This window comes from Dicentrarchus labrax, unplaced genomic scaffold (genome assembly GCF_905237075.1).
Source record: "Dicentrarchus labrax unplaced genomic scaffold, dlabrax2021, whole genome shotgun sequence".
NCBI classification, from domain to species: domain Eukaryota; kingdom Metazoa; phylum Chordata; class Actinopteri; family Moronidae; genus Dicentrarchus; species Dicentrarchus labrax.
Window position 1 is genome coordinate 21,971,628 of NW_026136718.1, and position 70,325 is coordinate 22,041,952.

At 39.7% G+C, this 70,325-nt stretch overlaps 6 protein-coding genes and 1 pseudogene across 15 annotated transcripts in view; 6 read left to right on the forward strand and 1 right to left on the reverse strand.

The window, feature by feature from the left end:
• Positions 1-13,304: 13,304 nt before the first annotated feature.
• prdx6 (peroxiredoxin 6) lies at positions 13,305-19,062 on the reverse strand. Its single transcript, XM_051376404.1, has 5 exons — positions 18,869-19,062; positions 16,959-17,115; positions 15,022-15,165; positions 14,347-14,493; positions 13,305-13,655 (listed from the first exon to the last, which is right to left on the reverse strand). Exons 1-5 carry the CDS (start codon positions 18,958-18,960, stop codon positions 13,530-13,532), a joined length of 666 nt encoding a protein of 221 aa, XP_051232364.1. The 5' UTR covers positions 18,961-19,062; the 3' UTR covers positions 13,305-13,529.
• Positions 19,063-19,691: 629 nt separating this feature from the next.
• Positions 19,692-27,630, forward strand: plpp6 (phospholipid phosphatase 6). The gene is made up of 2 exons (XM_051376403.1): positions 19,692-20,357; positions 22,879-27,630. The coding sequence occupies exons 1-2, from the start codon at positions 19,874-19,876 to the stop codon at positions 23,244-23,246; spliced, it is 852 nt and encodes a 283-aa protein (XP_051232363.1). The 5' UTR covers positions 19,692-19,873; the 3' UTR covers positions 23,247-27,630.
• Positions 27,631-27,778: 148 nt separating this feature from the next.
• LOC127350568 (flavin-containing monooxygenase 5-like) lies at positions 27,779-32,152 on the forward strand. The gene is made up of 11 exons (XM_051377311.1): positions 27,779-27,941; positions 28,605-28,747; positions 28,867-29,051; positions 29,160-29,325; positions 29,438-29,580; positions 29,684-29,883; positions 30,139-30,274; positions 30,363-30,582; positions 30,682-30,754; positions 31,269-31,521; positions 31,634-32,152. Exons 2-11 carry the CDS (start codon positions 28,612-28,614, stop codon positions 31,781-31,783), a joined length of 1,662 nt encoding a protein of 553 aa, XP_051233271.1. The 5' UTR covers positions 27,779-27,941; positions 28,605-28,611; the 3' UTR covers positions 31,784-32,152.
• Positions 32,153-33,668: 1,516 nt separating this feature from the next.
• Positions 33,669-43,803, forward strand: LOC127350567 (dimethylaniline monooxygenase [N-oxide-forming] 2-like). 5 transcript variants are annotated; one of them, XM_051377309.1, is made up of 11 exons: positions 33,669-33,928; positions 36,380-36,523; positions 36,985-37,173; positions 37,334-37,499; positions 37,586-37,728; positions 37,810-38,009; positions 39,028-39,261; positions 41,629-41,750; positions 41,840-41,912; positions 42,044-42,113; positions 42,203-43,803. In XM_051377309.1, exons 2-11 carry the CDS (start codon positions 36,392-36,394, stop codon positions 42,563-42,565), a joined length of 1,692 nt encoding a protein of 563 aa, XP_051233269.1. In that variant the 5' UTR covers positions 33,669-33,928; positions 36,380-36,391; the 3' UTR covers positions 42,566-43,803. The 5 variants fall into 5 exon arrangements, 4 of the variants coding, with proteins under 4 accessions (XP_051233269.1, XP_051233270.1, XP_051233266.1 ...); XR_007880601.1 differs by having other exon boundaries at positions 33,678-33,738; positions 41,652-41,750; positions 42,203-42,278; XM_051377306.1 differs by having other exon boundaries at positions 33,680-33,738.
• Positions 43,804-44,995: 1,192 nt separating this feature from the next.
• Positions 44,996-49,303, forward strand: LOC127350654 (flavin-containing monooxygenase 5-like; annotated as a pseudogene).
• An 8,493-nt stretch (positions 49,304-57,796) lies between these two features.
• On the forward strand, positions 57,797-64,575 carry LOC127350579 (flavin-containing monooxygenase 5-like). Its single transcript, XM_051377325.1, has 9 exons — positions 57,797-58,049; positions 58,485-58,673; positions 59,668-59,833; positions 59,938-60,080; positions 60,230-60,426; positions 61,411-61,546; positions 62,124-62,343; positions 62,813-62,885; positions 63,108-64,575. The coding sequence occupies exons 1-9, from the start codon at positions 57,918-57,920 to the stop codon at positions 63,523-63,525; spliced, it is 1,674 nt and encodes a 557-aa protein (XP_051233285.1). The 5' UTR covers positions 57,797-57,917; the 3' UTR covers positions 63,526-64,575.
• Positions 64,576-70,104: 5,529 nt separating this feature from the next.
• LOC127350435 (flavin-containing monooxygenase 5) overlaps positions 70,105-70,325 on the forward strand; it is an 11,546-nt gene continuing 11,325 nt past the window's right edge. For 5 of the 6 annotated variants that reach the window (XM_051377082.1, XM_051377081.1, XM_051377080.1 and 2 more), the window contains exon 1: positions 70,222-70,325. This exon is cut by the window's right edge and continues 89 nt beyond it. The gene's annotated coding sequence lies outside the window, so the exon portion shown is untranslated. The other variant, XM_051377078.1, reaches the window with a different exon arrangement.

Genomic DNA, 70,325 nt, shown 5'->3' on the forward strand with positions numbered 1-70,325 from the left:
ACAAACAAGGAAAATGTATCAGTATACAGTGGTTCTCCATTACATGTACCCCATTATTTGGCCATTACAATCAATGATAAATGCCTGCATTTTTAAGATAAGCACATGCAGGACTATGTGTGCACACACACACACAGACACACACAATTCCTGTGCTTCAAGATCGTTGAGAACACTTTTTTTTCTTCCTTAAATAGTAGAAGAAGCACAGTTCCTTCTAAGTAAAACCACACTATGGGAACCTGTCTTCTTTCATACTCACACAAATACATTATATCTGCCATGTAGCTAATTTCTTTTCATCGTTCCCCACAAAGTTCATTAGGCTTTGCTGCCGTTGTTGTTTGAGTTGCCAAGCCTCTCCCCCAAATTGCATTTCTCAGGCATTTCTCTCAGCGTTTGAACTGGAAATATGAAGAGGATCAGGTTTCCACTGAGGGGAATGTGTGTGTGTGTGTGTGTGTGTGTGTGTGTGTGTGTGTGTGTGTGTGTGTGTGTGTGTGTGTGTGTGGCTAAATGGTGGTTTCTCACCCTTTGTGGGACTCTTTTGTGGACAGACAGATGCTCCACACAAATGGCGAGCCATGGACAGAAATTTTGAAGTTGCCGTTGTCAGTTTGGTAAATCTGGTCAGCAAATCCAGGTTTAAGGAATCATCATGATATGAAAATTATCACAGTAAAATTAAAACAAAGCCAAGAGTTTAGAAAAGAAAAAAGTAGAACTGAGTGATGTGAAATAAAATAAATGCACAGGAGACAATGATTTTACCTGATGTTAGCCGGTGCTTACTTTTTACACTGGACCATTTGTGCAGTCTGTGTTTATTTGCACCAAACAGCCAATGAGGTAACTGTATAGATGTTAGTTGTAAGCTGGTTAGCAACATATGTTGACTGTGTGTGTAGGAGTGTTTCTGTTTGAGTATTCAGCTCAGCCTCAGACTGAACACACGATGAACGTGAAATTTTCACTCTCTAATTTTTTAAACTCATGCAGATGTGTCTCCACCTCAGTTTGCACTTCAAGCTAATTTAACGTGTTTGCATCTTTCCATCCATCTGTTTGAATGTGCATTGAATGTGTGTTACTATTACAAAAGAAAAAAGCTAAAACACTGTTTCAATAAAAACAACCAGACTTAGCAGATAAATCACGACAAATATAACATTATTTGTCTCTAAAGAGATGGAAAAAAATCTGATCATTAGAGCAGAATGCGGGGACTTAAGATTCCTCAAATTAATACCTGAAACACAAACATAAATGCGATATTTCCATCACATTTTCCACATGGTTTTCCACCATTTAATGTTTGACTGGCGCTCTTTTAATTATGTCATCATTGCACCAACTTCTTCTGGTTTAATGCCACCTAACTGGAGAATTTGAGCCACCAGCTATTTATTTTGGTGTGCCCAACTTTTAATATTCGCATGACAGTAACAGTAGGAGTAGATGAAAACAAGCATCAATTCATACCTTCTTTTGACATTTTATGGAAATTCAGTGAAAATGTGGGTTACATTTGGATGGAAACTTGCATAATGACTTTTTTTTTCAAAATATTTTTTGGGCTTTTTGCCTTTATTGGATGGGACAGCTGAAGATTGACAGAAAAGGTTGAAAAGGGTGCAGGGATGACACACAACATAGGGCCACAGGTCGGAGTCAAACACATGGCCGCTGCAGCAAGGACTCAGCTTTGGAACATGGGGTGCCAGGTCTACCAGGGGATCTATAGGGCGCTCCAACTTGCCTATTGACTTAACATGCAATTGCACCTTAATCTGCTCTATCTGAACATTTTTTATCATTGTTTTACTTTCACACTGAACTACATGAGAAACCTAAAACATTTCTTTGCGGAAATCAAGTGTGAAGCCAGAAGTACAGAAATGTTCAGAATGCATAGTAAGAGTACAATCATAGTTAAACTCAGAACATAGATAAAGCCTTCAGTCTGTTCTCAAAGTCTCTGTCAGAAACTATAATCAAAGCCTCATCTACCAATCGGCTTGCTTGAAACACGTGTTTCAGTTCAAAGTAAAACACACACTGACGCATTTTGGCTGCGGAGGTGATTGAGAAAAGTGATCGTTTATCTCTGTGCCAGGTAACCACATCTGTGGGGGCTGTGTTCATGTTTACATCATGATAATAGAGTCTCAGCTCACCACACCGCCTCACTCCAACTCTCTCTCTTTCATCATGACGTTGTGTTGTGGAGGACTCATGGATCACGGCCAGCTTAAACAGTTCCCCCTCTCTTCCCACTGTCCCCCCTCCCACTTGCTGTCACATCAAACCTGACCTTCAGAAAGTGACTGCAGGCCTGTGTGTGTTGTGGTTTTGGCAAATGGCAAAGAGGGGATATGTAGGAGGGAGATGGAGAAAAAAGGCCACAAATTCAACTGAGAGAAAAGATGGTTAAAAATACTGGATTCAACAGCATTCATGCAGATGTAGGCAGGCAGAGAAAGGCATATCAGAGAGGAGAGGAAGGAGAGGAGCTGAAAAGAAGGGTGGTACAAAGCTGAAATCTGAACTCATGCCAAACTATTGTAAGAGTAGCTGCTCCGCCTGCAGCTGTCCTGGTAATCTTTCCCACCGCCTTCCACATCTGTCCCCATTCCTCCTCTGATATGATCCGATATGATGCGATCACCAAAACAGAGAAGCTTTCTTAGTCCTAAAAAATCTGGCCACACACTAACATAAGGGTACCTCCATGCCCAAACACACTCCTGAATGATGGATTGATATGTCGTGAAATCTAAAAGTGTGCATTCCAAAGAAAGAGAGACACAAGGTGGAAATAACTCTGGGTTGATGCACGCAGGGTGAAATGGAGGAGAAAGAAGGGGATGTTAAATGGAAAATGGCCGTGTGCCAAGTGGCAAAGTGCCCTTTCAGCTGTCTGCTTGTTTTATACACACTCCTCCATCACAAACATCTCATCGCTGAGGACAAGCCTCAGTGCATGTGTATGTGTGTGCATGTGTGCATGTGTACCTGCAATAACTTGTTCCTCTGACCATAAAATGTAAAAAGGCTTTGTTTCTCAGAGGGACGGTTAAGAAGCAACTATTTTGTTCATCAGACAGGATTGGGGACACAGAGACGTGTAATTTAGAGCCTTACTTCCTGTCAGAGACTCATAAAGAGAGATGATAACACACTCATGCCTATGTGCCTGTCACAAACCTCTCGACAAGCCTGCTAATATGTGTGTGTGTGTGTGTGTGTGTGTGTGTGTGTGTGTGTGTGAGCCTGTAAGCGTGCTCATCAGTCAAACTCCTCTCCTCCCTGTCTGCGTTCAAAGAAGTGTATTGTCTGTTCTTATCTGTGCATCTGTGCAGAAGGAGTGGAAAGAGGAAAGGAGGAGTTGCAAGGTTGTAGTTAAACCTCCTGTTACCTCCTTGCTTTTAAGCTGTGATTTATACTCTTTGTCTCTCAACTCTGACAAAACAGACAGACTGAGTATTACTGAATGATGAATGTTGCTATTGATGGGGAAGCTGGGGTCATCTTAAGACAACTCTGCTTTTCTCTAGTCAGCCATGAGCTACAGATAGGTGACAAACTAAAGGAAACCCTGAATAATACCAAGGCTCAAGTAGTGATAAGTATGAAAATGATGTAAATCACAAAAACACCAAATGAGGGAACAATCTTTAGAAAGAATGGTGTTCATCAGCAGTGTATCAGAACAACAACCTATTCATTCATCAATTGTTAACCTACCAACTAATCCTTATTCAGTCCATTGATGTTCTCCAAAGTTGTCACCATCTTTTTGCCACACAAAACCTTTCTTCCTGAAAATAAGTTTTAAACTAACAATAACTGATTTTTGGCCATCTTTGGGATGCTTTGCTCTCCACTAACTGAAGGGAAATATCTGGCTCTTTAGCTGTCCTATTTTGTAGCCATCCTCAAGTGGCACTCTAGTTTTTGTTACTTCTGTGTTGGCTTCATTTGCCAGCCATGGAGGTTGATGCATCAGCGTGCTGTGTGCTGAGGATGAAAATTAAACTAATGAGACTGCAATCAAAAAACAAGTTAGGGCTGGATAACTGAAACAATGAGCTGAAAGATGCTAAAAGGGTAATTGTAGAAACATGGGTTTGTTGATACAAGTGAGGCCTTTTACACTCATCTGTAGTCTTGTTATCTAATGTTAAAAATATTGATCATTATTAGTTTTTGATTGATTATCCTTCACACTGATAAATACTAGTTTGGTGTACAATAGTTAATCAAAAATCTAACTTTAAGTAGAATAAGAGATGTCAGAATGTCAAAAAAAAGTTCATAAAACAAGCTATTCAATCACAGTAATGAGGGGACCTGTGATTAGATTGTTACTTTCCATCCATGTTAAAAAGTTAAGCACTTCGAGCTGCCAAACATGAGCCTTTCAACACAGTGTGGTAGTATTGGTATATAACACTATTCAATGTGGTACAGTGTAAGTATTGTTTCTGCTGTATTTAAAGCTCCCAGCAGAGTAGTAACCACAGTGAATGCAATAAAACAAAGACCTCTATTTAAAAAGGGCTCTGTTTGCTGTTAAATGCTGGAGCAGTGATCTGTAGCTTTTGCCCAGTGTGTTCTGTAAAGGGTATCAAGTAGATTTTAGTTGCTATTTTGGAAAGTACAAAAAAAAAAAAATCCCCCATATCCACTATACCCCACCGTGCCTGATTGTCAGTGCCCTGACATGAGAAAACCTGGCTGGGTACGGGCCAGCTGGAGCGGCCCTGAGCTCCTCTGAGAACCAGAGTTACAAAGGCCCACTGTGTTGGAGTGGCACTGAGAACTGCACCCTGGCAGCAGCTCTGAGACTTAACCAACGCTGGGCAACACTTGAAAAGACCTGAGATTTTTCTGTCTGCCTTTCACCTCCATCCACCTCGTTCTATTTCCTACTGGCGTCGCCCTGTCTTAGGTTCGCTGTCTGTCTCTGTCTGTCTGTCTGTCTGTCTTCCAGTGTCCCTGTTTGTCTAGGACATACATCTTCATAGGTGGATGTCTTTGTCAGGCTGGATGAATCAACCTGTCTTTCTCTTTCTGTTTCTTATCTTTCTCTTTCCCCTTTTTTCTCTTTTCGTTTCTCTCTCTGTCTGTATCAGTGCGATCAGATTGTCACTTTCCAAAATAGCTTGCCCTTTTGCACAGCAATCCACTGGCAGCATTATTTTTCAAAAGAGAGAGAGGGAAAGAGAGTCTGAGAGATTTTCCTGCTCTGTTTGCACAAGTTTTTGCGTCAAATCCCTTGACAACATGACTGTGATGTCCTCATCGCAAGACTGCTGGACTGAGATCAGGTGCACTGAGGTGGAAGTATGGCACTAATCCCACTATAAGAGGCCTAAATGGCGCCCACTAACTAGCAGCAGGGAGAGGGGATAAAGTATTGGGTGCAGGTGATAAGAGAGCAGACAGAGAATCAAGCAGCAGGGAAATCCCTGCTGAGGTCACAGTCTTATTCTGAAGCCTGAGCCCACCTGACTCTATCTCGAACTGAGGCCAACTAAAGCTGTTCAAAAAAATCCCCACCAAAGAAGCTGTCAGGGGGCCAGAACATTACCTGATGCAACCTACTTCACTTATCTATCAACAATTGCAGTCTATGTCTCTTAGGTGGCAAAATCACAGAAAACAGAAATAATAGCTGCATTCACTTTAACTGATTCGTATTAAATCACATTTCCTTTTTTCTTTTTTCTTTTTTAAACAATATGTAATCCTGTGAGATATCTGTGACATTTAGCAGGATTTGTGATACTCTATTTTAGTTTAGTAAATCAGGAGTAAAGCCACAGAGCCAAAGAATGTCTTGGACTGAGCTTCGGGTCTAATCACTTTATCCCTGCTTGTGACCGCATCACTACTGTCCCAACAGCCTTATACAAATACTGTACCACATAGGAATTAATACGACTGAGGACTTTGAGAGAGCAATAAATATCCAGGGTTACTCTAACATTTTTGGACCCTTCTTGTGCCCGCTGCCACTGTATCAGCTAGGTTTGTCCATAATCTAAGAACAAACAGCAAATATTTGACTTTCAGTTTGTTATTCAGTGTCACAGAATAGCTCAGATGCCACAAGTGAGGTGACTCTCAACCTCAAAGTTGCAACCCTGAAGCACAGGTGTTGAAATAGTTTTTGTGCCGGTGCCACCTCTTTTTGAAAGCAGATGCTTTACTGTTGTAGGATTAAATGGTTATATGTTAAAGCACTGTTTCAACAATTTGGGAAATACAGTTATTCATGGTTTTGCCAAACGTTAGATGAGAAGATTTATACCATGGTAAATATGAAGCTGGAGCCAGCAGCAAGTTTGCTTCGCACAAAGACTGGAAACAAGGGGAAACAGCTACCCTGGCTCTGTCCAAAGGCAAACAACTTATAGAGAGGACCCACCTGAAATTGTGCGACATCCAAGAGACAACCTCTGCGGCTGCAAATGAAGCCAACACGGAAGTTACAAAAACTGCAGTTCCTTGTATGACTACCTTTTGTTGTCAGTTGTACTACTGGGTACATTTTGCCCTCGATGGCATTAAGACAATATTCAAACCTCTCTTTTCTTGCATTGCATTGTGCTGTCTTCAGTGAGTATTTAGGCTGCTGTAAAGCTCAGTAACTAACATGTTATATATTTTTTGCCTTTTGTCTTGTTTGTCTAAACTAAGCTAACAGTTTCAGGAAAAACCTCAAGAACATCAAATTGATCAGAACTTGGGGCAAACTGGGTAAAGCCGTCCACTCTAAGACAGAAAAAAAAGTCTAGGCTCAATTATCTCCAAAGCATTTGTACATACAGAAGTACTTATTTCATCAAAATAATGCAATGGATTACTCCTATCAAGTACTCATCTGGCCTTGTAATGGATGTTAGATATTCCAAATAGTCTATAGACCCACTCACGAACAGTACTAGGCAGAAGTTAAACCTGCACACTAAATCTAAGATAAGTCTGTGCAAGTTACTTTGAGTTAAGAAAGCTCAAACAGGCATTTTAGTCTGAGTTTAATTCTTTCTAATCTCTTGTCAGAATCATGTCAGGAGTTTGACCAGCAGTGAGAATGGTGAACTTGTACCCACGTGTGTGTTCGTTTGCGAAAATCTATTAGCTGACAGCATTTTGGTCATGTGACAAAGTTTGTGCTCAGCTGCACCCTTAGGTGGGATGCACCCACACCCATAGAGACACCAGCAAAGGGCAGCTCCTGACCCTTGATCCCCAAAAGTTTCAGGTCAGACTGGAGGTGACGAGCAGCCACACTCAGCAGCTTCATGTTCAGCATGTTAGCGATGGAGTTGATCTCAGCATCATGGCCATTGGGTCGGTCCAAGGTGTGAAGCCACTGACCCGACGTCTAAGCTGTTGTCTCTGTTTCTTCTTGTTCCCAGCAGACAAATGTGGCCGTTTGTTGAAACCCAAACACGAAATCAAAGTCACATCAACTCATTCTCACCCCCCATTTCCTCCTCCTAAAATCCTTTGCCCTACCTATGTATAAATAAACATGTGTACAGGCGGTCGACTCACCTTTCCTCCCCACCATCCCCTACTTAAATAAACATGCAGGGGGAAGCGTGGGGTTAATAGGGCCAAGTTTAGGGAAAAGGAGGAGAAGGGAGGCATTGGAAGGAGGGGTGAAGGTGAGGGAGGCCCAGGGGAGCTCATTATACTCAGACAGAGGAGACATTAACTCACATACACACACTTTGACACACACCTCCAAACTTCTTTAACGCACACACAGAGACTTATTACTCTCCATGTGTAACATATGCTGGCTTAAAGCCCCATTAACACACAAAGTTTTATAAGCGTACTTATTGAAAGCAGTAACCCAGAAAACTCACTGGTTCCTGGTGGGGTGAAGCCCGCAAGCTACATTATAACATGAGAAAGGAATATATGTCCACTTTCCAGGATATTAAACTGTGTGTAGCAAAGACTTGGTGTCTTATATCTGCCATTTTATGGTGGGATTTTATCCAGAGTTTAAGAGAACTTTAATATCTTAAAGCACTCGGATTTGCTTCTTTATTAAAGAAATATTTTTTCAGGAACAGGCAGGTATATCTGTGTTATTATAATAATATTACAATGTTCTTTTTGTCTTTCCCTGCCTCTCCCTATGTTAGCTTGGCAGTGTTTATTTACAAGTGCTTGTTTTATGATCATCGCTTTAATTGATAGTTAACCATGGCTCTGCTCTCCCACTGCTGGATGAACATAAACAAGTACTAAAGCAAAACATGTGTTACTCTCTCAGCTCTGTGTGTGTGTGTGTGTGTGTGTGTGTGTGTGTGTGTGTGTGTGTGTGTGTGTGTGTGTGTGTGTGTGTGTGTGTGCGTGTGTGTGCATACATGGCCTGGGGTGTGAGAGCCAGGAAAGCCAGACTGGTTTCATTATGCTCCAAACTAGCCCATTATGGTTAGGGAAAATCATCCAAACCCTAAACAGTTGCTATGGCAATGCCGTGTCGCCTCTCTTAGTTTTTTCAACCACCCTCTCCTCGTTCGCTTTCTTCCAATGTCTTCTCGTTCCTCACCTCTGTGGCCTCCACCCATTCTTTGCCCCCTCCTCCTTCCACTCTCTCCACCACATCACACTCAACACACACAAAAGCGCAACACAAACGTGGCACTCGCTCGCTCTTCCCCCAGCGACTGAGCTCCACAGCCACCTTCCCCCTGCCCTCTCACACTGACTGCCCTCTGCTTAAAGAAAAATAAACCAGTGGAAAAGAACACAGAGGATAAAAAACAGCAACAAGGTTTTGGAATTGTGGGCTCTCTATCTTTTTCCTTTCTACTTCATTCCGTTCATTTTGTTGATTGACATTATTTTAAATTCTAGTGGAATAGAAAGTTTCCAATGACAACGTATAGCATACTTTGTATCATTAGAAACTCAACACAGAATTTTGGAAAGATTCTTGTAAAATGATACAAGACAACTATATTTTAATATAATTTCTATGATGAATAGTCAGGCCATTTCACTCCCAGAGTAAACATCATGTGGCTTCAATAAAGAGCTGGAATAAGCAGCTACAGAATAAATACTGTATGTGATACTGTCATAAAGTAATAGTTAGACATTTGAGAAATACATATGTTTACTTTCTTGCTGAGAATTAGACGAGAAGACTGATACCACTCTCATATCAAATATAAGGCTATCTCCAGCAGCTGGTTAGATTTAGCTTAGCATTAGACTGAGAATAGGGGAAGCAGCTATCCAGATGCAGTGACTTTCTGGAGTCAAGAACAAACAACATATAAATTACTAATTGGAAGTGAACTTTAGACAGACTCGTCGATGGATTTTGTTACCTTCGGACAGAGTCAGCTTAGCCCTTTCCCCATTTGCAGTCTTTATGCTAAGCTAAGCTAATGTCTGCTGGCTGTATCAATAACAGAAAGTCTAGAAAGTGATTGATTGTATTTACAAATTATTCTTTTAAAGTTATCTACGAGAAGAAAATGGGAAGGACTGTAAGTTAAAGGGTTAAAGTGTAAATATCCCTTGAGATTACTGAGAGTGGCTGAACCAAACACACACACGCACATACACATACTGGAAACATTATTAATGAGTTAAAGTGGTCTAGGAGTGCTGCGCTTTGTGGCAGGTCTGGTGGTCTGTGATACTTATTGGCTTGTGTTTGATGTCTCCTCTTAATGGCAAAGTCCCCTGCGTTATGATTGCACACACACTCACACACACACATATACAGGCGCACTTTATTATGAGAGCAACCATTTGCCTTGTCGCTGTGATGAAGCTCTTGGCGCTCTACTGGGGTTGTTTTAAAGCCCAGACACCCTTAGCCATTACTCAGGTGATATGCCAGCGGCTGGTGATCAATGTGTCTCTAATAGAGAGAACGGGGGTGCAAAAAACGAGAGAAAGACAGCAATATTGATAGAGAGAGATAAAGATAAGCACAGAGAGTGATTGCACTTTTACCTTCTCATTCATCACCCTGCTCGAAGAGCACTAACTGGCCCTAACCTGTTCTGCAGTAATAGCCTGTCTGGATGCTGTATTTACGAGGTGCCATCAAAACAATGGCATTTATCTAGGCCCTCGGATCATACACTTTCATCACTTTTATCATTATGTCTTCGCCTCCGTGTGCAGGTGTGTGTGTGTGTGAGATTGTTGAAAGGTCCGCTGACCTATACTTCAGCAGGAGTGAGGAAAGCTCAAGGGTGAGTGTCCACTGTGAGGCGGTTAATGCTCCTTAAAGTTCAGCCAAATCCTGAGGTCAACACGCGTGTTTCTGTTTGTCTGTCTGACCTTCAATGTACTCGTCTATCTTACTGTCTAGCAGTACCTCTATCTTAGTTGCACTTGATAAATAGTTTTTGTAGGAGTTTCAGATTGTAATAACGATAAAGATGATTCAACAGCAGCATGAGTGAAGGAGAAAGAAAGAAAAGAATTTCCCTGTGCAGTGTTTTGTCTGTGCATGGGAAAGGGAAGCTGAAGAAGCAAAAACTTTGATAAGCGGGGTTGAGTGAGATGAGGGAGGTGCTAGTGTGTGTGTGGGAGATGTGGAGAGTGGGGAGAACCAGAGTGCCAGGCAATGTAGGAGGGAGCGAAAGAGAGGGCGCGTCTGGAAAGCATCAAGCCATAGCTCTGCATATGCGCGAGTGCATTTGTGTGTTTTGTTGCTCCTCTGGTCTCTGGCTTGTTAACCTTGAGGTCACAGGCAGCTTCAATGCCTGGCACACAGCATGGGAATAATGACCTCTTCCATAGCAAAGCACATGCTCATGAATAAACACGCATACATAGAAACATCCATACTGAGTGTGCGTTCATAGAGTTTTTGTGCTTTACCTTTCTGCCTCAAAGGTAGACAACACCTTTAAAGGACCAGTGCATAGGATTTAGTGGCATCTAGCGGTGTGGTAGCAGATTGTAACCCACACTTTTCACCCTCCTTTTCCAACTGTAGCAGATGGTAGCGCAAAAAACACAAACGGCATATCTAGAGCCAGTGTTTGATTTGTCCGTTATGGGTTACTAACTACTTAGTTTACTTAAGATACAGAAGTGGCAAACATCTTCTATCTAATTTTCTGCAAGAAAGCAAATTATTTCTATATTATATTATTATTCCTATAAGCCTCTGACTCTTCACAGTACGATTAATGTTACTGTAGGAGCTACTAGCATAGAGCTTGTTGAGCTGGTACAGATCCTTTCCTGGTTATCACTTCTCATGAAAACCTTTGCATCTGAAAGGAAAACATCTTCTTCTCTGAGATAAGACAAGTTTGGATTAAGGCTACTCCTTTCAGAGCAGTGTTTATGTCTTTGATCAGCAGTATGGTGTGTGTGTGTGTGTGTGTGTGTGTGTGTGTGTGTGTGTGTGTGTGTGTGTGTGTGTGTCGGTAGAAACAGAAAGAGAGCAAGACCAGCAGCTGGTGTGTTGTGTTTTGCCCTGTGAGACCTGGCCCAGGCTGGTGTTGTGTTACATGTACTAGTGTTGCTGAGGCGAGGTGGGGTGAGTTGGCTCGATAGGCAAGACGTGAGGGGTGACAGATGAACAGGAGGGGAGAAAGGGAGAAGGAGGGGGAGGCAGGTTGGTACTGGGCAATTAAGCCTGTGTCTGACACCCAAAGCGCTTCTCATGCTAAGCAAAGGCTATTGTAGTCTGGAATTTGAGAAATGCATTTGATCGGTTCGGTGTGTCTGTGTGGGTGTTATTTTGGACGACTCCTGGGGACAAAACAGCCACCAGAGAAGGGAAAGAGAGAAGACACAGAGGAGGTGGAGGGCAAGGGTTACCTGATGAATACATTTACTTTCATCACACATTTGAGAAGCTGGAATCCAGCGTTTTTTGTCAAGAAGAATGTAGGCCTTTTCTGTCTCTACACAGAAGCTCTGCACTCTAAGGAAGATTAAAAAACCCAATATGGCACTGTAGCTTTAACTTTCATGGGGTGATTCTGTCAAGAGAGCAACTGATTAAAAGAGGAAAAGAAGAAGAATAACATTCCAGTTCACATTGTGTGGATGACAGGAGTGAAAAGTAGGAGGGCCCAAAGATATTTTATCTGGCTCTGCACACTCTCTGCCTCCCTCCTCACTCAAAGGGAATCCCATCTTTTCTCTTTGACCTCAGCATTCCTCAGACTGAGAGTGAATGCAAGGCCAGAGTGTGTGTGCATGTGTGCACGAGATCAGTGTTCAGCTTCAGAATACTCAAAGTAATTAATACGAGCCTCAGCCACGCAGTTTTGAGGGTTGAATAACTCAAAGAGGAAACCTACACCTCTGTCCTGGCTTCAGTGTCTCATAGTTGAGTCCGACCTGCTGAGATTAGTTAACTTCAGCTGAAAAAGTCCTTCATCTGTGTAAGTGCTTTACAGTTTTGATCTGTGTATATTTAATGAGGTAATTATTCAGTTTTTAATTCAGCTGAACTGAAATCAGATGAAAATAAATTCTCAAAGAAACATGCTTGACATGATGAAATCTGTTATAGCCTGTTCTGTTAATCCTGATGTATTAAAGCAAGCTAATAAAAGAACTTCAGTAATAAGTTCTGTATTCAAAAGAGTAAAAAGTACATGAGTATTATCAACATAATATACTTTATATCATCGACTCATTCTGCAAAAAAATGATCCCTGTGAGCGATCATGTAATCATATATTACATAATATAAAAAGTATACTTAAAGTACTTGAATGGATGTACTTTCCACATACTTTTGGACTTTCATCTGGATAATGGCATTTAAAAGGCCTTGACATGAACCATAGAGCAAACAGAACTATCAATTTAAAAGACTAATCAATGGTACTTTAAGACATTTAGACAGCTGGGGCATTAGCCTGTAATGCTGAGTTGGCAAAATGATGAAAAATGCAGAGTTAAAGTTTCGCAAGCCTCTATGTGTACTAAAAATCTGCCTAAACAACACCGCTGAAAGTAGATATCAACTTAATGTGGCCAATCCTGTTTTTAATTCATGGAAATGTAACTAGTCATTTGAGTCCATGTGGTACCACTCCCTATCACTGCAACTGTTAACAACAGATTGGTGCTGTCAGAGGAGTCCATTAGTGGGTCAATCATAGTGGATATACTGCCATCTATTCCCATAAAGACAGTACTGCATCATGGTGATATTTCTATTTTAGGTTGTAGTAGGACACCTAGTGGTACTGTAGTTGCTGCGAAACTAAGTCTGTTGTCCCAAACTGTGAACTGTGTGAAAAGATTCAAAGATTCAGAGGACATGTGTGAAAAGTGTGTTTACTGAAGGAAGGTAAACAAGGCACTAGGGACTATTTATAGTGTCATTGTACACTATAAATACTCCCGGTTCATTGCATGATTACACAATAGCCACCAAACCATCTACAATTTTGGTCATCTCTGTATGTGAATTATTACATTATTATTTGAAGATTTCCAGGTCAAGGAGCAGTAAACTAGAGCGGGATGTAGTCTTTAGTGTCTCTTCAGGGCTGGGTGTAGCGCAAGTATTTCTTCCCAGAAGGCACCTCTTTAGTGGTCACACCATTGGGGAAGAGAGCAGCAGCTTCAGCCTCAGAGAGTGAGGGAATGACCATGACTTTGTCACCAGGCTGAAAGAGACAGAGAAGTGTGTTTAGAAGCTGGGTCTAGTTTTGGTTACAGGTTGAGAAAAAGTTTTATGTGGCCCCTGTGTCATGTGGCTTTTGGTCATTTTCTTCAGTGTTTCCACCAAACATGTGTGTAACAAAAGGGAAGGGATGCACTTACAAATCTTATCAACTCTACCTGTTGTTCCTACATAAGTGTCTCCTGAATCAATTTATTGTAATGAAAGACATGTGAAATGTAAAAGATGAACACATTTTGACGTTGTGTTATCTAAATGTATTTGTATATTTTTGTTCAATTTACCTATGCATTAATGTTTGTTCCTAGAGAGGCTGTGTTTATATCTTTTCAATTAAAAATTTACCAAAATGTGTTATTTGTCAAAGGGTACCCAAACATTTTCATACAACTGTAAAAATATTTCAAAACAAATTAAATCTGTCTCCATTAGATTTAAGATGATGAGTTCTATTGATTAGATGTTGAAGGTGGGTTTTCATTTATTTGCTGTACTAACATTACATGGATGTGTATCACAGCGTTTATTTGCTGGATAAATGATACTAAAAGTTCAAATGTTGTGCTGTAGCTTGATGTGTGCACAGTTAATGTAACTGTCATTAAGCATAGTAATGCTGCTATGCGTTCATTTGAGGCTACTGACTGACGTGAACACATGGTTTAACTGTGTACCTTCCAGTCGACAGGTGTGGCAACCTTCTTCTGTGCAGTGAGCTGCAGAGAGTCGATAACTCGGAGCAACTCATCAAAGTTCCTTCCTGTGGTGGCAGGGTAGAGGATGGACAGCTTCAGCTTCTTGTCGGGGCCAACCACAAAGACCTAAAGTGGGTTAAGATGGCACACGGTCAACACTCAGAATATTATTCCTGTTTGTTCCGGAGATAAATATGTCCACAAAAACTTTTTACTGTAAAGATAAGGTTTCACTCGCCAAAAAAATGTATAATTTTTTTCCTAAAAAAGTACATAATTTAATCAATTTACTCATACAGAACAACAGATAATGTCAGAGAAATTTAGCCTGCTGTACTAGATGAGGATTTCTTTAGCTAACCTTAGGTGATAGAACTGGTTTTGATGCTAAAACTGTGTGTATTGCCTGCCAGTCAACAGTCTGTTTGGCACAAAGCCAGAATTTTGCTCGGATTTGATTGGCTGCCAGACAAATTAATGATTGAGAATAAAGACTAAAACCTTTCACAAGCAGGAATGTCGGGGGAGGACAGATCTTTCTGCAAAAGACGAATCTTACTGGCATTTGGCATTTTAATTTTGGATCATGATCTATATATATCCAGCTTTGATGAAGAGGCCATTAGGGTAACAAAAGGAGGGCAGGTTTCTTACGCAGCGAGCGGTGAGGGGCAGGCCGTCCTTGTCTCTCTCATCAGGGTCCAGCATACCCAGCTGGACAGACAGCTCTCTCTTGTCATCAGCAATGATGGGGAAGGGCAGAGCGCTTTCAGCATCACTGTTAAATGCCATCACATCCTATACAGAGGGAAGAGACACAATTACACCTTTGGTTAATGTGTGTATGTTTTTCTCCTAAGTTGGTTCTGTCCATTTTAACATCTCCAGCATTGCAGCACAGGTTTAATGAGTGACCAGAGACGTTTAATCTTTAACTCTTACGTAAGTCATAAACAGTGGTTCAGTAGCATGTTACAAGTCTCTATGAGGGCCATGACCTAAGTGCTTATGCATTATGATATAGTGCCAATACTGTTGTAAAGACGGAAACACTAGGCTCAAAAAGCATGTGGTTTTCTTCTTTTTTGGCAGGAGGGCAGTGGTGTTACTGTTGTAATATCAAAACCACACAGTTCATCAGACTGACACTGGGAGTATTCCCTCTTGGACCAATCACTGGTCTTTCTGAGGAGGCGTTGTTGTAATGTGGCTACCCAGTTAAACATCAGTCACAGTGAATCCCTGTCTGTGTTGAGGGTTTAACCCATGAATATCTGACTCCTGATTTTCCACCAAACACCACATATATAATGATCTTGACTGATGAATAAAGTTTAATTCCGTGGATGTACAGCTAAGATTTTATAGAATGTTAAATGAAAAAATTACATTTAATTGATTACATGTAATTTAAATTAAATAAATAGTCAAAGTGGATTAAAATAAATAAAAATCAACTCAATAGTTCAATTAAAATATATAAATTACATTACAAAGAAATAAAAAATATAATTGCCATTAAAACAGAACTTACTTAAACATTTAAATAAAAATATAATGAATTTAAACTTGTACTTGCTAAAGTACTAAAAATATTAACAACAAATACTAATTCAAATCTAGGTAAATTCAATTAAATTTTAATTTAAAAAATAATTTAATGAAATAAAAAAAAAGTACAAATTCCAAATTAACAGATGGAGAATATTGAATGTGCTTATAATAAACAGTCAAATAAACGTTGATGACTAGTTCAGCGTAGATATTTCAAGTTCATCAGAGCTACAAATTGCATTTTACATGTGTCCAACTAGTGGAACTGTCATTTCCAATGTTTTTGGATTGGTTCTGGTCAAAAATTCAGATTACAGGACAGCAGAGATCCTGTCCACTAGACTAGTAGTTGGCCAATAAGGCTTTTTTTCCCCCCCCAATAGCCAAAGCCACTGCCAGTATTTAGAGAGCGGGGCGACCAGCGGCTGATATATAATGCAGATGTCAAAACAAAGAAAAATACTGTATAACTCCATTATTTCATGCACATTAGAATCTAATATACATAGACAACACTAGCCAGTAACGGCTTTAGATTAGATCTGTTGTCATTTAGGATTAGAGGAAAGTGTTAATTTAAAAATACAATGGTGAATGTTTACAGCAGGATACATGAGAGTTATAGTACAGGGCTCCAAACTAACTTTTTCACCACATTCCCAAAAACTCACAAGGGGGAGTGCTAACATCGTTCCACAGCTGACACACTGACAGGGCTGCCTGCAAATGTGTCTGCAGTCATGTTTGTTTTTTTCTGCCTTGTGAGTGAAGGAGTCAGCCAACGCAGATTATCTAGACATTACACTAGACATTAAAAGGTGGAGTTGGCAGATAAAACCCATGTGATTACAGTGACTAACGGCGCCACTGTCAATGTATCTAGATAGTAAAGAAACTGATTTAAAATGTCACAGTTATGCAATAAAGGTATATGAAGGTTAATTATCTTCACCAAGTGTCACTCCATCCACAGTAGCCTGACAGGTTCAACAAAGTCATTCATTAACTTCATGTGTGTGTGTGTGTGCATCCCCAACCTTGCTCCAGTTGCGGTGATCCTCAACACTGTCAATAGACAAGGCAATCATCTTCACTCCTCGTTTCTTGAACTCATTGCTGATCCTAGCGGCACAGGCGAGCTCAGTGGTGCAGACAGGAGTGAAGTCCCTTGGGTGGGAGAACAGGATACCCCATCTACAGAGGAAAACACACATAAAGCAATGAGATATTTGTGCTGCACAGAGTTTTCTGTCTCTGAAACCTCAATGAGAAAAACTGTATTAGGAAAACATCCAGCAGTCTACACTCATGCATACCTTTTAAGAGTGACCTTCCTTCTAAACAACAAAGTATTTAATTCACATTACATAGCTCATTTTAGGTGTCTTAATGTGTGCATTTATTCTGTGTTTTCTGCATATGTATCTGTTGTGGTTGTGGATTTATGTCTTGATGTTGCACACGTTTCCCATGTTATTGAAAAGGCAAAAAGACTGAACAGCGTGAGAGCACAAGCAGTGGGAGTTGAGACAACAGAAGAGGAAGAAATGGTGATAAAAAACAGAAAGAACATTAAGTTCCAGTAGAGGAAATTCCAGCCACAGATTGAAGCAACAGGTGTCTGTGAATCTGGCAGACTCAGGGTCGGGAGGTAACATCCAGCTGCGTTGTGCTGAAAATGTACAATGTATTTGAAAAGCGTGGGACTTGAGTTATTTTGCGAAACCATCGCTGGGATACTTCACATTGGAATGAGAAAACATGAGTCCCTCATGTGAATCATGTGGATGTATTCTTCAGTGTGTTAAAGTGTATTATCACATGGGGCAGAGGCAACACCAAAGCTTTGCTCCTCTCAGGCATTGTGATCACCTGATTACTGAGTGACCAGAGAAGAATTTGGTAAAGTCTCAGCTACTTTGAGCAGAACAAACCCTGGACATAGTTTTTAAAAGGAATGTGGTCAGAAGCTGGAGTTTAAGAAGTGAAAAACAACAACTAATGATTAGATTTTTGGCTGCAAAATTCTGCTATAACATTGTTTTAAACAACACAGTTCCCAGACGGGCTATTCTAAGACAAATTATTCTTCACCAAAAATGTATTTTTGCATGAACGAACACCAAAGGGTTCAAAGGGTGGTGGTAAAGTTTGTTTGTTTTTTGTTCTGCTGGGATTGCGAGGTTGCAACTTTTCCACTTGGCTTCCTCTAACACAAAAAGAAAACCATTCAGCCATTGCTGAAAAACATAATGGACCTTAAAACTAGGACACAGTTGCAACAGATGGTGGCCTCTTACAGTCCAACATATATTCCCACTAAGGAAAGAAGGAAGTTATTGTGCAATTGTTCTAACTGGGTGGTGTCCTTATATTGATGAGTGTACAGTTTGAGCAGATTCAGCTGTTTGGATAGATAGATAGATTGGTGGATGCCAACAGTAGATACAAGCACTGTAACCTAGTTCACACAAACACACAATGCAGGCTATGTGCGGCCTGTGCTTACACCTCACTCATGGCCTGGGGCCAGAGAAAATAAACATAGAAACTAAAAGATTGACACACACCTTACTGCCATTTATACGTGTATTATCACATTAATGGTATATTAACATTTTCTAATCCAACCGAGTCATGCTTGTGTAACCCTGTTGGTGTCACATGACAGTATACAGTCAATGTGCCACAGTGAGAGCACAGTCTCACGATATAATAGTCTACCTGTCTGGACCGGTGTGTCGGATCTCTATGAGATTGTGCGCTTTAGCTCCTGAACTCAGAATGAATCAGTTCAGGGACCTGCAAGCTTCTCAGCACACAACTACTGCCACTGCTCAGTCAAATACAGCCCATGAGCTAATGCTGCACTATTAAAAGGGAATATAACTCAGAGTAACACAAATGAGTTACAATGTGATGCCAGTACGGAAGCCTGCGCACTTACGAGTTGCCCAGGAAGTCGTGGAACTTGATCCTGCCCACGGTGGTGTCGGCCTCGAAGTTGGGGAACTCGTCTCCCAGCAAAAGTCCAGGCATGATCGGCTCTTCTCTGCAGCTCACACACGAGAGAAAAGAAGGGGGACAGCCTGCCTCGCTGGCCTGTAGTGATCAGGACCGCATGAATGGATCCGGATAGGGGCGGGGCTAACCGCAGTTACGTAACTCATCCATCAACCAGTGACGAATCGTAAAGATACAGGACTGTTTTTTTAAAAAAAACAACAACTTTATTATATACATAATAACATTACAAACACGTTATTGATATATAACGATAATAATAATATTATTTTATATATCGATGGTTACAAGCAGAAAGGAAATGAAATAATAAATACATAAAATACAATAGAATAAAATATACAAATGTATTAATATATATATATATATTTCAACAATAACAAACCGATTTTATAAGGTATACAAATAATAAATAATCTGACGAAACTAACGCGAACCTGTTTTTGATAATTCACGTCTGATGTAAACAAACGAATGAGGCTGAGTGAACAGTCAGTAGGTAACAGAGACGTTGTGTGGTTTCAGGCATGAAACAACTCCACCAAAACATTTCTGATATGAGACTCATTACAACATCAACCAAAGAGACAATGTCCACCAATGAACAGTCTGATGAACTTAAGTCATTAATTACAGTTTTATTTTATTTTATCTCTTACAGCTGCCATAGCAACTTGTCCACGCAAAGGGAAGAACGTAGTCACGTGTACGTCTCTAGAAATACATTATTTCCCAGGTTGCTTTGCGAATTGAACAACAAAGATGGCGATTCTGCTCAGTGTAACTGGACGTGATATGAATTGTGAAACGTACAACAGATGAGCTAAAGGAGCGACAACCCTCACAGCACTGCAGGAAATCTACCCCAGCGGTTCAGCTACATCCCACCCACAACACAAGTGTCCACGTCGGTAGAGTGACAGACAACATGCCGTCTCCTAAAGCTAAAAACCCGGGTCGCAGCGGAGGAAGCCCTGTGCTCGGCAGCACCAACGGCCGCTACGACTTCATGTCGCTGACCAAGCCGCTGAACCGGTCTTCTCCTCCGCTCCTCCTCCAGCGGCAGGGCTCCGACCCGACCACCGCCCGCCTCCGAGCCTCGGAGAGCCCCACCCGGCGCCGGGGCTCCAGCTCCTCCACGGGCTCAGCGGGGCTGCCAGAAGAGGACGGCATACGGCTCAACCCCTCCTTCGTCCGCGTAGCGCTCAGCTCCCTGCTCGCCATCGACCTGTGGCTGTCCAAGCGGCTGGGGGTGTGTGCCTGTGAGGACTCGTCCTGGGGCAGTGTGCGCCCACTGATGAAACTGATAGAGATATCGGGACACGGCATCCCTTGGCTGGCTGGTACCGCCTACTGTCTGTATAAGAGCGACAGTGCCGCAGGACAAGAGGTCATGCTCAACCTTCTCATGGGTAAAACACTCCTCTGTTTGTCTTCCTCCTCTAAGAGGGGAATTAACACACATATATTTATTTTTGCCTCTGCAGACATGTTTCTAGGTACCACAGGACAGGGTCGAGTTGCAGTATTCGTGTCATGCCCCCCGCTCCTCCTCCTCCTCCTCCTGCTCCTCCTCCCACCATGTTGTCATCTGCCATGCGCAACTCTCCTGTCAGAACTCACATGTGGTCCCACTTCCCAACACCATTTATGTGTTTCTGACCCATTTTACCTTCCCCCCATCAGTGCTGGCCATCCACATATGTCGATGGTGCTGGCAGGTATCACCTGTAGGTGCCATCTGTTGTTCAGTCTGGCCATAGTCCATCTCTGTTGTCTCCTGTAATTAATCTCTTTCCATACATGTGTCAGTTTACACATCAGCTTGGCAAACAGGCGAATGCTTCTGATTTTGATGTTATGCTGTGTGAAGCTGTAGCCTTCTCAAAACAATGCTGAGTCTATTGTTAAAAGCATGGTGGGCTGGTTTTGTATTGAGGCTCTCACTGGTTTGCAATACATCAGAGACACAGCAAAGGTGTTTTTTTTTAGACTTTGGACTGATTTATGAATGTTTATGCAGCTTTTACTTGGATTGCATCAGTCTGTAAATGGCCAGTAAAAACCTATAAAGAAATAAAACAAATCCTGCATCTCAATGGACTTTCTCCACTGAAACCCATGTGAGCACAAGTGCATCCAGTTTGTACATCAATAATTGTTTAATGGTAGAGGAAGAGGATTTGTGTGTCTGGTTTTATTTTTCAGTGCCACAGTAATTTAGAGAGGTCCAGTAACACAATGGCAGTTCACTGTGTATACTTAATTTCTGGTTTTGCCTCGTTGGAACTTAAGCCTGTTTTGTTCCTGTGTCTGTGTGTGATTGAATGTTTTGTTGTGGGATAACTGAATCAGTCAGTAATTATGAGGCAGGTAGTGGCAGGTCTATATGTGCGTGTTTCTCCGGTTATACAAGCTGTGAGGAAAACTTTCTGCGTCAGCAAACCATTGTGGTTTGCTGACAGTTGGTATGTGTGCTATTAAGCTATTAACAGTGCAGTGGTTAGCACTGTATGTTTTATCAGGAATATTGACAAAGCAATGTATTGCCTGTGTGATAAAACCCTGATTGTACTCTACACCAGTCCTTATATTCCACGCAGTACCTTTTAATGACTGATGGCCATTTAGGCATTAAATGGTATGATGCATGGGAGCTGAGGTAGGGAGGATTGCTCCAAGGGTACACTGAATGTTAATAGTATTGCATTAAGACTTTATTTTGCCACCCAACTTGTTTCAGTGGTCATTTAACATTTACCAGTAACCCTGAATGCTTGGTGTTAGACGGTAAGCGACAGCATCTGGTCGTCTGCATAAACAGTTTCTATCTGCATGCTTTAAGCGACAGGAGGCGGTTTCTGAGGGGCACAAACAGCAGACTGCGGTTACATCACTGAGCCAATTGCCCACTCTGTGTTATAACAGCAGTTATTAGACTATTGAGCAGTTATCAATAATGTATAAGATGTACTTTTGCCTATTCATTTTGCTCATATCCTTTCATGTGCCTCCAAGCAGCGATGGCTCAGTGCCACCTGACTGTTGCATTAATTTTTTAGCACTGCAGTCCACTAGGCCCAGATGAAGTGCAGATATAAGCTGCATTTCCTGTCAAGTTATGATCAGCAACACTCTGCATACAGTAGCTCACATTGTAATATCACTTTTAGTCATCCATGTCTATCCCATACCAGCCATCCTGTCTGTTATACAATATCTACTATAGGCTGGATGTGAGTATTTAATACATACCATTTTGATATAAATACTTACTAAACATACAAAGAATAAAAGGATTAGTGATACCTGTGCTTTTCCTGCTGTAACAGTCAGCTGTGAAAACGGCCTATATCAGGGCCCTGACACACCTGTAACCATTATCAGTGTTATTAATATTAACAACTGGGTTCTTACAGGAGTTAGAAATGTCTGTCCAGGATCATCAATGTTAAGTTTAGTAAATCTTGATAAATTAAGACTTCTGTGAACTGACTGTCAGTGAAATTTACTTTACAACAATTGCCCTTAGCAATACATGAGTAATGGCATGCACCACGAGATGGAGCCAAAGCAAAGGGTTCTTAAATCCTTTATATACTGTATATGGCCTTATGCAAAGGAGTAAGCTGTGTGTATCCTGCTCTCTGACCTGGTCTGGTTAAGTCAATGTACACTCTTGGGGTTGTGAGTGGAAACTTTCCTTCACCGAAAATGATTTTGGTTTTGATTTTATCATCCTAACCCTTTTAATATTGTTGTGATGCAAATCTGTACCAACAATACAAAGACAGCCACTGTTGCTGTTACAGTGTGTCCTCTCTTGGTGTCTCTAAATATTTAAATGTCTCATCTGTTTGCCAACAGCTTGCAGTTAATCTGATTGCTGTTTCTTCATACAGTATAACACATCTCCCCTTTCATCCCCTCTAGGCCTGCTGCTGGACCTGGTCCTGGTTACCATTGTTAAGGCAGTGGTGCGTCGGCGTCGGCCAGCACACAACCGTATGGACATGTTTGCCACCTTTTCTGTAGACCGCTACTCCTTCCCTTCAGGCCACGCCACCCGCGCCGCCATGTGTGGGCGGTTCCTGCTGGCTCACCTGGTGCTGGCTGCCCCACTGAGGGTCCTCGTCCTGCTGTGGGCTGGCCTGGTGGGACTGAGCCGAGTGCTGCTGGGCAGGCACAACGTGACTGACGTGATGTTTGGGTTCTGGATGGGCTATTGCCAGTATAACCTAGTGGAGATGTTGTGGGTCTCACCTCAAACCCTGCAAGGGCTGCTTGGACAGTTGGCTTAATATTACGGACTGAGAGAGGAGGAGACATGGTGGTTTAAATCATGGTTTTAAGAACGCATGCACATCCTTTGTCTTTTAGACTGACAGATAAAAGGGATTGTCTTTTGACTAGAGAAGAGAGCTCTCTCAAATGGTTTTATTCTGTCCTTATCTGACAGCCCACTTCAGCTCTCATTTTAGGTTGCAATGAGCCTGCCTGTAATAAATAGTACAGATATTTAAAACAAAAAGACCAGTGGGAAACAAATTTGTACAGATGACCCCCTGAAGCCACCTCACTCTCCTCATTGGCCTGAATCACGGACAATATAAAGTCAAAGCCTTTTTAAGTCCAATAGTTGTTTTGGACGCTGGTAATTATTTAGACTGCACGTATACATTCATTTGATGAAGTCTATAATTTTACATCGCAGTGGGTTAAATACTTAATGAAAATTACTGTCTTTGAATACAGAAGAATACAAATAGCCCTCTTCAACTAAGCTTTTCTCAATTGAGGCAAAAGTCAACAGCAATAAGTAGTAAAAACAGATTAAATACTGTAATATAAAGTAAATGATAAATTAGTGGAATTAGTGTAACCTGACTGCTCTGTGAACAAACCCTGATGAAATTCCTTGTTTAGACTATCAAAGTGTCCAGCAGCAACTGCGGTTAACTAACTGCTCACAAACTGTTACAAACCTATGTTCACAGATATTTCACAGAGAGTATGCCCCTCATGTTATTGCTCTAATTTGAGGCCAGGGTTAATGGGAGCACCTTGCCCACCTGTCTTCAACTTTAGGACAGTTTCTAGGAACCAATCGTGACATTAGCCATATGAGTTTCCCACTCAACAGCTCCTGTTTAACCCCAGCCATATGAGCTCTGTCACAGAGCAAACAGAACTTTTATTTCTTCTTCACATGACTACATCTGATAGGATTAGATGTCACGTTGAATACCCAAACTCTCATAAGCAAACATTTCAGCTATTTGTTACCAATTCGGTTGACTATTCAGTACCACTGTTTCGTTAATAATCAACCAAACCATATCACACACTGCTATCCTTTTAATCCTTTATTCATCCCCGTAGGAAAATCAGTTCTCTGCATTTAACCCATCCTAAGTATTAGGAGAGGTGGGCAGCTACTGTGCAGCACCTGGGGACCAACTCCATCTAAGGAGACTAGTCTAACATACATGTTTCTGATGGCAGCAGAAGCACCTGGAGGAAACCCAAATTACCAAATATTGCTCTTTAATTATTATTATATTATTTCCCTTATATAAAAGCCTTACACCTGATTTCCTAATTTAGGAAGGAGAAGTGTGTGGGAATCTTCTCTTCTCTAGGCATTGGCAGTTTCAAATGACATAATGAGACAGAAGACTGTCATTAAGTACAATACATTAATTACATTTGTCAGTAAGAGGAAGGAAACCTGCATATTGAATATACTTGGGTCTTCAGGTGTTATGTACCATATTTTTACATACTGTAAACAACCCATTCACTAAAAATAACCAGCTGAACTGAGAAAAAAATAACCACAGTTTGGCTCACAAAGGTTTTTTTTTGCTGATTAAAAACTAAGGAAGACTTTCACTTCCTGCTGGAATATTACGAACTTCATTTGAAGGGCAAAAAAGTGACAGGTTTATTAGTGATGACTGATTCACATTGTTGTAGAACATTTTTTCCACCTCTTTTGTATAAAACTTAGCTCTTTATTCCACTCAGTTCCATTAAGTGTCAGTAACAGTGACATTACAGGTGTCATTGGCTACAGTCATTAACCCACTTACTAAATCTTAAAATGTATTATTTATTTAGATAAATAATTATGACTTTTTATGGTAACAATCACAGAATGCACCCAATTATAAAAAACTTATTTTCCTATCACCTTAAATCTTGTTCATAAAAACGAAAGCTTGCTAGAATTCTGCACTGTGAAAATATCCATAAAGACACTTTTTTTTTTTTTTTTTTAAGCTCTAGTCTTGTTTGCAACTGCTGCAATAATTCTGGTCTCACAGACAAAGATACACTGATTATTCATTAGTAGACATTTAAAATAAATTGTACCAGAATGTGTAACCATGTACGTCATTTCCCATTAGCGCCACGGCAACACACCGTTCCATCAGGATCAGGTTTGGGTGAGTGGAGTGAGGACGTGTGTTGTAATGACCTGGTGTGCTGCCAGGTTTCATGGATCAGTGATCAGAGTTTAAAGGCAGTTCTGAAGTTTTGTAACCAACTACATGATGATAATAAGTGAACATACTGTAAATACAGTACAAGGTGCTTTGAAAAAATGAATTGGCACACACGCTTGTACCTTAACTTGAAGACCATTTTATGAATGTAAAGAAAATCCTGGCCATAATTACTCTTCTACTAACTAACTAATAATGTGTGGATAGATCTTGATTTCAATCTTTTGTGTTTTAAGTTCTCAGTTGGAGATGCACAAAGGCAATAATCTGTAAAGGCATTAACAACAAAGTGTTGAACTGTTGGAGCTCTTCCCACAGTTTATATTTGACGAAGAAGTAACACTTTAACCTACTGAACTGGTCTTGAATCTTAATGTTAGTCACAGATGTGACTGTGACTTTGGGTGATTGAGGCTGTGTTTAGGTCAGTGGTTTTGACCTACGCCCCACTGCAGGTGGTGGTAGATGACCAGGGGAAAAGTATGGAGTACAACCAAGTTGAATGAATGTAATTTATTTAGAATAGTTTTGGTTCCCCCATTGTTAATAATTGCTACTATTGTGTGTGTCGGGGGCGGGGGGGTGTTAATGATTAATCCATTTCCACGCACTGACCCACTGATTTGGGGTTGTAGGCTGAGATCCAACATTAATATTGAATTTTAAATGACGCCAGTGGTCCAGATGTTGTAACAACGATGGGTGTTTGACATTAGAGTAGCATGTGAACAGTTGTGGTTTACTGATTTGTGCCCTTGCAAGTGTTTGCTGTCACACGTCTGTACTGCTTCTGAAGAGCAAATGTGACTTTTCTGGGACAGATGATGTGTCATTTAAGCAATCATTTTGCTGACTTGCAACTAACCATGAAATCAGAATTAGCCTACATACATGTCATTGTCGATAGCCTTTTTTTTTTTTCAGTTGAAGCTAAGTGGAAGCTGAAGGGTATTTTACCATCTTAAATCCCATTTTTACCGACACTTATCAAAAGATTTCACTGTTGAGGAGAATTGCTCACATTTTTCCAAAATATGATGTTGAGCTGAGGTTTAAAGAAAAGTAAAGGAAGTGCTGTGCATGTGTTATTGTACTTTTATCCATTTAGTCACTACGCACAGTTGCACACAGCATGACTACTGTAGCTATGGACCACTCTGTGAAGTTGCACAACAGTCTTGGTTTCACTAACTTTACACACACACACCTTGGCACTGCCAGAAAAAAACAACTTATTAATATACAGGTGCATCAACATTTCTATGTTTGTTGGTCTGTTTTAATTTGTGTGTTGATTAGAAATATGATCAGATAAGTGGTCATATGATATCTCTGTAAATGTGTGATGTATGAACTATTGTTAAAACTTTTTTTGATAGAAAGAATGTTCAGTTTTCGTGCCTGTAGTTTTTTAAAATATCGTTCATTTTGACTGCAAGCCATTGGATGTGGTTTGTACCAGCTGGTCCGAGGAAGAGCCAGATATCTGGTATGAGCCAACATCATTTAACAGACTAGTCCCTGGTACACTGGTGCCCCATTGTAGACTGTTTCATTGACCTCGTACATGCTGTGCCCTCTCTCTGCAATAATTGCCCAATGCAGGCGATAAGATGACCAGTGAGCGAGGTGGTAGCTTCCAGACTTTTTATTTCATTACCCTTCACTCGCAAATCTAAATATGCTGGACACTGAACTCTGTGACCAAACTATTTTTATGATTCTGTGTTGTTTTACACTGCACAATCATGCAGAAGCCTAAGAAAAAGATATCTATATCAGTGATTACAGAATAGATTTTGCACATTCCATACGTCACCTGTTTACTTCCAGGTTGAGAAACAAAACCTTAAAGAAAGATGCATTTTGTTTGTTTGTTCAGCTTTTAAAGATTGTAAACAAATGCCACATCTTTTCTTGCACATTGTCAAACATGAAGCCAGCTCCAATTTATTTCACTGCACTGAGTTTTGCCTGCTAAATACTATAAATTATACTGTGTGTTTCCTGTATAGACCTTATTCTTAATGTATATACATATGCCTGTATGGTAATGTGATTACACTGTGTTATGTTCAGTGGATTTGAATGTGCTGTTCCATATTCCCGGAGAGGTTATTCCTGAATGATTTGATTGTAATGATTTTTAATTAAATGGGGAACAAATGTGAAACTGTCTCATGTCATGATTGATAGATAGATAGATAGATAGATAGATAGATAGATAGATATGTACAGTCGTTACTCAATTACTCATCAAATGTCATCAGCTTGATTTAACTGCGAGGGCACAAACTGAACTTTAGTCAAAGTCAAACCCATTGGATTTGCGCAGCTTAACTTGATAGTTGCCTTTTTTGGACAGGATTGGAGAGAAAAAAAGAAAAGAATCCATCTCTTCTGTCACCACCACAGTATAAAGTCTGTGCTCAGGTAATGCTCGTCCCAACTGACTGGCACAAAAACTCACACACAAGGATCAAGGTAAGAAGGAGAGCTGATGCTTCTGGTTTATCTTACTGCAGAATTCTTTGTTTTTAGTGCAATAGTTAGATGGTAATATTTTAGTGAGATGTGTTATGTGCATATCCGTTTGATTGTACTGCAACATGACTGATTCAAACAAGAAGTATAATCACAACACTCAATAATGTAATTCTGTGGAAAAAGGTTTTCAGCACAATAAACGGCTCACAATATTGCATAGCTTTGTCTTTACAGCCAGTAGATCAGTTACAGTGTTCTTAAAGAAATGTAAGATCACTCTTTTTTTTGTTTTCGGTCGATTAATGTAATTAAATCAGAAAATAAAATATTCAGAAATATTTTGAAAGCAATTCTATAATCTAATGCAAGTTGTATTTATGAGCTAGTGCAATGTGTATATGTTAAAATATCTGATCTACCTTGCTTATCATACTGTAGGTAAAAGTCTCACTGGAGCATTTTAAGTGAATAAGACTGAGCTTTACCTTTTCTGCATGAAAACAATAATTGAATTAAATTCTTGGCACAATATCTGAATATACTGTAGTGCATATTATTAAACTGTCTAATAGGTGACAGTGGCTTGGACTAACCGTTACACATTTGGAATTTTAATCTGATGACAGCAATGAGTTAAAAAGCTATTTTTCCTTCATGCAGCTCTACCATGGTGCGCAATGTAGCAGTGATCGGGGCAGGTCCCTCAGGTCTGACCAGCATGAAGGCTTGTCTGGATGAGGGCATGGTGCCAACATGCTTTGAAAGCAGCGATGACTTGGGCGGACTGTGGAAGTTCAAGGCAAGTTTCCACTCCAGAATAAGTGCTGCTAACAATCATTTTGTGAAACTGGGTGAGGACGAGGTCCCTGTTATTCTAAACCGCCATGTTTTCTGCCATTTGAAACTTCTTCTCTGCAGGAAGTGTCAGAACCCAACAGGGCCAGTATCTACCGTTCTCTCACCATCAATATCTCCAAGGAGATGATGTGCTACAGTGACTTCCCAATCCCTGCTGATTATCCCAACTACATGCATCACTCGAAAATCCTGAACTACTTCAGGATGTATGCAGAACATTTCAAACTGCTGCAACACATTCGCTTCCAGGTAACAAAATCCACACCAGCAGAGAGAGTGTGGGGTTCATTTAATATATTGCTGCAGTTTGAAACAACATCTACAAACTAATTTACTGTATTTTATTATGCATTTTAGACCTTAGTGAAGTGTGTCAGACAGTCATCAGACTATTCTCACACTGGTAAATGGGAAGTGGTGACTGAGAATAGAGATGGACAGGAAGAGAGGCACATCTTTGATGCAGTAATCTGCTGCTCTGGTCATTACACCTACCCTAACCTGCCACTCAAAGACTTCCCAGGTAAAGACATTTTACATACATCTTACCCAGGCTTGCATTAAATTGAGTGAGTGTCTTGCTCCTGGCATAAAAGTAACAAAATATATGAAGACATCATTCTGCTGTGCTGCAGGAATTGAGACATTTGAAGGGAAATACTTCCACAGCTGGGACTACAAGGGGCCTGAAGACTTGTATGGGAAGAGAGTGGTGGTCATCGGCATCGGTAACTCGGGCGGCGACATCGCTGTGGAGAGCAGCAGAGTGGCAGAGCAGGTTGGGAAGTCTTTTCTGATTGCTCTCATCTTCTTTTGATTAAAGACACTGATTCAAGATAATTAATGTGTCTTGGTGTCTGTCTCTTGCTCTTGTTCTGCAGGTGTATATGAGCACTCGTCGTGGGGCCTGGGTCATCCGTCAGGTTTCTGACAACGGCCTGCCAGTGGACATGAAGTACAACACGCGCTTTGTCCACATCTTGTTCCAGCTGTTGCCAATTAACATCCTCAACTGGATTGGTGAGAAGAAACTCAACGCCATGTATGACCACACCATGTATGCCCTCAAACCCACACACAGGTAGGTGCTGTCAGGACCACACAGATTATTTATCTACACAAAGTGTGACCTCCTCATGTTGTTACTGAGGTGTGCAAGCAATGAAGTCAGTCACATTTAAGCTTGTATAATCAAGAAAAATGCATTGGATGTTGAAAGTCTGTAAGGGATATAATATATAATGATATATAATGTCACTTTCCCTCTGTCATTATTATTAAAATATCTTAATCTTTCCCTTGTCATCCACTCCACCGTTTTCTGCTGCCTCATCAGACTCTTCAGTCAGATCCCAGTGATCAACGATGACCTGCCCTTAAAGATTCTATCTGGGTCGGTCATTCTCAAACCAAATGTGAAGGAGATCCGTGGCTCCACCGTGGTGTTTGATGATGGCAGCATTGTGGAGAAGGTCAGAGGAGTTTGTGTCCAAGGACACCCTTAAGAATATTTCTATACTTCAAGTACAATTTCTGTAACTTATCGCTTCCCTGTTACAGGTGGACACGATTGTGTTCGCCACAGGTTACAGCTATGATTTTCCATTCTTGCCGAGAAATGCTATGTACAAGTCTGGGCACCGTGTGGGTCTGTACAAGCATGTATTTCCTCCCAACATGGAGCATCCCACTCTGGCTGTTGTGGGTTTCATCCATGCCCTTGGAGCCATCATGCCCCAGGCTGAGATGCAGGCCCGCTGGGTCACACGTGTCATGAAAGGTGAGGCTACATGTTCCGTTTATATCCCTCTACTAGTCCAGATACTTTCCAATCACATCTTTATTTACCTCTGTATATCTTCTGCATTTTGCTCTGCAGGACATAAAAAACTGCCATCAAACCGGGCCATGATAAAGGCTGTTGAGAAGGACACCAAGGATATGGAGAAAAAGTAAAGCTCACAATATTCCTTTGCCTGATTATTTGTAGTTCTTGTCCCTTTTTCTGTCATATCCCACATACATTTGATTATGTATTTTTAAAGATGGCAGCTAGATTCATATTTTTGGCCATTTGGGGGCAGATACTGATATGTTTTAACTATTTGGCATTAGGAGTAACATATTAGCAAACAGTTGCCTATTACAAATATAGCAGACACAAAGTAACATTAGTTTTCTTGTGATGTTTCTGGTCACTTAATGAATTTAAGTCCAATATTTGGTGCAGAGTATGTGGAGTACAATGAGTTAAACAGCTTCATGAGAACAGAGCTGCAGCTAGGAAAACCAAAATAATGGCACTAACTAACAAAGACACAAATGCTTTCACATTAAACATAATCATTTGAAACATTGTTAATATAAAAGTATCGATTGTTGGAGCTTTAAAGTGACAAAATCATAATCGACAAAACCTTCTGTGTGAGATTTCTTACATTTATTTCTGATTTATCCTCTCCACAGCTACATTGTGTCCAAGTTGACTCCCCTGCAGGTGGACTTTGTTTCCTACATGGATGAAATAGCAGGAGAGATTGGAGTGCGGCCAAGTCTGCCCTGGCTCTTCTTTACAGACTACCCACTGTTTAAGAAGGTTCTGTGGGGACCTGTCACAACTTACCAGTACCGGTTGATGGGACCAGGGAAATGGGATGGAGCCCGTAGAGCAATCTTCACCCAGTTTGACCGCATGTACCAGCCCCTAAAAACCAGACAGGTCTGATATAATTCTACATTTTGTAAGCCTTGCATGAAATGCTGAATGTATGCATTGTGTCAGACTGTCTGACAAAATTTAAACATAACTTTTCCCTTCCTGTCTCTTCCAGCTGAAGGAGCAAGAGCCCTCTATCGCTGGCCGCCTGATAAAGTTCAGCCTGACCATCATGGCTGGAGGAGCTACTATCTATTACATCCATGTGCGCAACCCAAACACCATCCCCACCCTCCTGTCCAAGCTCCGTCCACAAACAATCTAAACTTGCTCCATCAATTAAATGATGCGGGAAAAAAACCCTGAAACACACAAAACCAATCTACTGTTTCTAGATCCTCTGAGATATCTAGTTCAGTATACTCCTCTTTGGGTTGTGATTATGGGAATGATTGTTAGGGTCACTGTCTGAGCTACTGATTAATGCTAGAGGTCTTACTGTATCTACATATATATTTAGTTTATTGAAATGCCTTAACCTTTTATATGGCAACTGTTTAAAGAAAGTTACAAAATATTTAGTGGACTGTTAAAGGTCATGCACATCAACGTATTTATATCATATGTAACTTTAAGCCAACATGAATGTGGAGTGTTTATCCTGTGTGAATAAAACAATATATTACACGTCTCATCTGAGTGTGGTCTAGTGTCAAGCAAACAATATAATAGAATAGTAAGAATATAAGTGCAGTACATCAAGATAAAATAAAATACTGTACCTACACATAACTATACATAACTGCACACAAATTATCCACTGACACTGGTATTGTAACTTATTTTGGCTGCTTACATCTTCTCAGGACTGTGTGGGCGTGTACAAACAGTTTGATTGACAGTCCCCGCACTTGGCACATTACCAGAGGCTGAAAACACCTTACTCAGGGCCTTCGGGAAATTGTGCCTATCGTCCAAACTATTAGACAAATTTAATGAAAGGTTTTCTTCGTACATTAATCTCTTCAATACTGGTATTTACATCTCCCGTTGACGTCCTCGTCTCAATGAGCCCCCAAGTGATTAAATTTGTGAAATACACAAAGATTATCTGAAGTTGAGATCCACCAGCTCTCACACACAACACAGAGAAAGTGTTGCTTTAAAAAAGTGTGGCCCAGTTCGAGCTGGTGAAAGCACTTTTCACAGAATTTAAAATCCATCCCTGCCTTACTTTATAAATGTCAGTCTGTTTCTTACTTAAAGGGTTCTTTAAAATCTGCTGGTGAGCATTGCTGTGAATAAACCAAGGAGTCACAAAATTCTTAGCAGGTAAATACAGGAAAATTTTATTGTGTTGTTTCAACAAGGTAACACCTCACTGTTATAGACTCAAATATTATTTCTAATTAAAAGCAGAGTACTTTAAATGATCAGTTCATCAAAAGCACAGTAATTAAAATAAGCCATTCATAAATGGGGAAAGGTTGAACGCAGAGGAAATAAAATGTCCAATACCGAAATCAGGGAAGGTCAAGTCCGAATATTACTGTTCAATACTGTCCGTCAGTCTTGCTCTGCTCCTGTGTTGCGTTGTAATCCTCTCCTCTACTGGCTGGCCGGCGACATCGCCTCTCGACTCTGTCTCGCCTCCATGTTGTTTCCTCTGCCGAGTGTGTTCTTCCTCTCGCTCTGTGCTCTGTCTGAATGTCTCTTCCTCTGTTGTCCTGTGTCTCTCATGTTTGGGCCCGCACATGTTCCTTGATTCACCTGCTGAGTCCCTCTCCCTTTGCCCTGGTGCTCTCTGGGTCAGCTCTCATATCCGATTGGGCAATTCAATTGTCTTATCAAGAGTCAGAGGCGAGCAGGTGCTGCTTATTAAGTGTCAGGCAGGAATAGTCATTAAAATAAATATATATATATATATATATATATATATATATATATAAAACATGAAATAAATAAGCAACATAAAGAGTTGGAAACAATACTTCCATTACCATTTGTTATTAAAAAAAAGAACACAACTATATTCTTGTGTTTAATTTCTTAAGCTGATTATTTTCTGTGATTTCTAAGGCCTAATATTATTTAAAATATGTGACAACCACGTTATTTATTTTTTCATACAGTGTGAATATAGTTTGCAGATGTGTGCAGCTGCCAGGTGGAGGAGGAGGAGCCTCCGGTTGTTTTGGGGAGGAACTTCCGCCCTTAACTCAGATGAAGTCGGATGACGACGTGTTTTCGATGCTGCTGAGCTTTATCTGTATTTTACAGGTTAGTAGTTGGTAAAACAATTACTAATGTCAACTTACTAAAGCCTAGCTTTATCCTAGATAGATCCAAGTGTTATAAATATATTTTGACATCGTTTTGGGCCTTTCCGTCGCACACAGTTCAGGCCAACAAGTGGGCAGCCGCTGCACCTTGATGTTTGGGTTTCTTTTACCTGAGTAAAGTCTGGCAGGTCAGTTGGTATTTGGGTTTATTTAGTACTTTTATTTGGGCTCCTACATGTATGCTAGCTTAAGGAAATTATATATTCCAATGTGCCTTAAAACAAAACAGTTATTGGTGTTGTTAAATGTTAAAAGAGCTGCATTTATTTGTTTAGAATATTTATATGTTAATGACACTGTCATCTTTAGACACAGCATAATGGTTTAACATTGAAAATGTTTTGTATTTTTTCTGGTAGCTGTGTTTAAAGTGAGTGTGTAAAGTCCAGAATCATTGCAAACTAGACATTTTCTGCACAAGTACAGTTTAGTATTTCTGTAATTTGCACTATATTAGAGTAGCCTTAATTCACTTATGTACAGGAGATTGCAGTTTGAAGTAGAAAACTGTAAGAAGTAGCCTACACCATTGATGTGAGGTAGTTATAGTTGTGAAAACATTCTGTGAGATGTGGATTTATGGATGTTATGTGCACTTAAGTCACATGTATGGACTGACACAGACTGACACTCCCATTGTGAAATAAAGGAAACAGATGTGATCTGGATGACGAACTGAAAGCTCTGTGTCTTCATTGCTGTTGAACTTGTATTTTACAGATGTCTCTTTTGTTGCTGTGGTACCAACTCTGGGACCTGCAACATTCATTTTATAAATATACAGTTGTTATTTTTATCACAAATAATACATGCATGTTTTAATCATCATGAAGAAATTATGGATTACTAGTAAACATGTTGTCAATGAGGGTAAACTGGTTACTAAAGAGAGGATGATTATTTGATGGATTTTAAGTACCCTAATAACTTATTTGTTATTTAATAAAGTTATTTGTCAGTAAGGGTGAAGAATCACTTAGGGGAGGAAAGGCAGTCGTGGTAACTAATGGGCAGGGACTGATTCAGTATTCAGTAACCACTCCATAATTGTACAACTTTACTTAGGGAGTAACTAACAGACCAACATTTTTAAAGTAAGAATTCAGTATTCAGTAACTCATACAAAATATTAAGTAATCATAAGGTAATGATGAAGTACTGAGGACCACTGAGTAACTAATAAGTATTATGTATCACTACTTGGGTGCATGTAAACAGTAACTAATATTAATTATGCATTAATGCATTAAAATGCAAAGACTTGTAACAGTCACCAACATTTTATTGGGGCCTTGCCCCCAAACCTGTCTGGCGGAGCTTGGACTCATGACTTTACTATTTCTGAAATCCTGGTTAAGGACCTGTTTCAAACAGGGTCAAAGTCCCACCCCTGCAGTTCTGTGACACTGATTAGGAGATAAGCAACAGCTCAGTTCATGTGAGCCGAGAGGCTGTTTAACATCTGATCACAGCTGCACAGGACTTGCAATCAGCTTACTGGAGAAGGTGAGAGCAGTCTTTCAGACCTCAACAATAAGAGTGTTGTTATTCAACATGACAATTGAAGAGACTTATTTTTGTGCCAGCGGTTTTCTGCTGATTTCCCCCCTGACAAAAATGGGTTTTAGACGAGACACTATTTCCTCTACACATTTCATTTGTTTATCTAGTCTGTTAAAGTAGTCTAACACTTAAATGCTGCTGCATGCTGTAGTGTTATTCTGAACATCAGTGCATTACAAGGTTAGGAGTTATACAGGCGTATACAGAGTGCTGTTTGGCAGTCATAAAGTATGGAGGCACTGCTGGAAGGATCAGAGATTACTAATGTTTATAATACTGAGATAATACAGAGATAATTATAATAGTAGACTTTGCATGTATAAAGTCTGAATTTGTCATATTTGATAGTGGAAATAATGCTTGTTACAGGAAAAGCAGAAAACAATAACGTTTACCAAATTCACATCTGGGTGGATTTCTAAAGCACTTCACTAGTTCCCTTTTTAGCCATGCTAGCAGCGTGGATCTGTGGGTGACAATGTCAGACAGATGTTCCACCATACTGGTTCACATTCCCTACAGAAGAAAAACCTTCTGACTTTGGTCACTTTTGATTTAGTGGCACCTTAAGCTAGCATATGTGAAATAGCTTTACAGCTATTGGATGAATTACCATGAAATGTGCTATGATTATTCCCTAGTGTGTGAATTCTAATGCCTTTTGTGATCCTTGCTATGTATATTCTATAGATATTCAAGGTCTCTAGAGAATAAATTCTAATGAATTTAGTGATGCTCCATGGCACCATTATTGGGCCATAATTCAATCAACACATCCATTATTTTGGTTTATGAAAACATACCTGCAGAACTATGTTTAGTGTTAATTAGCAAACATTATTTACTGACAATCTAAAGAAATATGGTAAATCTTGTAAAACATTACCTGAGGATCACTGCTAATGTTTGCTAAAAGCACCACTTACAGCCTCACTGAGCTGCTAGCAGGGCTGTAGACTCTTAAGTCTTGTGTACAGACATGACACATTTCTGATTCTTCGTGTCCCTCCCTGCAGGAGTGCACCACAATGGTTCGACGTGTGGCAGTGGTTGGAGCAGGTAGTTCTGGGCTGGCCTGTATCAAGATCTGTGTTGATGAAGGTCTGGAGCCTGTTTGCTTTGAAAGTAGCGATGACATTGGTGGCCTGTGGAAATTTAAGGTGAGCAGGGGCACCGTTTTAGAGAGAGTTTCCCACTCGTATTGCAAAATTGGTTTTGCCTGTACACTCGGCTCAAATACATTGAATTACAGTCCACATATGTGCGCCAGATCTGGTAGCCAAATATGTCATTTTTCACATCACTGAAATTCTGTAAAATGTAATTTGTCAGACAATCTTTCTTCCTCTTCTCTGGGCCAACTAAGGGCCAGTTGGCTGAGATATGGCAATCACCTGTTGACCATAATTCATTTGCCAGACCAATTAAGCTAGTGGCACATATTAATCTTGTTACCAGTTGAGGGTTTGTGAAATGATGCTGTATGGTCAAAGAACTTTCCCCCCTCATCTAGAACAAGTCTTATTATAAGTCTTTATGATGATATATAAACAATGATTAACACAACAGCGTTGATTAAACAGTAAAGTGATTATCAGAGTGGTTTCCTTTTTATCCACAGGAGTCACCAGAGCCAGAGAGATCCAGCATCTATCGCTCCTTGGTGGTCAACACCTCCAAAGAGATGATGTGCTTCAGTGATTTTCCAATGCCCGCTGATTATCCAAACTACTTCCACAACTCCCAGCTGCTGCAGTATTTCAGGCTCTATGCTGAGCACTTTGACCTGTTCAAATACATCAATTTCCAGGTTATTCCAGTTTTATCAAGCCACTGGACAACTTCACAACATATTATGTGAAGTTGAAGTTATTAATATGTGTGTGTGTGTGTGTGTGTGTGTGTGTGTGTGTGTGTGTGTGTGTGTGTGTGTGTGTGTGTGTGTGTGAATGTGGCTACGGATGCTTCAGACCACAGTAAAGAGTGTCACACAAAGGCCAGATTTCTCTCTGTCCGGTCAGTGGGACATAATGACCATTAACAGGGAAGGAAAGGAAGAGAGACACGTCTTTGATGCAGTTCTGGTCTGTTCAGGCCACTACACCCGTCCGGTCCTACCACTGTCAGACTTTCCAGGTTTGTGAACAAATAGACTTTTCAGACCTTTTACAGAAAATGATGGAGGAGTAAGTAGATCTGTAGCGTCATCTGTATCTCTCCAGGACATGAGACGTTTTCTGGCAAGTGTTTTCACAGCTGGGAATATAAAGATGCAGATGCCTTCAGAGAAAAGAGGGTGGTGGTGGTTGGCATTGGCAATTCTGGTGGAGATATTGCAGTAGAGACTAGTAGATCTGCAAAGAAGGTAAGAGAACTGTATAGAGCTGTATAACGTTATTTTGTGAGCTTCTTACTACACTGCGAGTGCTAATTATCTCTCTGACAGACATTTCTCAGCACACGCGAGGGGGTCTGGGTGATCAGCAGGATGTCCAGTAATGGTCTTCCCCTGGACATGACAGCTATCACCAGGCTCAACAACATCCTCACACTGCTTCTTCCCAGTACTCTGGTGAACTGGGCAACAGAGAGAGCACTGAACCAAAAATACGACCACAGACTGTACGGCCTGAAGCCCAGACACAGGTGATACATTTTGACCTGGATCACGTATGTTCCCCTCTGCTTCATGACCCCGGGCCACTGGGTTTATTGTGTCTCCTGTCAGCTTCAAACACCTCTTTTTATTTCAGTGTTTGTCTCATTTATTCTTCTATGTGATTCATGTTTAAAGCCCCAATTCATATTTTATGACCACAGATTTAAGTTGCAGCATAGTCAACTGTAAATGATTAGCATAGTGACTCAGTGTCTGTCACCTGTCTTTCATGTTTAGAGCATATTGTTGGGGGAGTTTCTTCTCCAAAAGACATCTAGTAGGTTACTCTTGCCTTTGCCCTTAATCAAAATCTTGGCCTCAAAACTGGGGCTGGCCTTTAGACTTTTCCCGATTAGTCTGTTTAGGTCAAATGTGAAGGACAAAACTATAACTAAAACCTGTTTACAGCCATGCTAGCAGCTCTGTGTGGCTATCAGGCACAGTACAGCTTTGAGCTAAATGCTAATATCATGCTACCATGCTCACAATGATAATGTTAACATGCTGTTTAGCGGGTATAATGTTGTGTTCACCCTCTACATTTATCTTGTTATATATATGTAAGATTTTTAAGTCTGGATCAAAGTTAGACTGACTGATACTGATCCCTCGAGCCACACCATTAGCATAGCTAAAAAGATTGCTGATTTAAACAAGCAGCAAACAGCAAAACATTAAAAACTTAAGTTTGCTTTTGGTCTTTTGAACTGTCACTTGAGTTGGCTTTTTTTGGTTCAACTGCCATGTAATTTACATTTGATATAGAGTGTTCCTTTAATACCATCATACATGCAAACATAAATATAGATTGATAAACTTATTCTCCACTCTTTAAGTACCCATAATAAGTCTAATAGAGATCAACTATTTTAGACAATATTTCATCAGTATTAATCTTGTTGGTATGTGCTATAGATTATTTTTAATTGATGATTTGCTTGGTGTCGTCTATGCAGACAATTAATGAAAAAATGGTTAACTCCTATTATTTCTTTTCTTTCTCAGATTTTTGGACAAAAGGCCTTTGATCAATAATGATCTTCCTGGTCAAATCCTTCAGGGAGCGCTCGTAATGAAACCCAATGTGAAAGGCTTCAAAGACTCTGGAGTTGTATTTGAAGATGGCACAGTGGAGGAAAACATTGATGCTGTCGTCTTCTGTACAGGTTATAAAGTAAGCTTCCCATTTCTGCCTCCAGCTCTATCAGAGGGGCCTCACGGAGACATGACATTATACAAGTAAGTATATGGTGATTAGAGTTATATATAGCTAGGGCTGATTTTATTATGTAAAAATGTAGATTGAAACTCCAAATTGTACAATTAGAACCTCATTTACTGAAGTTGTAAGCGTCATATAGCACATCTAATTTATGAGTTGATGAGAAGATATAGATGCCTCTCCAGTAAATATGTAGCTAACAACCAGTGTAGACTTCAGGAAGTCACTGCACTAAGAAATAGTCAAGCTCCTGTAAAACCTTATCCCACAAAAAAAAAAACACAACTTATTGTTTTTACACTCGAACACACATGATATAGCGAGTTAATTACTGAGCTTTAGAGGTGCTGGTCCAACTTTAGACAGAGCCAGGCAAGCTGTTTCCCCTTTTCCAGTCTTTTTGCTGAGCCAAGATAACCAGCTGCTGGCTCCAGATTCATACTTACTGTACAGCCATGAGAGTGTATAAGTCCTATTTTCTACCTCTCTGCCAGAAACTATTCCTTTAATAGTTTTATTGAAATGCATTTTTAAAAATATCTAAATTTAGTGTTTTATTCATAGCTTGAGGACAAAATTTAAGTGTGTAGAATTTAGTGGCATCTCAGTGAGGTTCACCTTCACTCACCCTCCCTTTACAAGCGTGTTGGAGAAAGTACAGTGGCTGTGAACCTCATGAAAAAAAGCCTTACCTACACCTTGTTTTTGGTTTGTCCCTTCGTGGTTACTTTAAAAACATGGAGGTTCAGCACGGCAGACTCCACAGAAGTGGACCCGCTTCCTCTGTAGATAAAAACGACTCATTCTATGGTAACAAAAACATGATTCTTATTTTCTGGTTATTATAGTAATGAAAACATACTTGTATACATATATACAGACAAGGCCGAAATTATTCATACCCCTGGCAAATTTTGACTTAAAATGACTTTTATTCAACCAGCAAGTTTTTTTTTTTGACCGGAAATGACACAGGTTTCTCCCAAAAGATAATAAGATGATGTACAAGAGGCATCATTGTGGAAAAAAATATTTCTCAGCTTTTATTTACATTTGATCAAAAAGTGGGAAATCTCAGAGGACGTGGTCGGAAGTCAAAAGTGACACCTGTGCTGGCCAGGAGGATAGTGAGAGAGGTGAAAAAGAATCCAAGGATCACCACCAAGGCCATCCTGGTGAATCTGGGCTCTGCTGGTGGCAACGTCTCAAGGCAGACAGTCCAACGGACACTGCACCCTGCTGGGTTCCACGGACGCAGACCAAGGAGGACGCCACTTCAGATAAGGCACACAAAAGCCCGCTTGGCCTTTGCAAATGCTCATCTGAACAAAAAAGAAGACTTCTGATCTTCTGTTTTATGGTCAGATGAAACAAAAATTGAATTGTTTAACCACGATGATGTATCCTTCATTTGGCGTAAAAAAGGAGAAGCCTTCAACCCAAAGAACACCATCCCCACTGTCAAACATGGTGGTGGGAATCTAATGTTTTGGGGGTGGTTTTGGTTTTCAGCCAATGGACCAGGGAACCTAATCACAGTACGACACCATGAAAAAAGAGCAATACATCAACATCAGGCAATCTGCAGAGAAACTTGGCCTTGGGCACCAGTGGACATTTCAGCAGGACAACGACCCAAAACACACAGCAAAAGTGGTGACGAAATGGTTAGCGGACAAAAACATTAACGTTTTGCAGTGGCCCAGCCACTTGAATCCGATTGAGAATCTGTGGAGGGAGCTAAAGATCAGGGTGATGGCAAGGAGACCCTCCAACCTGAAAGAGTTGGAGCTCATTGCTAAAGATGAATGGGCAAAAATACCAGTGGAGACATGCAAAAAGCTGGTCAGCAATTATAGGAAGTGTTTGATTGTTGTAATAGCCAATAAAGGCTTTTCTATTGATTATTGAGAAGGGTATGAATAATAAATAAAAGCTGAGAAATATTTTTTTACACAATGATGCCTCTTGTACATTGTCTTATTATCTTCTGGGAGATGCCTGTGTCATTTCCAATCAAGAAAAAACTTGCTGGTTGAATAAAAGTAACAAAATTTGCCAGGGGTATGAATAATTTCGGGCTTGACTGTATATAAAATGTATGCTAATATTTCTGGCTTATAATCTTATATACAGGTCGTTTAAATTATGAACATTTTAAAAAAACATTTTACAAGTTGTAAAGCTTGTCATGATAAGTCAGGCACAGAAGGGCTGATGCTCCTGACAGTAGCCAACTTAGAAAAAAGAATGGAGCTTGTATGTATTTTCCCTATTTTGAGTGACACATCATTTCTTTTTAGATCTTAATTATGTTGTCATGTATCATTGTAATATATTATTATAATTTTAAAGGATCACCTTGTAGTTTTTTCAAATTTCAGGAGACTGTTTCCTCCTTCTCTAGTACAACCAACACTGGCCGTCATGGGTCTTTTTCAAACAAAAGGACCAATCATGCCCATTGTGGAAATGCAGGCGCGGTGGGCTGTGAAGGTCTTTGCCGGTAAACAATTGTGAGCTTTACATGTACTGTACTGTATACACGCAGTCACACTCAGGGTTAAGGAGCCAGACTGTGTTTTTATCTTTAAGGTCTGAGCCGTCTTCCATCCAAGGAGAAGATGCTGGCAGTCATTGAGTCTGAGACGAAGAGAAACATGAAAAGGTAGAAAATATCTTCACACCGATATCCTTTAGATGGTACAGTCACATCATGTTCTTCCTTTAGAAAGCAGCATTTTAGTTAAAATATGTTAATAATGGCAACAAATCCATTCTTCAATCTGGTTTTCTCAGCTACCCCTGCCACCGACAGGCTGCTCTCCAGGTAGATTACATCCCATACCTGGATTTTATGGCCAATGAGGTGAGTTCAGTTCAGCTTTATACAAAACTGTGTTACTATCTGTACAGTATGTCTAAGACACAAGCGTCATGATAGACTTCCAATCACAGGTAGGGGTTCGACCAAGTTTCGTGACACTGCTCCTGAGAGATCCTGTGCTCTGGGTGAAAGTCTTCCTCGGTCCCTGCACTCCATATCAGTATCGTCTCACTGGGCCTGGACAGTGGGCCGGAGCCCGTCAGGCTATCCTCACTCAGTGGGAGCGGGTGGCTCAGCCTTTCAGAACCAGAGTGGTACCAGAACCAGAGAGCAGGCCGTCTTCCTTCTGTTCTCCCTGGCTGCTCATATTTGGAGGAACTGTGATAACGGCTGTGCTTCTGTCTAAAAATGAGGTTGTTCCAGTGCTGCAGGGTGCAGCTCAGATTCTGGACAGGTGCAAGATCTTCCTAAAGGACTCCTGGTTCACTGGTTAATGTCAATAACATCATGGAAATGGGGCCAAGTTTGTATAATAGGATCCAAAATCCAACAAGTTGCACTGTGATGTAAAATATAAAAATATACACGGATTATAGATCCACCTTCAATATGCAAAAGATGCAGTCAAAGAACAGGTCTGAGAATTCACGAAGTCATGTACTGTATTTTCACCTGTCTTCTGATTTGGTTTACAAATGCTGTTTATGTAATAATATGAGATCATAAACTTGTGAAAGTAGTTTGTACTCTTCAGCTGTGTCAGTTTCAAAGGTCAGAGCAACCTGCACACTACCATACAGTGTGTAGAAAACCCAAAATTCAGGCTTACTGATGTAGGAAAAACATTTATTCACAGTATGTGTCCAAGAAATATATTTTTTTGCACACAGTGGTAAACAGTCCTCTTCAGGTTCATGGTTTAGACGGACAGATAAAGTTCAAGATGTGCTTATATATGGTACATTTTTAGTGTGTAAACCTATGTGGATGTAAGGGACTGTATATTGGGGAGAAGAGTGACGGGTAGTAGTCTGTAGGTCACAGACTCCAGGATATCATTGGCTGAAGAGGATTTATAACAAAATCATGTAATTATATTATTTAAGTTTATGTAATTATTTTTTTCTGTCCATTTAACTTGTGGAATTGTCAAATACAGTTGACTACAGTTATTAAAAACATTGATCTGATGTGGATTAAAGTACATTTAAATTACAGTTTACTTATTTAAGTTTTTGTAAAAGAATTACACTAATTTGTGGTTATATGATAAAATTGATATCACTCGCCTGTCTGTACACACAAAATGTAGCTGTTGCCAGCAACTGATCAGCTCAGCTTAGCATTAAGACAGGAAATGGGGAAACAGCTAGCCTGGCTCTGCGCAAAGGTACAAAATCCACAGAAAGCTCACCAATTAACATGTTATATTTTGTTTGTTTAACCCATACACAAACCGAAGAGTGAAGTTGCAGTTGTTTGGCAACCAGGGTTGGGAGGGTTTCTTTAAGAATGTAATCTGATACGGTTAAAAAATGTAATCAATAACCTAATCCAAGTATCACAATATGAATGTAATGTAACTTGATTACGTTTGGATTACCTCAAGACCAAATATGCAAATAAAGACAAGAGAAAAGAAATATCAGTAAGATGTCGTGCATTGTATAAGACAACAGAAGAATGTAACCTTAGAAAATAAAATGGAAACCAAGATTTTTAGCCTCACAAACTTGTCCTCTGCTCAGTGTATTTTTAAAGAAAAGGCACAACTTGCACTGTACTGCGATGTTGTTCGTCTTTTCTGCTTTAAAGGTCCAGTGTGTAGGATTTAGTAGCATCTATAACGGTGTAGTTACATTTTGCTCTCTTGCTTCACCCTGTGAAAAATGCGAATGGCTCTGTCTAGGGCCAGTATTTGGTTTGTCCATTCTGGGCTACTGTACAAACATGACAGTTCAACATAGCAGCCTCCATAGAGAGCCACCTGTGGCGCCTGTTGATATAAAAATCTCTTGAATTAATTTTATTTTCAGGCGATAATATTATAATGAAAACAGTTTTATTTGTTCCAATAGATCCTCCTAAATGTTACACACTGGACCTTTAAAGACAAAATAATGGTACAATTTCCACCCAGTCAAAGCTTTTTAGGGAAGGAGGGACTCCCCTCCCTCTGACCTCCTCCTCTTTCACACCCATTCAACCTGCAAGAGCAGTGACACACCAATAGGCTGACAGGTCATGACAGGTTTGCTGAACCATCCAACCCGCCCAGGACTTGCACCTGGTTGGTAATAAATAGAAGGATGCTAAAGAGAGTGACAGGATCATCAAAGACGAGGACAACGTAACGTCTACAGTACTTTTAACAATTATAGTGTTGGCTCATTTAGTCTGGTTCATTAGGCTGGTGACAAAAAAAAAGGTCAGGCCCCCATCAGGTTCAAGTGACCTTTATAATTTAGGCATTATGATGTACTTTCTTTATTTTCTTTTTTTGTCATTTGAACCTAAATAAAAAAATCTGGACCACTGAATGTATGGCTACACTACAATCAATCAGAATACCACTTTTGTTAAACAAATTTGTCTTTATTCGTAATGGTTTGAAAAGTATCAAAAACTTATGGTGGCATCTGAGTGCATCACAATACACATCTCACATCTCCACTTTCATTCATCCCAGCATAAAGTCTGCTGGTTTCATTGTAAAACATATAGAAGCAACTTAAAAAGCTATTATTTATATGCACAACTACTCAAAAAACAAAGTAAGAAAGTCATACAGTAATCAACCATAAACTGCTTTACATCTCAATACAAAACAACACACATTTCTTCTTCCACCTTTCTTCTTACTCCAGTTCCAACCTCTGTACCAGATCAGTCCCCACTGTCGTCAGTCGTTCTTCATCTCCAACATGGTTCAGAAGGTGATCGGTGCAGGGATTTCTGGACTAACAAGCATCAAGGCCTGTTAGATTTGACAAAGTGTGCCTGAAAAACCTCTATGGGCTTAAACCATCAGTTTTTAAGCCTCATTAGTTGCTATTATAGTAACTGTACATATGTGGTCCCAAAGTCATGACAGCAACATACTGAGTTATTAATGTGCTCTACTGGATTTAAAAACTCATCAAATGTCCTTATTTATACCTCTGTCTCACATTGTCTGTCTGCAGGACAATCCAGAGCCTGGACGTGCTAACATCTATTATTCAGTGATCATCAACAGCTCCAAAGAGAGGATGGCCTTCAGTGACTTTCCTCCACCAGCTGAGCTTCCCAACAACATGCACCACTCTGAGATGCTGCAATATCTGCGTCTCTACGCTCAGGCCTTCAAACTGATGCAACACATTCGCTTCCAGATTAGTGGTCCTTATCTGTAGTAGTATACTGGGGGCGTTCAGAGGCTGCATCTTCGAAGGATGCTGCCAACAGAGGTGCATCCTTCGGAGGGCCTGAAGCTTAGGTTGTATCTGCACCTCCTCCTAAAATGAGAAAATTTATTTTTACAAATGGCTGTCATCACAGCGCTTCAGTATATATACTGGCCTTATGTTCTTCCTGCCTGGCTATTGGACTTCTACCTCTCAGACTCACCTGTTTTGGATATATTGGGCTGGTTTAATCTGCCCGACCTGATTTTGAATTTTGCCATGGATTCAAACCTGTTTCTCTACTGAGCCATTGTGTTGGTCTAGTTTTGGTCTAGTTCAGGTGATATATTTACCAGAATTACAACCACATAGGTGCACACAGTGTGTGTGTGTGTGTGTGTGTGTGTGTGTGTGTGTGTGTGTGTGTGTGTGTGTGTGTGTGTGTGTGTGTCAGACTACCGTGGTCAGTGTGAGGCAGAGACTGGATTTTGATGCGACAGGCCAGTGGGAGGTGGAGACAGAGAGGACAGAGGGTCAGAGGGAGACAATTGTTTTTGATGCAGTGATAGTTTGTACCGGACACTTTACCAAGCCTCACCTGCCACTCACAGACTTCCCAGGTATAATATTTTTTTCATTTTTTCATTTTTCATTATCATAGATATGAACCCACTCCCACTGTGGTTTCTAAATTCCTTTTTTAAACCTGTGCTTTGCAGCATGGCTTATGTGTCATCACCACACCTAGAATAGTAACGTTTGAGAGTCAGTCTCACACCTATATTAATCAAATATTTAGTAATCATGCATTAGAAAGCAGTGGAATGATTGATTGATTGTTTTTTGTTTCCCTGTTTCAGGTATTGAGAGCTTTGAAGGTAGATATTTCCACAGCTGGGATTACCACAGTGCTGAGGGTCTGCAGGGGAAAAGAGTGGTGGGGATTTGGATTTGGAGTTCTGGAGGTGATATTGCTGTGGATATCAGTAGAGTTGCTCAGAAGGTACACAACTAAACCCCATTTCTGTATTGTTAACATAACTAAGCAGATGCTGAAAATGAAATATAACAAGGACATGGTTATTTACCCTCTCTGCAGGTGTACCTCAGTACCAGGAGCGGAGCCTGGGTTGTGAGCCGTGTAGGAGAGGGGGGGCTCCCACTGGACATGTTAGGGATGTCCCGGATGGATATGATGCTGCAGAAGCTCTTCCCCTCACGGAGTGCCAGGATGTTGGAAAAGAAAGTGAACAAAGTATTTAATCATGGACTGTATGGCCTGAAACCAAAACACGGGTAACAAAATCACATTTAGTCACAAGCATTTAAGTTATGTCAACCAACTGAGGTTAAATGACGTCAATAGCAAATGTTTCAACAGTTCTTTAAAGTCATTAGAGTTAGCAGACAAATGGCAGCAATTCATATTTAATTGTTGGTTTATGTAACAGGGAAAGTGCACATTAAAAAGCATACTGTAAATGCATCATAGTTAGTCAAGAGGCTATTTTTCAGGTAATATCTGAAACGTGCAGAGGCTAATAAAAAGGGTAGACTGGTGATGACAAGATTGCGACAGGCGACAGCAGACAGCGAGGGAAGTTCACAGCACAGATTGTTTAGTCATCTGGAATATGATTTATACATGTGATCATTAAAGGCTGAAATAATCTGCTAACGATGCATTAGCCACTCCTCACCAACTTCTTAAGATAAAGATTTAAGATTGAATGCATTTATTCATGTATGGTATCCAGGGTTTACTTATGCACCTCTGATGTTCTGTTGGCAGGATTTTTGTGCAGAATGCTGTAGTGAGCGACGACCTGCCAGCTCAGATCATCTCAGGACATGTTCAAGTGAAACCAAATGTGAAAGAGTTCTGTGGTTCCAGTGTGGTCTTTGTAGATGGGAGCATCATAGACAAAGTGTGTACTGCAGTATTAACTCAACAAAAACAACTGTATCATATATAACAAGATTTACAGTATCATTTCACTTTATCCCGTAAGAGCATGTATTGTATGTAAGTAGCCTTTTTTTCTTTATTACCACATACCTTTTTTCAACATAATCAATAATCGATTATTGAATGGTTTAAATATGCAAAGACATTAGATATTTACGTCCCTCCAATCATTGAGTTGTGTATATGTGTGTCATACAGGTGGATGTAGTGGTGTTTGCCACAGGCTTCAACTACAGCTTCCCCTTCCTGCCCTCGACTCTGCAGGCTAAATCTGGTTACAGGCTGTGTCTCTACAAGCATGTGTTCCCTCCTGCACTGAGCCAGCCTACACTGGCAGTGGTGGGCTTCATCCACGGCCTCGGATCTATCACTCCACTGGCTGAGATGCAGGCCCGCTGGGCTACAAGAGTGAATCATAGTTTACTCCTGAAGTATTTTTTTAATCACTTGTTCGGATACTTATAGGGCTCTCTCTGTTAGACTTGACTGACTTTTACACACAGAAAAGGCTTTCAAAATTCATGTCCCAATGAAAAACATTTACTTCAGTTATTAAAGGGAAAAGCCAAATAACATTTTTAACGGTCCATTAAACTAAATACATACATAAAATGTATTAATTTTATCTATTCGTTTTAATGTATTCTTTGTAAGGTTTAGGGTTTTCTTTTAGATATTTTCAATCTTACATCATAGTCAGGTCTGATGGTTTTCTTCTTCTTCTAATTCACCCAAATGTTCCCAAGGTTTAACAACTTTATCCTCCGAGGAAACAATGTTAGAGGAAATTGAGAAGGAAACAGCAACCATGCATCAGAGGTAAGGTATAAACACTTGAATGAATTAAATTATTACTGTTCTTTGTCAGATACTACAGCCATAAAATCTAAATTTAAGCAAAGAGGAAGGAACCTCGACTGGAGATGATGATGAGAAATAATACAAGAAAGAATGAGCTGAGACAGTCAATAAACCAAACGTATCTCATACCATGATTCTGTTATTGACTTACTCTTAAATTCACCACCTAAAATACTGAGGTGATTTGTTTGGACATTTTGAATATTTTTTGAGTCAGTATTTAGCTGGCTTTAGAACTGCATTTTAAGGAAGTTATGCATTAGCTTTTGACCACCATGACTTGTGATTTCAGATATTGAGGTCTTATAGCAACTTTTAACTCATCAGTTTGTCTCTTTCTGCTTCTCTTTCTCTTAGATATGCCTGCTCTGAACGCACCCCGATCCAGGTGGACTACATCCCCTACCTGGACTCTCTAGCAGAGCTGGTGGGGGTTTGACCAAACATACCGTGGCTCTTGCTGAAGGACCCCAGACTGGCACTGCAGGTTTTGCTTGGTCCCTGTACTTCATATCAGTACCGCCTGACTGGGCCGGGCCAGTGGGCTGGAGCCCGTCAGGCCATTCTCACTCAGTGGGAGCGGGTGGTTCAGCCTTTCAGGACCAGAGTGATACCGGAACCAAAGACCAGACCTTCCTCTACACGGAGCATCATAGTGATCTCTTCAGGTGCAGCACTACTGTGCTACTTCTTCTACAATAAGCACCGCACCTCCATCTCCTTTCCTCTCTCATTCTGTAAATCTTAAAATGTTTGTGTTCAACCACCATGGATGGACTATTTAAATCTTGTCTACGTGATATTCGCTTCTACACTTTAATTCCAAGAAAGCTGAAATCCTTCTTATTCGGTCCCCCCAAAACCAAGTTCTACCACTTCTTGGAACTTTTTGCTTTAATGTTGACTAATTGCTAGTGTATCCCAAAGAGTCTGTTAGTCAGTGCATCAGGTCAGCTCAACATGCAAAATTAAATATAGCTACAACAAAAGATTTACAATTATCACCTGTGTTAAGTGTCAGATTAAATTTTTCCAGGAAGCTTATGGAAATTATTTGTGAATTATTAAACAGCTCTGATCAAAAGGAAACAAAAGCCTTTTTACAAATGCAGCTAAAACAGTTAACCTGAACATTTACTGGTAATTATTTTGAACATCATTTTGTAACTTTTCAAGCAAAAACATGTATTTACTTATTTTTTTTTACAGTGCACATTAATAGACCTTTCAGTAAATGTGTCAGTTTAGTCATCCTGGCTCATCAACTGAAGTTCTTAGGCAGCTTTAGTGGTTCCAGCTTCCCCGATGTGAGGATTTGTGCTTTACCTTTCAATAGTTTTAATAATTTTAATGTATTTCAGTAATAATAATCTAATGATATAATATACTGCATAACAGTTCCTTCATTTCTGTGAGAGGAATATTCTAATATTGACCATACTGGTCAATTATCGCCTCTTGGCAAGACACATTGACTTTTTCAGTGTTTCCAGCAGGAGGCATTGTAGCGTTTTGCTTCTCCCATTAGACTCTCTTTGCCTATTCATGCAAAGCTGCACTGAACAGAAGCACCTGTCGCCTGTCTCATTCTTTCTTCTTTTACAGGAATCTTATCTGTTTATGGGTTCTCAGTATGAGAGCTGTTACACAGTGGTTATCAAAGCACAAGAGACTGTATTCATTGTGTGATATGATAACAACTTCTTATCTGAGTTTTATGGTTTTATGTCTATTGATCTTACCAGTCATGATAAAAAAATCTCTTTATTTGGTCATTTTAATTTTTATGTCAACAACTACACTTATTCAAGGGCTTTGGATTTCTTGGTTCTGGAGTTTGTCTCATTCTTATTCCGCAACTACAAAGTGTAAGTGCCACCGACATTCATAGAAATACTGGATTTAGCTATAACTAAGGGGTATTTATGTTGGTATTTCATTAATTGCCAAGGACCCTGTTTCTGATCATTTTTGTGTATTTCTTAACACCACTCTTTCTACATCAAATGACTGTCCAGAGACCATCCACCACTGCCTTAGTTGATGACCTTGTTGACAATTTTAATGATACATTAAGATACAGTTGCTCCCAAACAAAAAAGCAAATGATCACCATGGAAAAACTGCTCTAATTTGTCAGCTGAAAAGAAATCGTCAAAAGGATGAGGGACGATGGAGAAAAAGCAAACTACATGTTCACTTCAAGATTCTTAAAGATCAAGTCATAATTTACAATAAGGCAGTCAGGAAAGAAAGACAAGCCCATGTCTCAAAGATTATTTCAGAAAATCAAAATAATCCTAGAGTGACTTTTTCTTCTAAAGCCATCACCTGCTCTCATTCTTCATCATAACTCATGGACGCAAAAAAATTGCTCCATTCAGGAAAAACTACTTCTAGAGCCACCTTTGTAAATGCAGACATTCAAAGTCCCTGGGACCTCCCCAGTCCATGGTCCTTCATCTGGTTCATCCCTTGATATGATGTCAGAAGATGCCATTAGTGAAGTAACTAGAGGGATGAAGGCTTCCACTTGTGTTCGAGACCCCATCCCAACCAGGCTGTTTAAATCCTCTCCCAACAACAAGTATAAAAAAGTCCTGAGGGCTCCAATGGTAAAGCCTCTTCTCAAGAAATCAAATCTAAATGTCTCAGAGCTAAACAAGTACAGACCCCTTTCCTGGGAGAACTTTTAGAGAAAATTGTTTTTAATCAGCTACTCGTTCATCTAACAATGGCATAGGAAAGCTCCAATCAAACTACAGCACGGTTCTCTGGTAAATGGTACCATACCAGAGTAAATGGACTGTACTTGTATAGCCTTAAAGCGCTTTTAAACTACATGTCACATTCACCTTTTTACACACATTCACACAGTGATGGCAAAGGCCATCGAATAGAAACTAACTCATTCATTCACATTCACACACAGTTTGGGATTTAGCATCTTGGTCAAGGATACTTTGACATGCAGCGGGGAGTGAAGAACTCGCTCTACCTCTGAGCCAAAAATAAAAATGGCGAGGCAGCCTTCTGTCTTTATGCTCTTAAACTATGGAACTTGCTGCCTCTGGATTTTAGAATGACAAGCTGTCTCTGTTATAAAGGGAAAATCGTTTTTAATCAGGCTTTTAATTTTGAGTAATGTCATAGGCCTAGATTTTCAGATTTCATCATTAATTTTTGCATTATTTAATCTCTGGGGTATATTTCACTTACCTCAGATCTGCTTGAAATACCACGTACACACAGCGTTACAGCATATGTTCATGCAGGCAGCTGATTTACACTGCACAGGCACAGTTAGTGATGGAGCAGACACAGAGAGAAAAAATAACTGGCTTCAGGAAGAAAAAAGATAGCGACTTCATGACTAGTGATTAGTTGTATTGGAATGATAAAATGTGCACAATGACTGTTTTACCAAACACAGCGGGATCCTAATTTTTTAGAAAGTATCTCACAAATTTGCAATTACCAGTAAGGCATGCACTGACACAAGATCTGTTCACTACAGTGGCCCTGAAGGTCAAAACTCAACAACATTTCAAAAAACATACACACAACTTTCCGGAAAGTACAACACCACTTAATGGAAAGTGTGGAACAGCACCTTTTGTTCGTAATTGGACAGATAGACCCTAAGTCAAGTAAGATTTTATTCACTGGTTGTGTTAAGGTTGGTACTAGATTAGATCAGTGAGTGGAACGCTTTAAACACTGCTGTAATTGGTTGTTTCACTGTCAGGCAACTAATGACGCTCTGGGCATGTGTTCAAGGTAACTAGAATGGTCACTGCAACATCATTTTTACAACCCAGTTTAGATGAAACCACAGCCACTTCCTCATAACAAAAGCCTCAATGGCATATGACAGCAACAGTAGCTTGAAATATTTGATGAATTTAGTGTTTATCAGAGTGTTGTTAAGTAATTAGAAACATTAATTCTGAAGGACTATGAGTCAACAGTTTGAGTCAAGCATATGGGCTGTATTATGTATTGCTCTGGTCAGTTCCATTCATTCATTCATACAAGAGCGTACGTCTAAAAGGAACTTTCTAATATTTTCATAGTGGAACCAATATTCTTATGTTAAAGCTCACACTAAATATCTTGATACAGGAAATGCTCAAAATGATGCCACAGCAGAGGAAGCAGCCCAAAGAACCTGCATTCTGCAAGCGTTACAACTAATCAACACTCCTCTCACTCGTCTCTCACAGATTTGACAGCACAGATGTCCCTGCCTGCCTAAATGTTTGTTTTATGCAATATTGACACATGGGAAAGACCATACCCTCACATTCTATGGTCATGCGGCATTTTCGGTCGACAAAATATAGGCTCCAAACCAGTCCCAGAGACGTGACTTACATACTGTAACCTTGTAATACAGGTGACAGAAATAGCTGTGTGATATTTTCACAGAAATGATAGTATAGAAACAGTATAAAACCGAGGAGAGACAGACAAGACACACTAAAATACTGACTTGTATGGGGCAAGAACAATGACAGTAATTGTTCATAGAAAATAAAAGGTTTTGTTTTCAATGCCAAATTTTTATTTTGGATTCCAAAATTATAATGTCACTGTTCAAGGCTTTACTATCACCTGTATGCTTGGTCTGATCTGCAAGCAATGCACTAAAGCCATTGTTAATGCTATGAAACTTGATATAATTGAGCACCTCCCTGACCTTTACCCCATTTTGTGTTGGGTTCTCTCATATTATGACTGTGGTGAGGATTCTGGCATGCAGCTTAAGTGAATTAGAGCCATACAGTGCACTACTGCAGTAAGAATAATAATTAAGAATAATTAAAAGGGGGGATTGTGAGGGAAATTATACATATGTTTAAATATCTTTATTGCACATTTAATTGCAGCCTAATTATATTTAATTAATGTTTGATTATTCAGAGTGCTGGACTATATAACCTTTAACCAAGTGAACCTTAGCCTAATTGCTTGCCAAGGTATCATAAATGTAACAGAAGTGTTCATGGAGTGTACGTGACAAAAAGTCTGTTTAAGGTTCACTAGTGCAGGGAAATATTTAAAAAACATTTCATGTAGCAACACCTTGAAACAATGGTGCCTCTGAGAGAGATTCTTTTCATTATTCAGGTGTGACAAATATATTTTGTCTTGTTCCTCAATGTCAGAAAGCTGTAGTATGCATTTAAAAAACAAAATATATTGGCATGAGGTTTTAACATATAGAAACTGTTATCAAAGCGGCAAGTTCCACTAAGCACAAATGCATTGAACGGTTGGAGTGATAAGATGGCAGTAAGACACGCATAGTGCTTCAAAGTTACAAAAGATAAAAAACAAGGGCTTAGATTAGTAAACTGTTCGATCCTGTGCTTGGGTTGAAGGTCTGCAGAGTATCTGTTTCTAACTGTATACTATTCTCTCATGTTAAAGATTAGGAGGAACCTTATGTTAAACATAATAGGAGAAAAGTCTTTTTAAGTTTGTTTAAATTAATCATGTAAGGTGGTGTATAAATAAAGACCTGATTACATTCAGAGACTGTATTTCAGATTAATCCTGGCCAAGGTCCTTATAAATGAAATGCTGTTTGTTGCTGCATGAAAGCAAATATGTAAATTTTCAGTTCAAGCTGAGTTTTACCAAAGTTATACAACATTGAGATTGCACTTCATCCTCTGTTTTATCATTCTTTGCATCATCTTCACACTTCAAAACCTCTATGTCAGACCCTGTTACTTCTGTATCCATATAAACAAGATGATTATATTGCATTTTCTTGTAATTTTTGTATTTTTTGAAAACTATAAAGTCTGTGTATCTTGTTTTGAGGAAACACAGTGTCTCAATCATCTGCCCTCTTTCCTGTCTGTATGTTAAAACCTTACTGATAAACACATTTCAAGAGTGGAGTTTTAGTCTATTATTCATCCCTCCAAGTAACGGAAAGGTAAGGCTGATCCAAGTTCATGTTGGTATAGTTTGCACTTTGTTAGGTACAATTACAGTAGGTTTGAGGGTGGTATTGTGATTTTACACTTATTGTACCTATTGTGTGGGTTGGTGAAGGGTGAGATCATGCGTGTGTTTCTGTGTTAATTTAATTAATGTAGCCTACATTTACTTTACTTTACTTACTTTAAAAAAGTTGAGGTACTTCCTTGGAAGCCACTTTTTACTTCTACTCCACTGCAATTCAGAGGGAAATATTGTACTTTATATTTCATTACATTTATCCCACAGATTAAGTTGATCAACTAACCATTTCCACAGTGTTGGTAAAAAATACAGTTGAAATGGTTAGTTTAAGTTAGTTAATTTGTAATTATTTGAAAATCTCCTGTTATTTACAAACAATTTCATGGTGTTAGGCAGTTACTCCAATGAGAGGATTTTCTGTCTTTCCCCTAAACTGTTTTAATAATTGCAATTTATTTCTGATCATTTTGAGGTTTGTACTATTTGTTGGACAAAACGAGCATTGTGAAGGTCTGCCTTTAAGCTCTGGGGAACTGTGGCATTTATCACTATTTTCAGAATTTTTACATTGAGAAATTTCTTATTGAGAAAATAACCTTAATTAATCCATAATTAAAATAGTCAAGTTGCAGTCTTATACAAAATGGTTTAAAATTTAGAACTAAATATTACATTAACATTAGTGGATGAGTATTATCTAAAGATAAAAATATATATAAGATTCTGAAGCATTAAGTATTGTTTTTATGTATTAATCAGGTTCTCTCTCCAATACATGAACGGGTTGTGAACTAACTTGAAAAATAAGACCTTCCTTAATCCTCGGTTGCCTGTCGACTGATTTTTATGTGTCTATGTACGGATGCAGGCGTGGACGTAACGTTTATGTGCTCTCCCAAGTGCTTTCTCTCTCTCAGCACCCTATAGTGTCCACGATAAGTCAAAGCTAACGTTTTAGCTTGCTAACCTTTGCTTGCTTGCTGCTAACAGAGTAATATACTGTCAGCTAGTTAACTTGGTGATTGACAGAGAAAAGAATAACGAAAGAAATAAGGACCATGTGGATATAAAGAACACACAAAAAGACTCAGGTTTCCCATGGAGACGAAAATTCATTGAATGGAGAGTTCAAGAACATGCTGTGTGGGTGCCTGGATAGAGTCAAACCTTAACCTGCATTCCCAGGTCTTAAAGCCCACAGTAACACGACATTCCAGAGTACGAACCAGATTAAAAGGCTCATTCAGAAAGACAGAAGCCAGCCCCAAGATGGAAAGGATACTACTGAGGATAGAGATCAAACAGGGGACATAAGACAACAGGACGAGGACACAGGAGCGTGAGATGAGTCAAGATTCTGAAGTCCCCAGGTGAATGAGGAAGAGGCAGTGTCTTCCGAGGACATTCTACAACCACACGTCAACCAAAATGTATCTTTAGACATAATGGATTAGGGAAACCTATACACCTTAAGAAAGTAGAGATTTATAAAATACAGTAGCTGTTTGAGTTCATGGTCACAAAGGTAATGCTAATCGAAGAGTTCATACTTGTTTTGATGAATATTTGTAAATACAGCTGCAGTAATTCAAGGCAGTAGTTCATTTAGTAGTTAATCACACAAAACTAACTTGTTATTGCAACCAGGATTTTTGTGTGTCAGGTAACTTTAACTGACTTGCACACAGACATTCAGCTTTCTTTTTAGTTTGCTAAGCTGTTGTTGTGATATCAGTAACCCACAACATAGCTAACATTAGTAATATTACTTGCAGTGCCGTTGTTTGCTATATCATGATATTGGATTTCTCCAGAATCATTTGCCCCACCTTTAAAATTTAAAAAAATGAAGATGGACGTTATTTTGGCTGAAATGTAATTTCATTTGCATAATTTAAAGATATTGTGTGTTTTCAACTTGAAATGTATTCACAGTGAGAGAAACCAAGTAGTAGTTCCCACTGTGCCTGCAGATCTGGTTAGTTAAGTGCAGTAGTATCAAGGGTTAAAAATAAAATGCCATGTAGTTTGTTCATTGATGTTCATGTGATAACAACGTGGAGAGACATGTGCATCTATGATGTGCAGCAAATGTCCAGGGTTTGGCTGGCACAATTATTTTGGTTCACTCACAGGTGTGTAGGGGTGGGACTAAGAGTTGAGAGTTCAGTAATATTCCACTCTCACTCTTCCCTTAGTTCAACAAACGAGAGAGAGAGTTGAGAGAGTTCAACAAGAGAGAGAGTTGAAAGATCAGGACGGGATCAGGAGAAAAATGATGGTACCATAGACTTTAAATTCTGGATATTTTATTTTATTTTGATTGTTTCTTACTGTGTGTGTGTGTGTGTGTGTGTGTGTGTGTGTGTGTGTGTGTGTGTTCAATAAACACACACTATGTTATAGCTAAAGCGAATATATGGGTCTGTGCATTGTTAGAGGACCAGTGTGTAGGATTTAGTGGCATCTAGTGGTGAAGTTGCAGATTGTAACTAACTGAACACTGTTGTACACATTATGGTATAATTAAAGTGAATGTATGGGTCTGTGCAATATAAAGGAGAAGTAAAACATGTTTTATAGGTAAAACTTTTCAGATGTTTAAATGGAAATACTTTTTTGTAAATATTTATGTGTGAGTTATCAGAGTGGAGGTTCAACAGCAAATATTTTGACTGTGTCCATTATGCAGATTAGGTACAGTTTGGCATCCATGTAGCTACCCAAGGCCTCTGGTGACACTAGTGATAACCTAGATAAGGAGCAGATTGTTGGTACATCACACCGTAGCTCCTCCCATGCTTTTCAGTAATATTCCACTGTGTAATTGAGCAAGGTGGTTGAGAGAGCCACATCAGCAACTGAAAGTATATGTTACAGCTGTGTAAGATTTCCTCTGCATGAAAGGTTTCTCCAACGTTATCAGATCAGTCCCCACTGCTGTCAGTCTGCTTCTTCTACAGCAGGGTTCAGAGGGTCACAGTGCCTCTATGCCTCTATGCTCAGGCCTGCAAATTCTGCAAAACATACACTTTGAGGTTAGTTCCCTTTAGTATAGTTTGGGCAAGCAATACACTCAGGTAGTTTTTCCATATGGAGTAAAGCATATAGGCATGCCTAACAGGTCACACAATAATGCTTTGTCGCAAGAAGACTTGTGAATTGTGAGTCCTGTACTTTTTCTTAAATTATATTTGAATGTACTTATACAGCCTGTGTTACTGGTTGCTTTTAAGGGCAATGTCACCATATTCCTTACTGATCCGTGAGGAGGCGTGTGTGTGTGTGTGTGTGTGTGTGTGTGTGTGTGTGTGTGTGTGTGTGTGTGTGTCTGTGTGTGTGTGTGTGTGTTTTGTGTTCAATAAATACACACTATGCAGTATATACAATTTGGCATCCCTGTGGCTACCTGATGCCTCTGGTGACCCTGGTGATAACCTAAATAACGAGCAGATTATTGGTACATCCCACCATAACTCCTCCCATGCTTTTCAGTAATATTCCACTCTGTAATTGAGCAAGGTGATTGGGAGGACCACATCAGCATTAGGGGTATATGTTACAGTTGTGTAAATTTCTCCTGCAAAAAGGTCTAGTCTATGTTATCAGATCTGTCCCCACTGCCGTCAGTCGTACTTCGTCTCCAACATGGTTCAGAAGGTGGCAGTGATCGGTGCAGGGATTTCTGGATTGACCAGCATCAAGGCCTGTTTGGATGAAGGTCTGGAGCCCACCTGCTTTGAAAGCAGCCATGACATTGGGGGTCTATGGAGATTTAAGGTGAGCGGCAATGCTTTAACATAAACACTTTTCCATTAAAAACTCCTATTGTCATCACCATGCACTGCAATCATACTCATTTGATTCTTAAATTATGTTTTAAATATTAAAACGTGTAGGAATATTCATGTAAATCTGACAGTAAATGAAATAAAATAAAACCTCTATGGATCTCATATTGCTGGAAGATTATGCCAAAACCAGAGATGTCCTTCAAAGTTCAACTGAGTCGGCTCTTAAGGGTCCAATGTGTAATATTTAGGAGGATCTATTGGCAGAAATGGGAAAACTGATAAATGTGAAAGAAATTGGAAAGGTTGGCCATTTTAACAATTATCATGTATTTGTTGTGACACTTAAATTGCAGACAAAGTAGTGTGAGATAGTGAAATAGTGAAAAATGTCCCTATCTGTCTTTATATTGTCCTTCTCCAGGACAAGCCCGAGCCTGGACGTGCCAACATCTATCGGTCAGTGATCATCAACAGCTCCAAGGAGATAATGGCCTTCAGCGACTTCCCTCCACCAGCTGAGCTCCCCAACAACATGCACCACTCTGAGGTGCTACAATATCTGCGTCTCTACGGCCAGGCCTTCAAACTGATGCAACACATTCATTTCCAGGTTAGTAGCACTGGATTGCTTGTTAAGATAACGCTCAGGTAGTTTTACTTTAGTAAAAGTTTTAGTAAAGCATACTCCCAACCTGAGTGTCGACCTGGCAATGAGAACGGGCTGTGAACTGTGTAAGAGGAACTACGGTGGCGCTGAAACAGAAAAAGGTTTTTTGGTTTGTGTATTCTAGTACTGTAGACACAGTAAGCGACCCAATGCATCAGTAAATAAAAAAGGTAATGAAAACACGCTGATTCCTATATTCAGGTGATTTTACACTAATGAAAACATTCCTATGAATATTATATTCAATTTCTGCCATTAATGCTTTCTAAATGTTATATACTGGACCTGTAATATGGTGTAATATAATATGTTTTACATTTCAGCTGTTGTAAATGTTATTTTTTTTGTCCATTATGCAGATTAGATACAGTGACATCCTTGCAGCTACTCGAGGTGATAACCTAGATTAGGAGCAGATTATTGGTACATCCCACCATAACTCCTCCCATGCTTTTCAGTAATATTCCACTCCATTGAGCAAAGTGGTTGAGAAACTCTATATTTTAATGTACTGATACACACTACAAAACTGTATTATTGGTTGCTTTTAAGGGCAATGTCACACAAATATAAACAAAATGGTCACAGCTACTTCATTAATATTCTCAGATATTAGTGTTTTTAAATGTTTGTTAACATGAGTAACACTGCAGTGAAATATGCTTTTTTTTAATTTTCCTTTCTTAAGCTACACACAAATAACTTAAGATAAATGCCAATATGAATGGAGGGTATTGTGTGTGTGTGTGTGTGTGTGTGTGTGTGTGTGTGTGTGTGTCTGTCTGTCTGTCTGTCTGTCTGTGTGTGTGTGTGTGTGTGTGTGTGTGTGTGTGTGTGTGTGTGTGTGTGTGTGTGTGTGTGTGTCTGTCTGTCTGTCTGTCTGTCTGTCTGTGTGTGTGTGTGTGTGTGTGTGTGTGTGTGTGTGTGTGTGTGTCAGACTACCGTGGTCAGTGTGAGGCAGAGACTGGATTTTGATGCGACAGGCCAGTGGGAGGTGGAGACCGAGAAGAGAGAGGGTCAGAGGGAGACAATTGTTTTTGATGCAGTGATAGTTTGTACCGGACACTTTACCAAGCCTCACCTGCCACTCACAGACTTCCCAGGTACCATTACATTTTCATTAACTCTCACTGTTACTTCCAAAACTTTTGCTTAGTTCAACTGTTTTGCAGCCTCAGCATATTGATTGTTTGATTTCCCACCTTAGGTATTGAGAGCTTTGAAGGCAGATATTTCCACAGCTGGGATTACCGCAACGCAGAGGGTCTGCATGGGAAAAGAGTGGTAGTGATTGGGATTGGGAACTCTGGAGGTGATATTGCTGTGGATATCAGTAGAGTTGCTGAGAAGGTACACAACTACTTTTCTCTACTTTTGAGGGTTCTTTTAATAGAGCAGTGTTGCTGTTGACTGTATTATTAAAAAAAAAAAAAAAAAAAGTATCCTAAGAATATAAACATGAATCTTAACCTCGCTTTATGTTCTGACCTGACCTGCAGGTGTACCTCAGTGCCAGGAGCGGAGCGTGGGTTGTCGGCCGTGTAGGAGAGGGGGGGCTCCCAGGTGACCTTATTGGGACTTCTCGAATGCATACCGTACTGGAGAACCTCTTCCCCTCATGGATCAGTACAAGGGTGGAGAAGAAGCTGAACAAAGCATTTGACCACAAACTATATGGCCTGAAACCAAATCATGGGTAACAAGATACTTTAGATGAACGTCTTTATTCTACTGTATCATTTTCAGAAAATGGTTGTTAATAGTGCCACCAGTGGCCGTTAAGTGAACAGCAGTCAGCGTCCTGTTGCTCGCACTTCGTACACAGTCTGTATCCTGGGCATTGGCCAAAAGTGACATTTACTGAGTTCTGGAAAATTTTAATATTTAGAATAATGTTACTATCTGCAATTTTCCTATATTTTATTTGAGTCCACGCTAACAACTATCTCACCATTTACAAATCACCCCATGAGCCAACAACACGAAGCCACCAATACCAGACACACACCGTACAGCCAACCCCTGCTTTACTTGAGCTAACTTACAGTTAGTTGGGTGATCCTGCCGTGCATTGCTCTTCACTATAGTAGAATGCAATTGTTTGCTTTGTACCCTTACCTTACCTTTGTTTTTGATTTTTTGCATTCTTGGCTTAAATTATCATTGTCTGTAAAAATACATTTGTTAGTATCATGGCCCACATTAGCTGGGGAATTAATTTTGCAAGTTATTATTAACCAACTAACATATCCGCTCAGCAATCACATTAGTGAGCAAGCAAACTAATGTTAACCAGCCCACTGCAACCCAGCCACAGTGAATAACGTTATCCGGCACCAGCCGCCCCACAACACCAGCCAACAAAGTAACCTGCAATATCACAATATATTTCACACGCTTTGTGACTTTGACTTTGGTGTTGTGGTGGTGTGGTCGTTTGTTGATGTTATTGGAATCCATTTACATGCTAACATTTGCACACTGTTGACACTGTAGTGAAGCAGAGAGAGAAGACGTGTGTTTTCACAGAAAATACAACCCTCATCCCCACACGGAAACGCATAAAAATCAGTCCAGAGGAACTGAGATAGTTGAGGAAGGTCTCATTTTTCAAGTTACATCACAACCCATTCACTGATTGGTAATAAAAAGTGATTAATAAAAAAAGTATTTTTGGCAGTTTTTATACACAGATGCCAGTTGTGAATGACGACCTGCCAGCTCGGATCATCTCAGGTCGTGTTCAGGTGAAACCAAATGTGAAGGAGTTCTGTGGGTCCAGTGTGGTTTTTGTCGATGGGAGCATCATAGACAAGGTTTGTATTAGAAAAATTCTTAGACTGTCATATCATGTCAAAAAATATATTGTTGCATTCAGTACTGTGATATGGCAGCTGATTAGATTTTGGTGGTTAAAGGTTACTTTAACGCGATATTGTAGGAACGAATTTCTTAAAATTTAGCATAAACATCTGCTTGGACTCAAAGATGAACTGATTACAATTTGGAGGTCAAAGGTCAAAGGTCCATGTGACCTCAAAATGGGCTTTTAGCCATAATTTAAGAATGAATTGTGCGATTTAAAATTTTGCACACAATAGGTAAAAAATAACTACCACAGTACAGGCTGTCATCCTTTCATCTCGTCTATTCTGCCTTTCACATACTGCCGTTCAGAAATAGGCTTCTTGTGACGTAAACTGCTACTTGACTGTTGAAGGCATAAAACCATGGGTTGGTAATTGTAGTTGCTTTCTGGACACAGTACTTTATTTCTTTCTGAATAATATGAATGAAAAAGTCCATTATCTGGTTATGAAAAATAAAATAACCACAAAGTAATTAAATGTCTATAGTCTTCTAATCTTTAAATGTTATGTGTGTGTCATACAGGTGGATGTAGTGGTGTTTTCCACAGGCTACAACTACAGCTTCCCCTTCCTGCCCTCGACTCTGCAGGCTAAATCTGGTTACAGGCTGCGTCTCTACAAGCATGTGTTCCCTCCTGCACTGAGCCAGCCTACACTGGCAGTGGTGGGCTTCATCCGTGGCTTTGGAGCTGTCAACCCTCTGGCTGAGATGCAGGCCCGCTGGGCTACAAGAGTGTTTAAAGGTTAGTACAACACAGTAAGAAGGTATTAGTTTTATCTTGATGGTAAAGGGATTTATCAATACACAGGATCTATTATGTTATATAATGTTTGGTATTTGCATTGAGGTCTACATTAAAAACTGAGGGCTTTGATGATAGAGAAAGACCCTTTAGTAGTTGTACTGCAATAGACCCTCATGATATAAGGAAACTGTTATTAACTGAAGAGAGGGCACATTCACATTTAACCATGTTTTATAGCTGTGTTTCCTGGAAGACCACAAATAGGGGTAAAGTGTCATTTTCTACAGTGGACTTTTGATCATTTCAAATTTAAAATGTTCATACGCAATTCTCATAGAATCAGTAAGAAGCATGAAGTTAAGCTGACAACACAATGTGAAGTATGTTTTTCGGATGTTCAAGAAAAAATTAGGATTAAGATAACTGTTTTAGTGTATTTTACATTTATTGATTTGTTTTCATGCAGGTTTAACAACGCTACCCTCAGAAGAGAACATGATCAAGGAAATTGAGAAAGACACCATAACAATGCATAAGAGGTAGAAAATAGGCTGTTCAATATGACAAGATCCATATTAAGATATTATGATGATCACAAATAATCCACTCCTCTAATGCAGCTCACTAGGGCTGCATCTAATGATTATTTATTTATTATTGATTAATCAATTAATCCTTTGGTCTATCAAACATCTGTAAAAACAGTTGTTTTTTGTTTTTATAATGTTTTTTGTTTGTTTGTTTTTGTTTCTGTTTGTTAGGTTTGCCTGCTCAGAGCGTAACCCCCTCCAGGTGGACTACATCCCCTACCTGGACTCTCTAGCAGAGCTGGTGGGGGTTCGACCAAACATACCGTGGCTCTTACTGAAGGACCCCAGACTGGCACTGCAGATTTTTCTGGGTCCCTGTACTCCTTATCAGTACCGCCTGACTGGGCCGGGCCAGTGGGCTGGAGCCCGTCAGGCCATTCTCACTCAGTGGGAGCGGGTGGTTCAGCCTTTCAGGACCAGAGTGATACCAGAACCAGAGACCAGACCTTCTTCTACACGGAGCATCATAGTGACCTTCTCAGGTGCAGCACTACTGTGCTGCTTCTTCTACAATAAGCACCGCACCTCCATCTCCTTTCCTCTCACATTCTCTGAATGGTCTTTAACCAACATGGCTGGACTATTTTAATCTTGTCTAAAGCATACATGCTATTCAAAATCCTCCTCTGGTGTGATGTGTGCCAATTCAAGAAACCTGAAGTCCTCCTTTTTCACTCCAAAAACCAGTTCTACCACTTCCTGGTACTGTAGTCCAGTATGTTGCACCATCTGCTGAGAACATCTGGTCTGTTAATTCACAGTCTTAAAGTTGGTCATCTCAGGAGGTTTGTTTCATACTGATTCCCTCCTTCTAAATATATCCAGATTCTAATTAATTCTTTCTTTAGCCATAGCAGGTGATTTAGACAGTAGAGTATAAAACGTATTCACATTTTTAGCCAGACAGTTAGTTGTAAACCTTTAGTTCACAGATGCAAAATTTCCCACAATCTATCTCCACAATTTCCTTTTTGTACTATTTGTAAATATAAAGTAAGTATAGCAGTAATAAAGATGAAATAGAGATTGTAGCCAGTTAGTAAACTTATCATGAATGTTGCTTAATTGCTAGTGTATCCCAGAGAGCATATTAGTCAGTGAATCAGATCAGCTGAACATGCAAAAATGTTAAATATCATTACACAAAGCTAATTACAATTTCCCCTATGTTAAGTGCCAGATTATATTTTTCTTTTGTTTATGGGAATTATCAGTAAATTATTAAAGGATTGACTCATAAATTAAAGTGGTAATCTCTCTGCTCTGATCAAAAGGACACAGATGCCAAATGCACAACGGCATGAACACTGAAACACAATATCTGGGGAACTCTGATGCCTACAGAGACGTTTAGTGGGAAGTGGAGGGAAGTGTTTTGATGCTGAAGGTCAGTGTCAATTATCGGGAAAACAGCACCATCTTGTGGCCTCTTTGTGTTACTTTAGAAATCTAACTGATTTTATTATATTTGATTGTCTTTCTAACCTTTTTGGTATTCATTGTATAACACTGAATTTATATGTTAGCCTACATTTTGTGTTTGTCAAACTTTCTTTAATGACAAGAAATAGAAATGTCTGCCAAAGGCCTCAAAATAAAAGAATAAAAAAATAAAAATAAAGATCAAATTAAAAAATAATATATTTTGTCTAAATATTACTGACTGTATTTAGGCTTATTTAAATAACTTTTGTAGGCTTTTGTAGGGCTCTGTGGTTGCTATGCATCAGGGACAAATGACAACAACTGACACACACTAGGACCAAAGCTGTTTCAGATTCATTAGTTTAAAATCCAGTTTGTTTTGCTATGTGTTTTACTGCTGAGACATTAAGGAACCCGCTGATGCAACGACATTATACTTTGTTAAATAACATTTTCAGGTTTAACTTATCAAATCTGACAGTTTGACAACATTTAACTCTGTTGAGACAGAAAAGGACTGTGTAAAGTTCACACAAGGAAACGAGGTCTATAGTTAAATTTAGGTCATAGTTCCCTTTATGCTACTCGTAACAACAAAAATATATATAAAAATAATATATTAAGGATTAATAAGTCATAAAAATAATGAGAGAGAAAAAATCTATTCAAATAGGATTAATAAAATATATGAATAATAAACTGGAGAATAATCATGAAACCTGTCAGATATGATGAGGTATGATGCATTCTTTAAAACCCTAAAAAATCCATTCATTTCTAGACAAACTATACACCAGCTACAGCGGGTAAAATAAGTATTGAACGCGTCACCATTTTCTCAGTAAATATATTTCTAAAGGTGCTATTGTCATGACTTTTCCCCAGATGTCGGTAACAACCCATGCAATCCACACATGCAAAGAAACCAAAATAAATAATTACAGAAATTAAAGTTGTGTGTAATAAAATGAAATGACACGGGGGAAAAGTATTGAACACGCTTACTGAAATGTATTTAATACTTCGTACAAAGGCCTTTGTTGGTAATAACAGCTTCAAGACGCCTCCTGTATGGAGAAACTAGTCGCATGCATCGCTCAGGTGTGATTTTGGCACATTCTTCCGCACAGTCTTCAAATCTTGAAGTTTCCGTGGGCCTCTTCTATGAACTCTGATCTTTAGTTCTTTCCATAGATTTTCTATTGGATTCAAGTCAGGTGATTGGCTGGGCCATTCTATCAGCTTTATTTTCTTTCTCTGAAACCAACTGAGAGTTTCCTTGACTGTGTGTTTGGGATCATTGTCTTGCTGAAATGTCCACCCTCGTTTCATCTTCATCATCCTGGTAGATGGCAGAACGTCTCGGTACATTTTTCCATTCATCCTTCAATTATATGAAGTTTGCCAGTGCCATATGCTGAAAAACAGCCCCACACCATGATGTTTCCACCTCCAAACTTCACTGTTGGTATGGTGTTTTTGTGGTGATGTGCAGTGCCATTTGACCTCCAAAATGCTGTGTATTATGGCATCCAAAGAGTTGAATTTTGGTCTCATCTGACTAGATTATATTCTCCCAGTATTTCACAGGCTTGTCTAAATGTTGTGCAGCAAACTTTAAACGAGCTTGCGAGGAGCACCTAGTCGTGGCTGGTTTATGGTGAAATTATGTCCTTTTCACTCCTGGATTATGGCCCCAGCAGTGCTCACTGGAACATTCAGAAGTTTAGAAATCCTTCTGTAACCAATGCCATCAGTGTGTTTTGCAATAATAAGGTTGCAAAGGTCTTGAGAGCTCTTTGGTTTTACCCATCATGAGATGTTTCTTGTGTGACACCTTGGTGATGAGAGTGGCAGGATTGCTTTCTATTTACTGATAGATTTCAGCTGGTGTCTTGGCTTTCCATGCCTTTTTGCACCTCCCTTTTGTCATGTGTCATTTTCACATTATTACACATAACTTAATTTGCATGTGTGGATTGCATGGGTTGTTACCGACATCTGGTAAAACATTTCATGTCAATAGCACCTTTAGAAATATATTTACTGGGAATAATGGTGACATGTTCAATACTTATTTTACCCGCTGTATATCTACATATTTGTGCATTTTACAGAATGATTTTTCTCATCAGAACATTTTAGACACACATGCTGACTGAGGCAGGTGCCACTACAACACATTCTCTCTCTCATAGTGCTGTTGGCAGAGCATGTTTTTAATTTACAGTTTTTTACAACCGCTAACATCTTTTTGTCCAATCTGTAGTCACATTTTCAAAACTCTAAACACAGTTAGCCCCACATCGGTCTGTTCATACCATACAATTAACACAATTCATGTTGTTTCCACAGAATATGCAGTCAATTAATCCATTTCTACAATTCTAAGTTTTTCTTTACATTCAAGCTCACCCAAGACCTTATGATCAAAACCTTAAATATTGCATAAAGCCTCTGCTTCTGCAACAAAAGAAGTACAAAATATATATTGAAACAGCTGATAAGCATTTCTTAATGAGCATATCAATGAAATATTGAGAAAGAGCTGATTTATTGTAATTTGGGTAAAATAGATCAACCACAGCTAATTCCAATCTCAATCAGAGACATAGCCAGTGTGGAAGTTCTTTCAATTACATACACAATGCAGTATAAAAGGGACTTTCTGGACTGAGTTTATGTGGATACAAAGCAACACAGATGAGGAAAGAAAGAAAGAAAGAAAGAAAGAAAGAAAGAAAGAAAGAAAGAAAGAAAGAAAGAAAGAAAGAAAGTCTGGACAAGGAAGACAAATAGGAGGGCCAGGGAGAGGAAGAGAGCCAGGAAGAGGGCCAGGGAGAGGAAGAGGGCCAGGGAGAAGGAGAGGTAGGGGGAGAGCAGTAAGAGTGTGGTGGTGTTCAAAGGAGAGCTGTTGTCACTAATGAAATAGGAGCAACCATCATAGACCAGTCCCAATGCAAATACAGTATATTGTATTTTTGTTCCTCTAGGACACAACGTCTTCCTCACTCTGAGGGAAGAGGAAGGCTCCTCAGTGAAGACCAAGAGCATGCCCTGGTAGGACTGGTCATTGCTGACAGTACAATAAAACTGAGAAATTTAGACCAGAATTGTTGAGGACAACGTGGTATTTCACAATGTGGAAAGCATTAGCCTGACCACCATTGCTCGGACTCTGAGCAAACAGAGTTTGAATAAAACAGTTGTACACAGTTCCTTTTTGAAATGAACAGTGAGCGGGTGAGGACATTTGTAGTTGCATGGGACAATGTTGCATTAAACCGTGCACATGCAATCACAGACTGGTTTGAGGCCCATCCAAGAATGGTTTCCCTTTTCCTCCCCCCTTACCCGCCTTTCCTCAACCCCATTGAGGAATATTTTTCTTCCTGGAGGTGGAAAGTGTACGATCATTGGCCACATGACCAAATGTCTCTACTTGATGCAATGGATGCCGGCTGCAGATATCTCAGCTGAAGACTGCCAGGGGTGGATAAGGCATGTCAAGTGATCGTATGGATTAGAACAGGACTGTGCATTGTTGTTTCTTTCCCATCTGTCCCTCTTTTTTTGTTGTCAAATTGTGTATCTGACAATATTTTGACACATTTTGAACCAAAGGCCACATAGTTTGGATTATTTGTTGATCACTGGCTGCAGTTTCATGTTGATAATAAAGCTTTAACTTCTGCAATTTTGTCACTGACCATTTTTTTTTCTACTGTACATTCTATAAAGTAAAGATGACTCATTCACTTTTGCATAGTTTTTTGCCAAAAATGCACACATTTGACCCTCAAGCCAAAACTTTAGGGTGGTTTACAGTAAAAGGAAACTGAATTTAAAAAAAACAAACCATGGATTTCTCATTGTCTACTGTTTGCAGGTAGAGCTGAAACATGAAAAGTAATGGAGTTTTTGTAATGCTATCAACTGTTTGTATTTAGAAAGTTGTTGTGCTATAATTGATCTGTTCCTGTGCTAGTGTTTTGACAGAATGATTTGATTTTGAGTCAGGTTTGCTGTGTTTTGATAGAGTTTGTGTATATGGAGAATGTTATTTTGCATTTTGAAATGTAGAGTTGATGTTTAAAGAACAAAATGTGGTTTTGAGCAGAAAATGTACTATTGGGCTAATTGTGTGAGGTAGGTGTGTTGCTGTGTTAGAGTTTCGATAAGGTAAACTCTTGTTAGCAACTGAAAAAACTGTATAATAATGTGAAATTGTTTTTAAAGTAAACATGCTTCTTTTTAAGTCAGTGCAGTTTTCTATACATACTGAATGCCTTTGCTTCTTGCTCTCTCTCGTAGCTTTCTTGGCACCAACGTCTATAAGCATTTAATGTGCTGTGCATTTGACGCAAATCTGCACAATCAATCTGTCTTCCAGTGGTGCATGACAGTATGTATGTGGAAATAAAATTTCCAATAACATTTTAGTCCTGCCTATTAAAGGACCAGTGTGTAGGATTCAGTGGCATCAAGCGGTGAAGCTGCAGATTGCAACCATTCAACACCTCAGCCTTTCAAGCGTGAAGAAAAGGTCCTATCTAGAGCCAGTATTTGATTTGTCCATTTGGGCTATTGTAGAAACACGGCAGTTCAACATGGTGGCCTCTGTAGAAGAAGACCCGCTCACTCTTGTTCTAAGGTGAGCTTCATGCTAGCTAGAGCTGAACCTTCTTGAGACAATTGACTCCATTTGATTGCAGAAAACACTAAATATGCTTTAGAATAAGCCCCCCAGTAGCTCACCTGGACCAAGGCTGAGTCTGCAGCGGCCAGGGTTCAAATCCAGCCTGTGGCCCTTTGCCAGTTTACAGTAATGTAATATGATTGGCTGTTGAACATGTTCTGTGGCATTACTTAGGATCCTGGACGTCATGGACCCTTGTAGTGAATGAAGTAGGAAGTTAAGGCTGTCCACACTGGATTTATCAACTTATACATACTTGTTTCAATCAGTGCATTCCAGCACTGCTGTTAAAGACACATTAGGTGCACAGGTATATCTTTTTCCCATAGTCTGCACTGAAGGAACTGTACTGGGCAGAGAGATTATAAACCTTTTCACTTTGAAACAGCAGATGGAGACACAAGCACAAAGCAGATATTTGCTCCCTGAAATGGAGCTGCTGATTTGTAGAACTAGCAAATATTGTACACAACCAGTAACTTTATAAATGGTATAAAAGAACCTATTTATTATATTCTTATAAAATAAAAAACTCTAAATGTCATTATGTCCACCTCTATCCTAACTTCACCTTTTTATTTGGCGTTTTAATTAGAAAATAGGAACCCTTTGACTTATTAATACTTAATAGAAGACTTGTTGGCTTAATATTTAACATATATATTTAATTTAAATAATTTCCCCCTGGGATTATTAAAGTATTTCTGATTCTGAATATAAAGTGAGAAACATATTAATGATTCATTACTTACATACAGTACATTTAAACCTTCAGACCATATGCCTTATCCAGGATGTATGTGTGTGTATAATTTATGTGGTCACTGAGAGACTACACGTCCACTGTAGTCCATAGATTGAGTGATTGGCTTTGGTTGGCTGGCAGCGGGTTCCTTGGCTTCCATTTACTACTTTTAAACACTCAGATTTATCATGATATTGACCCGGGCTGTTAAATGTAGCATACAGTAAGTTGTTTTCGAGGCAGAGGTGTTGTGTGTTTGCTTTTCCACCAGTTTAAATAGCTCTGACGCTACAACGATCCAAGGGTCAGCATACTGATAAATTTACACAACCCACCTCAACCTCACTCCGCCCACCGCTCAGTTGCATGCAGCACGAAAAAGTGTTTCCTTCTTTGAGATATCGCAAAAGGTAAGACAATGTAGCCCAGAGCCTACGTGCAGAGGGAGACAATGTAGCCTACGTGCAGAAACTATCCGATCGTAACATCCGAGTGCGTCTGTGTTAGAGGAAATCAAGGT

What these genes read in the sequence shown, in the direction of transcription:
- prdx6 (XM_051376404.1), bottom strand. Translation starts at nt 18,960, where the DNA reads ATGCCTGGACTTTTGCTGGGAGACGAGTTCCCCAACTTCGAGGCCGAC. An exon ending in TGCCCCTCACCGCTCGCTGC is followed by an intron (nt 14,494 to 15,021) that starts GTAAGAAACCTG and finishes AACCCACTTTAG; the next exon opens with GTCTTTGTGGTTGGCCCCGA. An exon ending in CCACACCTGTCGACTGGAAG is followed by an intron (nt 13,656 to 14,346) that starts GTACACAGTTAA and finishes TGTCTCTTTCAG; the next exon opens with CCTGGTGACAAAGTCATGGT.
- LOC127350567 (XM_051377306.1), top strand. Translation starts at nt 33,682, where the DNA reads ATGAAGTCGGATGACGACGTGTTTTCGATGCTGCTGAGCTTTATCTGT. An exon ending in GGCTGTGAAGGTCTTTGCCG is followed by an intron (nt 41,751 to 41,839) that starts GTAAACAATTGT and finishes TTTATCTTTAAG; the next exon opens with GTCTGAGCCGTCTTCCATCC. An exon ending in ACGAAGAGAAACATGAAAAG is followed by an intron (nt 41,913 to 42,043) that starts GTAGAAAATATC and finishes TGGTTTTCTCAG; the next exon opens with CTACCCCTGCCACCGACAGG.
- LOC127350568 (XM_051377311.1), top strand. Translation starts at nt 28,612, where the DNA reads ATGGTGCGCAATGTAGCAGTGATCGGGGCAGGTCCCTCAGGTCTGACC. An exon ending in TGCAACACATTCGCTTCCAG is followed by an intron (nt 29,052 to 29,159) that starts GTAACAAAATCC and finishes TATGCATTTTAG; the next exon opens with ACCTTAGTGAAGTGTGTCAG. An exon ending in GCAGCAGAGTGGCAGAGCAG is followed by an intron (nt 29,581 to 29,683) that starts GTTGGGAAGTCT and finishes CTTGTTCTGCAG; the next exon opens with GTGTATATGAGCACTCGTCG.
- LOC127350579 (XM_051377325.1), top strand. Translation starts at nt 57,918, where the DNA reads ATGGTTCAGAAGGTGGCAGTGATCGGTGCAGGGATTTCTGGATTGACC. An exon ending in TGCAACACATTCATTTCCAG is followed by an intron (nt 58,674 to 59,667) that starts GTTAGTAGCACT and finishes TGTGTGTGTCAG; the next exon opens with ACTACCGTGGTCAGTGTGAG. An exon ending in GCCACTCACAGACTTCCCAG is followed by an intron (nt 59,834 to 59,937) that starts GTACCATTACAT and finishes TTCCCACCTTAG; the next exon opens with GTATTGAGAGCTTTGAAGGC.
- plpp6 (XM_051376403.1), top strand. Translation starts at nt 19,874, where the DNA reads ATGCCGTCTCCTAAAGCTAAAAACCCGGGTCGCAGCGGAGGAAGCCCT. An exon ending in CATGCTCAACCTTCTCATGG is followed by an intron (nt 20,358 to 22,878) that starts GTAAAACACTCC and finishes CATCCCCTCTAG; the next exon opens with GCCTGCTGCTGGACCTGGTC.